The sequence below is a fragment of the Anomalospiza imberbis genome, chromosome 3 (genome assembly GCF_031753505.1).
Source record: "Anomalospiza imberbis isolate Cuckoo-Finch-1a 21T00152 chromosome 3, ASM3175350v1, whole genome shotgun sequence".
In the NCBI taxonomy this organism is placed as follows: Eukaryota; Metazoa; Chordata; class Aves; order Passeriformes; family Viduidae; genus Anomalospiza; species Anomalospiza imberbis.
The window spans coordinates 36,323,118-36,395,206 of NC_089683.1; the positions used below are offsets into that span (position 1 = coordinate 36,323,118).

Genomic DNA, 72,089 nt, shown 5'->3' on the forward strand with positions numbered 1-72,089 from the left:
CTAAAGGCTAGTGGCTAGCACAAGTATGGATGTGACATATCACACCTCAAGCAAAGCAGTGGAGAGGACAGTCAAGCTGTGAAATGTGCTTCAGGGTGGCTTGACTCACACATGGGCCAGGTGACTCTCAGCCCACAACCTTTCCTTCTAGAGTACACAGAAGTCTCTTCAAAACTTCTAGTAAGCCCAAGATCTGAGCTCGTACTTTAAAATCTTCTGGTTTTTGCTTGATTTATTTTCTCTTTTTTTTTTTTTCTTGAACATGAAATAATCCTCCTGTTCTGCTCAAACTCACACTGGACAGACCAGGAAAGGAGTGAGGTGGGAATTCCCTCTGGACACCTTTGGAGCTTAGAGGCCACAAGGGGTAATTTTAGCACACTTTGGCCAAGGTTAAATCCAGATGGGCTTTCCCGTGTTGAGACCTATTCTGTCATGGCCTCGCAACTATTTATACATCAGGACTCACATTTTCCAGTGTGGCTGTGTACAGCCATTTTTACACGCCTAATTAAGCCCAGAAATGCATATTTAGTGTTCTAAAGATGACAGAACCACCCAATAATGTTTAGCACTTATGTACATATGAAATGGTGCATGCAACATCAAAGCTGTGTACACACATTAAAAAATTAATCCTTATAATAACTGCTGGGGGCAGGGGGGAGAGGCATTAGCTACAAAGCTCACCTCCCTTGTTGCAGCAAGTCATTGGCAGAGTCAGGGTTAAGCACTGAGAGGATCTGGTGCTGAGCTTTATGCTTCTCACTTCTCCCCAGTTCATATGTTATTTGGAAGGTTTCCTACTCTAAGACATTATCCAGTGGGAAGCATCTATGAGTCCATATGAACAGAATATTCCTTAAAAATAAAGCAGTGATCCCCAGGCTGGAGTGACTGGTGCTGTCGAGGAGATACACAGATATAAGTGATGTTGCCTGAGCTGTTCATGACACAAACACCCACAAATGTGTTGTGACGCCGGGAGGCCACGCACCCACACGCTCCAGTGGTGGGCAGGAGTATCCGGGTGTCGCAGTATTGGGAGCATGGTGCAGAGGAGGGGTGGGTGCTGGGAGATGGAGAAAAGCCCAAAACCAAATGAGTGTGGCAGCTGTGTCAGTGGCTTTGTGCTCTGCTGTGCTCATGACCAAAAAGTACAGCCCTACCTTGGTCACCCTCCTACTCACTGTCGTGATCAAATTCAATCAGCTATTACCAGAAATTACATAAAAAATGACCCTAAAATCCCTTCCAAAACATGAGAGATGTGAGACTAGTGGGGGTTCCCTTCCTGCTCCCTCAGCATTTAGCCAAAGTGAGCAAAAGAAGCACTACAGGAAAATTTAATTTCTCTGCAGACATCCTGTAACTTTATGATCAGGATGCATCCTCTTGCATGATATTATTTGCATGGTTCAGCTGTGTGTCACATGCGTTGGCTTTTGTTTGTCTCTTCCCGTGAGCGGTGAGGTGTACGACACCTCTGAGAAAGCCCATCTGCAGAAGGCAGCTTTCCGAGGCTGGTAGAGACGGTAGCCAATGCTCTGGGAAAGAGCCAGCTCAGATGCAATAATAATGTGATGTTTCACTGGCTGAGGGCAGCAGCTCCTGCTATTCTGCTGACAATTGGCAGGTATGTGGCTCTACATCTTGTGCATTCCTGACAGACACGGTGATTTTTCCAAGGAGCTTTTGGACTTCAAATATTATAAATGTTTCATTGTCTTATTTTAATCTAGGTTGCCATTTGGTGTAGTTATCTTTGTGCTCAATGCAAGTTTACTTGTGAAGTTTATATTGCCATTTTAGGATGATAGGACTGAGTCCACAAATTCTTTTAAAAGCTATTTCATCTTCAAAGAAAACACCCCCAAAATCCTGTACATATTCCAGAGTTTTGTACAACATATGAGAGGCTCTGGAGAGACCTAAATAATAGGGACCATTTTCTATCTAGATGTGTTTGGACATTCCTTTATAGAGCATGTGGAAATGTATTCAATTTTCAAGTAGATACACCCTCCTCCTGTAACATGAGTCAAGAGGAGAAAGCCCACACAGTTGTTTTGGTTACTTAGGAACTTCCATGCCTGATTAATCAGTTTCTCTCCCTGCTTCGAGGAACCTAATTGAACTTGTCATTTTATTCCTCTGAAATGTACTCGAAGATTCAAAAAATTCTGGCATTTCTAATATTTATTTTCCACACTTCAGTTGCCAAATATACCTCCCTTGGGGATATTACAGATTGGCTTCCATATTAGCTGAGTTGATCCTGTACATTTTCTGGTCCTTGCCTATGGGGAATGGAGCATATTCTGCTCTTTTGGTGCAGTTTGGCAGAAACTGCACCCATTCCTATACCATGGTGCTTTCTGTACCAGCAGTGCATCTCCTTCTCTGGCTCCTACAATATCTTTTCCCTCCAGCATCTTCCAATTACAGTATTCCTTCCATTACCATTAAATTTAATATAATCCATCAAACAGTCCCACAGGGGATATCTTTCACTTTGGATTTATCTGCTAATAGACACATGGTAGCAGATGATCTCTCTTCTCGCTTTTTTTCTGTGAGATTATTAATTACTAACGCAATTTTATCACAGAAACCTGGCAGTCTCCAAATATAGTCTCATATCTTCCTGTTTCATTTGAATTTCACCAGTGTAAGTTACCACCTCACAGTCCTGGTTTCTATAGGTGTCATTGCATTCCAGCATAATTCTTTTAAAAATAGAAATAAATTATATTATTGGTGTGTTTCTTCATCCTTAGCTCCCCATTCATTGTTTGATCTATTCTCTTTGGTGCATTTATACACTCATTTTTCACCAGTTTATAAATGTTGCAGTCATGGACTTGGATCAAATTCTCAGCTATAGGCACAGGGCTCCCATCTAGATGAATAGCTTCTTAGGTTTAAGGCCAGAAAGAAACATTAAAGCATCTGTTCTTATTTCCTGTGTATCACAGGCCATTACATCTCACACAATCACCCATGTATTGAACCTAATGGCATCTTTGGTTAGTGTACATCTTCTAAAAAGGCATCCAGCCATGATTTGAAACTCTCCAGAGATAGGAATCCATAGCTTCCCTTGAGGATTTGTTCTGGTGGTTAATTAACCCCACTCTTAAAAATATATGGCTTATTTCCCATTTTAATTTGCCTGGCTTCAGCTTCCAGTCACTGGTTTTTGCTATACATGTTGCTACTGGTTAAAGAGCCTTACAATAGCTGGTAATTCCAGGACAGTTATCTTTCAGTCTTCTCTTTGATAAACCCCCAAATGTTACACGCTAGGTATCTATAGAAAAAATGGATTCTCAAGGCATTAAATAATTTCTATGGATTTTTTGAAAGCTTTTTCAAATTTCCCTCACAAGAAATAACATTCGTACATTTGGTCGTGATCTGCAGGAGGAAACCCTGCTGTCTTCTCCTCAGTCCAGGTGCTGTCAAGAATATGGTCATGCATAAACATACACTCAGGACAAGTCCTGGGAGTTGATCTTTCTCAATCAGTCCAGCACAGCCTGAAAATTAAGTCTCATCCTCACCAGGACAAGGAGGCTCTGGACAGTAACACAATCTTTATCCATTCGCATATCTTCTCTCCTGCCCTCCCAGCCCATCACGAGATTGGAAAGAAGGTCCACGCTGCTTCCTGGTCCCTTGGCTGAGGTGGCAGGCATCCATCATGGAGAATCTCTTTTGGTTTTTTGTGTTGCATTTTTCTCCACCAAGAATTAGCAACATCTCTGCAAATAATGGTAGTTCCAGGGAAGATGCTTTTGAGTGGCCATTCCCAGCTGGTGCTTGGGCAAGGCAGAAGCAGCTACTGAGAAAGTACACTGATGTACCTAGCCTGTCCAGGCCTAATGTTTATTTTTATTAGTGATAAGTTGCTGTGAGTGTCTCTGAATGTCTCTTCTAGATAATGAAAGCTTTGCCTCAAAAAACAAGCAGCAAATAGCTTTAAGGAAGTTTTATGACCAAACTGGGAAGTGCTGTTGGTTTTGCAGCTTGTGGACCCCAAGGAGAAGCGAGAGCTTGAAGCACTTTGCATCAAGCTCAGGCTGCCTCAGTTCCATCTGTGTTTAATTAAATCCTGGCCAGCCAGTGATACCCATCATCGTGCCTGCTGCACAGCACAATGCAGCTGCTGCAAGAGGTGAGAGCTGCCTGCAGCCTATGACAAAGGGTAGGTGACTGAGGCTGCTGTCCCTTGTCCACCTATTCAGCCCAGGACCAGGGTACCACCTCAGAGCTCCTATTTTAGGTGCATATAAGCTTTTATGCTCCATAATGGAGGTATTAATGGTTGTTGCTAAAGATTTTAAGTGCCTTTAGAAATTAGATGCTGTCAAACCATGCTGAATTAATGAGATTTAGGATGGCTGGCATATGGTGGGGTTTAGATCTGCTTGTGGCTCATGGCAGCACAGGACAAGGAAAGCACCATGCTGAGTTGCCTGTGCAGGGACGCACAGCCCCAGCCCCGTGCCTGAACCTACTGTGCAGTGTTTCATGGCATTATCTTCTAGCATGCATGCAGGGAAAGTGACTGGCCAGTGTTCTTCCACCTGTGCCAGCCAGCACTGAGAAAGAGCTTTGACTCTGCTCTTTCAGCTTCATTAGCAGGCTCCATGTATGCATTCCCAGCCAGGAAATCAAAGGCAGTAAATAAATCCAGATTTTCAAAACAAAGATCCTGTGAGGAGCACTGGAAGAGGTTTTTTGCAGGCTACTGAAGACAGTAGGGAAGGAAGAGGTGATGCTTAGTGCTGTGCAAGACTCTGATCTGAGGCTGATGACAAGCCATCAGCCTCAAGGTTTGTTTTTAATCTTGTAGCCACACCAGAGGGGTTGATATTCCAGGTCCATGACGAACTCTCCCCTAGATCCCTGAGCTCAAGGATATATTAGAAATGCCTGTGCTAAGTGATACTCCTCAGATATTGCTCTTCTGCAGACCTTGTGGCCATGCTGCAAGATTCTCCCTTTGCGCGTGTGGAGGGGGGAAGATGAGACAGGGAAGAAGCTTTTTTTGATGTTGAAACACTTTGTTTTTCAGGGAGGGGGGAAGAGCTATTTATTTATTTTTGATGGAGCCAGAACAAACCATTTGTTTGATGGATTAGGCACTTTTAATATGTCAGGTTGCCTAGGGTACAGGCCAGGCAGGTTAGCTGAAGCAATTGTCTCTATACAAATGGAAAGAATAATGTCCTGAAAAGGCAGCATTAAGGGTTCTGCTCTCTCATCTGCAGACTATTCCACAATACTTACCCTTTAAATCCCAGTCGAACCTCTTAAGGAGACCTGAGTTAGCAGTGAGAAGTAAAGGCTTTTGTGGCCTTTTAGCTGCAGACTAAATACTGATTTAACAATGCAATGCTGTGTTTTTTTCCCCTCATAGGAACTATTTGATAAAGGCTGGTAGTTTTGGTGGGGTTTTTTGGTTTGTTTGGTTTGGTTTGGTTTTTGTTGGGATTTTTTTTTGGTGCTGTTGCAAATACCTCAAGCCTCTATTATCATGACTTGTCAGGTGCAACCAGTATGAGTAAAACCAGACCATTAACTCAGTGACTTGCAAAGGAGAATATTATGAGTCTAATCCTCTTTGGCCAGAAAGCTTACACATTACTGGCAATGTCTGGCTCAGTTTAGGTTAGGGTGGCTCACAGGTACCCAAGGTACGATGTCAGTGTGAGGAGAGGCAAAGTCTGGACTGCCAGGGATGATGATGACTACCAGCTTCCCATGTGAGTCTCTGTACCCCAGGGAAAATGTGGGGTGCTTTGCCCTCCTCTGAAAGGATATGGTTGCAATTACTTTTGGGTGGTAAGCACATCCACCGTTCAGCAGTGTGGCTGACTCAGGCATGATATGCCTCTATTGCTCTGCTTGTGAATATGGTAGAGCTCTTCCAATTTACAGCAGCTACCCCTCCTGATTTATTTACCAACTCAGCCTTTAGAGAAGATTGATTTTTTGATACAGAACTAGGCAGTTTCTTCCTTTTTTAACAATACAGGCCCGTGTAATCAAAGTTTGACTTGTTTTTTTTTTTTTTTTTAAAGAGTGAACATTTCCCAAGTGCTCATGTCATTGATAGAGATTTGATTAAATTTGAGAAATGAAAAGGCACCAAGTGCTCATGCTGTGGTTGTCATGCCTGAGAGCTGCAGATGCACCTGAAATGTAGTTTGCTTCCACAACTACCCTGCAATTGGCCAGCAACTCCTGCAAAGCATCTCTGTGCCTCTCTGCAGTGATGAGAATCATGCTGCTTCAGTTCCCATAACTTACACCTTTGACTCCCCATAGTGACAGCACAGAACACATACAGCAGTACACAGAGGGACGCCCTGGAGCAGGCAGCAAGAGGAGTTTGCCCCAGAAGTGGTGGCCACTTGTGCCAAGGGGTGCTCACCCTGTGACCCAAGGGCTGCTGCAGCACCACCACGCTGCCCTGCCTGGGATGTTGTGTTCCAGTGTGAAAAGGCATTTCCCAGGCCATGCCCAGAGCAAGGTGAGCCCATCAGCCATGTGGCTGGGAACTGGACTTGCCTGTTCTGCCCATTCCTCTGGTGGGAACTTTGCCTATGAAGGACACAGATGCAGTGCCTACAGTTTTGGTGCTTCAATGGGCTCTGAAACTCAAGTTCCCCTCAGAGATCCTGTTTAGAAGTGCAGAACACTTTTAGATTGTTCTGATAATGAAAACCAAGACCCTGAAAGTCCCATTGCATGCTTGGCACAGCAGGAACCAGGTTTGATGGAGCTGTTGAGTTGCCTGTGTGACAAATTCTGCTACAGTTTCCAGCTCTGAAACCCAGGTCATGTAGTCAGGATATGATCTGGCAGGCACAGTATGCCCAAAAGAGAAAAAAAAAATTTTAGCTGGATCAGTTCAGCTGGATCTGATTCACTAGGCAGGCATGCAAGCACTTGTGTTGGCACTGTGGAGGTGGCAGCACAGAGAGAAGGAACAAACTGCCAGAGGGCATGGGACCACAGAAAATGTACATCAGCCCATGTTCTCATGCCTTGCCATTGTTCACTTTTCTGGGAAAAACACTTTCCTATTCATTCCCACCTCCACACTGCTCTCTAGAAGGCAAGAGACATATTCCTTTTTGAGATTGCAGTCTACACTTTCCTGGTCAGCAGAAGGGTTTAGGCCTCAGCAGGGGCCAGCTGACACAGCAGCTAAGATTAGATCTCAACTATTTAAAAACCTTGTGTAATCAGCAAGAAAGGGCAAAGAGCTAAAGCATGAGCATAGACCAGCACTGAATTTGAATACCACCCTGTCCTTACTTACGACAGTAGCTTCCTCGTGTCTGCAACAATAAAACAAAGCATTTGCAGGGTCCAGTGTTATTTTGAATGAGTTTCAAAAGAAACAAAATTATGGACACTCACTTCAAATCAGGGCTAAATATTTTGGATGAGAAAACCCAACAGTTCTCAGCTTATATATCTGTTTAGGAGGTCAGCTGTTGGTCCCTGTATTTTCCTTTCTAGCACCAGATGCAACCACTTGCATTGGCATTGAGTGAGACAACTCATCCTTTAACTAAGCTAAAGTAGAGCCTCAGCTTTCCCAAGGGAAAATGAAATAAATTGTTTACCTGCATATATCACTTGCATGGAAAAGTATTTAGTATAAATGACTAATTTACTGGTGGAGAATGTGGTCTTCTTTGAGTCTTTAATGACACGTTGCTGTTAAGCCTGTCTTCCTGCAGTCTATCTGTTAAGAACAGTGGATGTGCAGTTTTTTATTGTATGCACACATCCACATTTCAGTCAGCTTCAGGATCCTGAGTGAGGAACTCCAAAGGTGAAAGTGGAAGCTTTTCTTAAACACCAACTTGAGGTGTAAAGTCCAACTTTCAAGCAAGGCACAATTCACACTCAGCACAGGCAGGAAGCAGCCAGGTCCCTTTCCAAGTGCCTTGCCATGGGCACTAACCCTGGGGTACAACAATTTTCACTGGGCTCCCTGCCAAGGAGCCCAGCAACTGCTGCCACGGAGGGAGTAAAGCAGGAGTTTGAATACGGAGCTTTCCTCCCCCTGTGACAGTGTCCACCCAGCATCTCCCAAGTTGTAAGGGGCTGCAGCTCAGAAGGCTTTGCTCTTTTTTAATCAACTCCCAGGCTAGCTGTGAAGTAGCAAATCCTCTCTCTTTGCCTCCTTGTCCATTCCCTGGGTGCCCTGAACATGCTGCAGCAGGCAGCTCAGCAACACCAGTGGCCACATGCAGAGAGATTGTCTCTCCTTCTGCCAGAGCCATCAGGTTTCGCAAGTGCTATAATAAGAATAAATAAAACCCCTCAAATAAATAGGAAAAGATAAGGAGGCAGATAGCTGTAATTTTCATGACTGATAGTATTACTCAATTTAGACATTAACATTCTAGCTAAAGCTTTAAACCTTGGGTTTACTGAGCATGCCTATTACTAATTTTGCCTACTCAGACTGCATTGGTAGCAGGTAGGTGTATAATTTTAAAATGACTTAGAATTATATTGCAAGTTAAGCACTGCAGAGACAATGATTATATTTTTTTTTTCCCCAGGCAGCTGATGAAAGGTCTTACAAGATTTATTACTACCCTTCTGAAGGTTTGGGAGGAGTATTTACTGGATGGATCCATAGCCTATTTAACTTCCTATATTCCTCTATTAAAATGATACCCTTAATCCATGTTCCATAAGTAAGAAATGACACACAGCAGATCCCCATCTCTGATTCATTACACTGCAAAATCTTAAATCCTTTCTCTTCAGAGTTTCAACCAGAGAGGATTATTCTTCACCTCTCTTGATGTGGTTTCTGCTGTCAGCCAGGACACAGCAACCACCTTTCTGGAGGGAACAGACAGCATGGGGAAGTCCCCAGAGACCCTCACAGCATTACGCACACAGCAGCTCCAGGAACAGTCTGGCACAAACAAGGACCAAGGAGTTTCCAGCTCTCTTTCCTTATCCCTCTCTTCAGCTAGATGGAAAGTGGAATATCCCTGTTGTGCTGAGCCCTGGAAGGACTTACAGTGATTTCCACGCAGAAAAAGAAATGGGTCACATAACAATGTTAGGACTTGATCCATCCAGATACAGCTTCAAATGGCAGGAGAGGCTTCCCTTTCATGGAAACAGGGGTTGTGACACTGCTTCCCATAATAATATGAATAAATATTATTAATATCATGAAAATAAAAAAAAATAGGTAGAGATGCTACTTTATTTTGGGGAAAGATTTTGAATGTGTGTGGCCTTTTTCACCATGCATACACAAATGTGAGAAGGAAAGAAAGCAGCATCAAAACAGCACCAGTGAAAGCAGTCAGGAAGCAACTCTGTCAGCATTACTGAGAGCAGATTCGTTCATGATGTTCTCCACCTCATCTGCACACATATAGATAAATACATTTCTTCACTCACATGACAAGTCCATTGAACTACTGCCAGACTTTACGATTCTGCATTGACCCACCAAAATTCAGAATAGATTTTCTTGGTGGTAAAAACCCCCAATGAATATAGAGGCTGTTATTTATTCTGTCCAATCTTTGTTTTAACATCAGTGAAAATGCAAATACACTGGAGTATAAAATTGCACTTTCCAAATGCACACTGATAGTTCAAAAACCTGGGGTAAGATATAATTTCTGCTGAAGTCAATAAAAATTCTGAAGGACTTTATTGAGACAGAATTCAATACCTTAAAATGCTTTAGCATTAAAGTGAGTGCTGCTCTAAATATGAAAGATGATTTATTGAAAAGCAATACCAGGACATGTTATACCTCGTCATTAAGATTACCTTGGGCTCATTGTCACTTTTTCTCCTAACTGAACTTCAAAGATCATTATTAGATGGCTGCTCATATTAAAGGAGTTCTGTTAAAGGCAATTGTGCTTCATATTTTGTACTGCTATTTAAAGAAAATTCTTTATATTGATTACCTAAAAAGACTAATGGACAAGAACAGAATGGAGGAAGACATGTATTCTAAACTGTCAGATACAATCCCCACCCTATGCTTTCTTAAACACAGGAAAAATTCTTTTTTCTCTTCTATTATAAACTGTTCCCTCATATGATGATTTAATTTTACAACAAGCCAAAGCTGGATTTTCATTGAAGACAAAACATTTAAAAAACCCAACCCAATAAACCAAACAAACAGAAGATGTTTTATTGATGTGTGTGCAGGATGATATTGTGACTTCTTAAAACAGCTGTCAGAAAAGCAGAAACAATAAGAGATGTTAATATGAAGGGCTGAAACAATGACAGCACATTTGCCCGCATGCTTCCTGAGCTGGTATAGTGCGGGAAACCAGTTGCTTGGAAAGTTGTCATTATTTCCTCTTGTATTGTTCAGAACAGACTTAAAAATACAGCCAGATGTTTCTGTCAAGAGGAGCTGTCAGTTTGTGGCAGCATAATCCCTGTTTTCCAGTGACCATGGAAATAGAGAAGGAATTGTCTCCTGGCTGCTTTGAAAGTGACAGCTTTAGCAGAAATATTCAGATTTAATTTAAATGTACTATGCAGTTAAAGATTAGATTAAGAGCTAATCTTTTATTTCTAGCTGCTTCTGCTTTGCCAAGACTTTCTCAATTCACCACTGACCCAATTTTTAAAAGTAAAAATATTGTGACACAACCATGATCCCAAGCCTTGGCAGAGTGAGGTTCCTGTTTGGACTTGATGATCCTAGAGGTCTTTTCTAACCTAAATGATTCCATGATTCTGTGACATGCTCACTTTATCCCCTAAGGATGTTTTCAAACCACAGATGTGAAGAAGGAAAATTGCCCAAGTAACGTGAATCTGAGATTAAGTCATATGGAAAACTGATCCTCTGAAATAGGCAGGGACCTTTCTACAGCATTTAGTGGGCTTTTTCAACCCTTCATTTCGTATGTGGATGAGCAGCAGTGGGAGCACTTTAATGTGATTCATAGGCAGTGGCACGGCTGAGCCTGCTCTCTCTGCACAGCTTCAATGAATCCCTCCTGGGCCACTTCATCATCCACTCCCTACACCCATGAACTCTGTCCCCACTGGCACAGGCCAAAACTAGACTAACTCTTTGTTTGTCTCAAATCTTTGATTACATTTACAACCCCCAATAACTAATTTAGGTCATCACTACTGCTGACAGCACTATTTTAATTTGTATTCCTTTCTTCTGTTGTGTTTTGTTTTTCTGAAGTATATGGGTTTGTTTTAATGTTACATCTTTGAGCTAACAAGCATCTGAGGAAGGCAAAAGGAATTTATTGCATTTTGGCTAATACTGAGGAAAGGGGAAATTGCCTACATAATGAAACAGGAGATTCAGTTTGAACAGTCATTTCTCTTGTCTCCATAGTACTGGATACACAAATATAAAATATATGATCTACCTCCTCCTTCAAACATATCAACGTACAATTAAAACCCACAAAGCTTGACAACCTGTTGTCAAGTTGTTTAAGCAGTTGTTTCAGAATCTGACAGACAAACTTATAAACAAAACGTAGAGCACCAGATCGTGGGATGAGGCAGCATCATCACGTGGCTTCTTCAGTTATCTCAAAATTTGGAAAACAAAAAAGCAGAGGAATACTTTTTCTCCTTGAATAAATAACAGTTTAATTACATTATAGAAATAAAATATGATATGGTAGGAATACACTGGAAATCTTACAGAAATACTATTCTGCTATTGGTAAGTAAATGGTCAAAGCTACTTTTCATGACAATCTGAACAGTACTTGTGTACAAACTATTATACAGGTTGCTAATGAAAAATATTGCAACATTTGCAAGAATGTTACCAGCTCAAACAAACACCTAATGATACAATATTCTTCTAAGAGGAAGTAATAATGTTAGATTTACAGACAATAAAGAGTTATGTTCTCCACTTTGAAACACTGGAAATAAAAATCTCAGGTAATCTGATTTCTTTACCTCATATTATCACAAGGAAAAATTTTCCTTTCACTGTGAAACAGCATCCCAAGAGACCCTGTAAACAGTTTATTCAAAGGTAGTATTTGAGATGTCACAGCAACTTCAACAATGTTCCTAGTCCACAATTACAGACTTTTTAGGCCACTGCTTGTACAGATGACTTTTTTTAAAAATCACTTATTTACATACATTCAGCCCAATAACAGCAGGTAGAACACGCTGTCTATCTCACAACAGACACACTAAAATTTTCATCGAAAGGCCAGTGCAAGATGTGGATAGTGATTGCACAGCACTGAGGAGATTGTATCATACAAATATACAATTAGACTGTCAAGAATCTAACTCTGCACACATGTGACATAGATGGTCCTCTCGGTAGATATGTGGCACTTGGAGGTGGTACATACACACGTAACTGCAACTAGAGGTGGTGGGTGGATGATGATGATGATGAGGATGATTGTGTGGGTGGCTGTGGAACACAGTATCGTTTGGCTGTACTATCACTAAGTGAAGCTAGCCAACTGCAAATTAGGAATACCTAAAGCTGAAGTATAAGTACAGCTTATTTTGGAACGGCAGCAGATTTTTCTAATGAAAGAGTAGTTCTACTTACTGTGCAACATGTAAGGAAATTGTTGCCAACTCTTTAATAAATGGTTCTAAGTGAACCGATGCAGTTCCCAGAGCTTTAGAAAAACTCATTATGCAAATGAAGATACTGATGATAGACGATAACATTTCACAGGATGCTATTTCTTATTGTATCAGTAAGCACCAAGTTAAGTGCCAAGACAGCCCCATTGTCCCATGATTTATCGTAAAATTTAGAACTTGAATGCACAACAAAATTCCACAAAGTTTGCATTTAATTCACAAGAAGACAGTTTCAAAAATGGCTCTTAAAATACCCTTAACATTTCAAATGGGCATTCCCCACTCCTACAAGAGGACTGCTTTAGAATGAATTAGACCTAGACATCAGAAAGATCTTTCAGGAGGACTTGATATCCTCTGGGAATCCTCTGGTTTTGGCTGACTGCAGTGGGCCCCTTGAGAGCATGGTACCCTGTCCCATCACACAGGTAAGCTGTAGGGGAGGTGGATGGAGGAGGAAAAGTACCCCTGTCTCTTTCAGCTGTTGCTCAGCACCTCACCCGGTCCAATCTTATCTTTAAAACATGCCATCCCTCACCAAGCCTAAACATGGAGCCATGTGCATCCCCACAGAGCCACTGGCTGGAAGGAGCTGGGTGTTTGTTCAGCCAGCTGCTCTGGCCTGCGCTAAGGGAGCCAGAGTCCCCGAACTGTCGCCCCCTCTCTTTCCCTACTTAAGCACAAAGATGGGTGGCAGGGCAGTCTGGATTTGGCTCCGCTTGCCCTGTGTCACAGAGAAAGTCACCTCTGCTTCACTAAGTGCCAGGCAGCTAAAGGACTAAGCTGTGTTTTCAGCTATTTTGGTAGAAATCAGACAGCGGGGTAAGGAAACAGTCTGAAAAATCACGGCAGCAGTGTAGAGGATCCCAGACCTTATGACTCAGAACAGAATCACAGAACATCCATGCTGCAAAGACTTCTTGTAGCATGTTCCTTGTGACAGTCTTAGGCTGCAGAAACTGTCCCACCATGGAAGAGGGTCACTATTTTCCTTCAGTAACTTCTTCCTGGTAGTGTCAAACCTTTTCAGTGGTTTCAGAGAGATGCACCTCAATGCAAGCTATCAGATTTGAATACTCACAACCTTAAAACAAACTACAATTTACTCCTGGCTTTCTCAGTCTTCAGGAACACCATCAACAGCTGCAGCATTTGTCAGTGCGGGCTCATTCCATGCTCTCTACCTCTCATTTCCTTTTATTCTCAAGTGCAACTGAAAGGTTGCTTCCTTTAGCACATGGATACACACGTCAGCGTGGATCAAGATGTTCTTAATATGGTACTTTCACTAGTAATCAATTGGAAGAACTCAATTTTAGAAACAGAATTTGTGTGCAAAGCGTGCAACAAGAAATACAGTTACATTTGGTCATAGTGTCCTATCTTAGCTATGCTACCATGACTCACACTGGTTAGAATACTTACACACACGCACACACACGTACACACACAGAGATATTTATTTATATACACGCTCACACAATAAGAAAATGTCTAAGTCTGACAATATTTCCTCCTCTTTTAGTGAAAGACGAGTGTCTGGCATCTCAGGCTCTGAATCTGCTTAGACCTGGGATACAGGAATGTGACACACTTCAAGTATACATTGCACAGTGATAACATCGCACATTGAGTCTGACACAGGCTGTCTTTAGTGGTCCAACACCAGCACATGGCTTAAAACCAGATGCCCATTAAAGGAGCCAAATATCCGGGAACTTTGCTTTTCAGTACTCATATTCAGGCAATGCCCAAGAGCAGGGCAGTAGTCTGTGCAACCAAAAATAATCCTTCTGTATAAACGCAGTGGTATTTAAAAGTCTGAACCAGTGCATTCCTTTCTCACATTCCTCCTCTATTCCTCTGTTGCTGTTAGTCTCATATGCATATGAAAGTAAAAGGTAGTGGGGAAATAATTTTAGTAGAAGAACACAAAACCTCTCCTCTAAGTCCACAGAAGACCACTAAAAGTGTAAAATTTCCAAAATGTCTCATAGGAATTCTTCAAATACAGGAAGTGTTTTCAATGGGGTTTACATATCACGTTTCACGTTATTTTCACGGAATTCTACCTTATCACTTTGTTTAATCAGACAAATATCAATAACACATAATAAAACAGCACACAATTCACGGGACACGACACGTTTTACAAAACCTCTAAACTCAGCACTGCTGCTTTTGGAAAAATTCAGAAACTCCTATTACTTACAGACATGAAATACATTTCACATTGAAATGAACAGCATGATTACAAGGCTTTTTTTCTTATTTGATGGTATTGGTTTAGGACGTGTTATTTTTCAATTAGGTTTCACAATTCTTCTTCACACCCCCAAAGGAACGATTGCTAATCTGGTATTTTCTCTGTCCTCTTTCAGGAAACATTATTATTCAGTAAACACCTTTTGAAAAAAGCTTGTGAAAATTTAGCTAGAATCCCTAATTGTAAAACCTGAAGAACTGGCTGATGGTAATGCTCTTAACACAATCATTGCTCAGTTTACAATGACAAACCAAAAAATATTACAGGAGGGTACAAACATGTTAAGCCATGGGTTTGGTTTTCTTTGTTGTTGATTTTTAATTTTTTTTTTAACTTAAACTCCTTTTTTCACAATACTGAGAAGTCTCTGACTTACAACGCTTCAGCAGTTGTGTCTGTGGAGACAGACATGGTAACTTTGGCAATCTTAACTGTGCTCTTAATGCAGCTCTCGGCAGCCCTGTGCACGTTCCCCGCGTTGTTGGCGTGTTTGTGCTGGCAGTCAGACTCCATGCTGTTATCCAGGGGCTGCGCGGTCCCTTCGCAGGTGGGGAACATGCTGCGGAAGGCGTGTCGCAAGTCCTTGCTCCTCAGAGCGTAGATGATGGGATTCACTGTTGAATTCAGCAAACAGAGCATGCTACAGAAGGCAAAGATAGTCTTGATGAGCTTGTTCATTTTCCCAAAGACATCGTACACCATGATGGCGAGGAGAGGGCCCCAGCATATGATTAAAACAACTAGGATAAGGACCAAGGTTTTGGCTAACCTGATGTCCATACGAGTTTGATCAGGCCTAGTGATCTGTACCTTACCATCCTCTGTCGACTGAATGATTATGCTTTTCTGCGTGCCTCGCTGCAACATGCGAACAGCGTGGCTGTGAGCCTTCCACAGAATGTACATGTAGGCATAGACAATGAACAACAAGAGGACGCTGGTGACCCCGATCCAGAACATCAGGTATGTCTCATCGATGAGAGGGAATATGTCCGAACAAACAGAGTTGAGCTTTTTGCAGTTCCAGCCGAGCAGAGGAAGAACGGCTATTACGATAGCGATGGTCCACATCACACAAAATGCTACGACAGCCTTTGGTCGGGTAACAATCCTTTTATAAGCTAGCGGCCTGTGTATAGAGATGTACCGGTCTATTGCCGTGAGGAAAAGGCTACCTACAGAGGCCGTGAAGGAGGCTGTAACTCCACCCAGTTTGAACAAGAAGACGTTGGGGCTATCCTTCCGGTGGAAAACATGGAAATCCACAAAACTGTAGACAAAAATCACACTGCCCAGGAGGTCAGCCACAGCTAGGCTGCCGATGAAGTGGTAGGAGGGTCTACACCGGAGGCTTCGGGAGTGGAGGATAACGCACAGGACGAGGAGGTTCTCTAGGACTGTGAAGGTGCCCAGGGTGAGCGACAGCACAGCGATGGCCAGCTGCTGGCTGGGGTTCAGGATCATAAAACACTCCATATCCATAAAGTTCTCCCCACACTGTATATTCTCCTCACTATCCTTAAAAGTGGACAGGGACCTGTTGTAAAACTCTGTGATGTTGACCTGCTCTGAGGGAATAATGCTCAACAGGGAATCATCTCCTCCAGTCATTTTTTCTTGGAAAGGATCACCCCTGAAGGAAGAAAGAGGGAACTTCTGGGGGTAGTACCCCAGCTTGGATGCCATATCGCCTTTCATGTCTTCGTACTGGATATCGTTGGAGCCCACGTAAAGGAGATCTGTCGTGATTGTTCGGAAAGTTGTGTCTGCGAGGCCATCTAGAATTGACTTCATAACCCCAGTCTTGTTGGTTTCAGAGATACTCGGGGGATGGAAAAATGCATCAGAGGAAGTCCTATATGGGGAAAAGATCAGACTTCATTAACATAAACAGGGAGACAAACTCCTCGGACAACTTAGCTGAACTGTGTCAAACAAAATCAACCTTTCTCTGGTATTCAGTGCAGGTCTAACTTTGCCACTGTGGGAAATCAGGGTGGGTTGAGCACTTAGAGAGAAATCACCCGTATTTCACTAAAACTGAATTATACTAAGAAGCGATGTGAAAAATGGAGACACAGGGAATTGAGTGTTTCACAGGAAAGAAATTTTCATTTTTCATCAAAACCTTATGAGCTGCTCCACCAGAAAGGTATTTTTCTCAGCTTCTGATTGCAAAGCACCTTGCAGACCAATATTCCTTCGGCTTGCTTCATTTAGATAATACCAAGTGCCACTGCAGGAGCAGCACTAAACTGAGTCACCACCTTCTTTGAAGGTTTTGAAAAATTGACAACAGAGAGGCAACAGGGACAGAGACATGCACTCCAGACCACACAGTTCACCCAGTATGCCTCTATATTCTTATTATCCTGCTATGGCAATCTGAGTTCTATTAACATCCTGAATTTGCTACTGCAAATTTATTAGCAAGGTATTTGATCGATAAATATATAGCTTCATTACACTCATATACAAAGATTACTCTATTCCTTCCTTCTCCTAAGCAAACTAAGGTACTGAGATGTTTGAGCAATATGAGTGAGGCAGGTTACCCAGCTGTTACCCAGCTCTGTCAACAGTTTCAGGCAAGGTGACCAGCTGTGCTACGTCAGTGAGAGAATGAGTGATCTGCTCTGTACACACCAGAAGCCTCAGTCAGGGCAGTTCAAGTTTGCCTAGATAAACACGGCACCAAGTTTAAGCAGTGGCCAAAATTCCAGGCAAAAGGAAGCAGGAGCTACTGCTTCTGCGAGAAGCATTGTAATGTAACTTGTACCCCTGGGGACACCCTCAAAAACATTGTCCCCTCCAAAACTGGGGGGACCCAGCAGAAGGTCCCCAAGTAGCTAGCAGTCTTTGAGATCTGTCAAGTACAGCCTTTGCTCACGTATGGTGACTAGATGTGGGGAACAACTCCTTGTCAGGGTTCCCTTGGGAAAGGACCTTCAGCACGTGAGCATGCATCAACATATAAGACAAGTCTTACAGCTCTTGTTATGCCGTACTCCTTTATATTACTTTGCCAATAGAAAGTGCCTTGAATATGGATTGAACATCTGCTTTAGGGCCCCCTTCTACCACCTCAATGGGTAAGAGTGATCTGAATACAAATAAGAGTCAGAATCACTCATTTTGTGGGCTACAAATATTCTACATCTGCTATGGGACATCTCGATGATTAATCAGCAACAGGAGCAAACCAAGCTTCTTCTTGTTTTTAGTATGGAGGAAATTGTTGCACTCAAGAAATCCTAGATGCCAGTACATAGGCCTGTACTGACTTAACCTGTTCACTTTACACAACTGACAATAAATGCTCAGAAAGGCTACAAGAGTTTACATGCCAAAATCAGAGTACTGATCACCCCAACTCCTAAAGAGAAGACATGCACAGTAGGTACCACTGTTCTCTTTTCCCATGAAAATAAAGGAAAGAAGAAAAGAATGCCTCTCTACAACAATAGCAGTACTGAGCATTTCCAAAGAAGCAGAGATCACTTGGCTGATGATATATTTATACTGCCCTTATAGCATGTGAACACTCAAGACTTTTTCCATAGTTCTTGAAAGTTTTGCCTTTTATTAAACAGGCCTGGACATTGAGTATTAAAGGGAATATATGAACTTAGACCTTCAGAAAACACTGCAACTCCAATGCTGCAAAAAAGTACGAGTATAAACAACCCTTACCGGGATAGTCGCAACACACAAAATATACTGGCTGAGTCAGATTTTGCAGACAGTTTGCTCAGCAAATAACAATTATTAGACAGACAGACAGTATTAAGAAATTTAATTTTGAGGGTGTGAGCAGTGAGGGAGGGAAATGTCACTGAAGCATACATTAAAAATGAACAGCAATCATCTAATATGGAAGGTACTCTTCTGTTTTATAGCTGTTCCTAGAGAATTTGCAGATGTTACATGCCACAAAGATGACTCTGCTGATAAATCTGCTTTGGGCTAAGTCTGGCAATTTTAAGCTTGGCATTGTAACACCATTTTACAAGCAGAAGTGAAAAATGTGTTATTAATTTGAAAACTACCCAAAAATATTAAATAAAAATGTAGTTCTATAAATATGTAAAGGTTGTTGTGGTGTCCTCTGCTATTCAAGCTTATTTCTGACAGAAGAGAACCATTTTAATGAGTAAAGCCACAGCCCCATGTAGAGAAGATTATGTCTGAGGAAAGCTTCATAAATTGTATTCAACTGAGCACTTCTGCTAGACAGACAAACAAATTGTTATGAGGTAGCTGATCCCTGCTGGAGTCATGTCAAGTACAGACTTTCTCAGAATTAGGTGCCATGCAACCCCTACCTTTATTTGAAATACAAATGAAAGAACACGAATTTTTGTGTGTGCTTTTGAAGGTGGCAGTGAGTTATGTGACAATCTCACTATGCATGCATATGCTATGCTAACACGGTTAATGGGATCAGGAGAGGTAAGTCTTACTTTGAATGCCAATGATTTTTTTTCCTCTGTATTTTTACATTGAGATTATTACAGTAATTTTCACCTTATTGTCTCTGCAAAGAGAGTTTTCTTTGAGAGTACTTGGGAGTTCATTAGTAGTGTAGTTTAGGCTTTGGGGGATGCTGCTAACATTAATTTTGGTTTTGTTTGCTGCTGGGAATATCCTAATTGGAAATTTCTAGCAGTATGTGTGCATGCACCTATTCAAGATGCAGTTGATTTTTATTAAAGTTGCAGTAAAACAACCATTTGCCTGATCTGGAATTACACTTTACAGGAAATTCATTTATTTTAATTTAGATACTAGCTTATCCCAATATAAGCTCACTACTAAAATGCACTGAAGAGATCAGTGAGGTTTTCCATAGCTGTCTGGTGAAAACAAGACTGGATCTTTGGCACTGCAGATATCAGGTCACAGGTGCTGCACAATTTGACATAGAAAGAAAAGATAGTGACAGAAGCAATGCCAGTGCCACACACATTTTGGCTCTGAGCATTTCCATACAAATCTGGAGTGGTGAGCAGGCAGCACCCATGAAAACAGACATCCCACACCATGCAGCCACACTGCTCTTTGCAGCTGGCTCCAACACAATCCAAACCTAACCTGCCCAAGAGCCATGACCATCTCCACATGAAATACTCCAGGAGCCCCTCTAGCTTCTCAGAGCTTCCACAGGGAAGAAGTGTCCTCCACAGAGGTTCATCCTCTCTCCCTGGGGCTGGAGTGACAGCTGTGTGCTGCAGAAAGCTCCCCTCATGGGCAGAGTGGCAGTAAGGGAGAGCCTCCCTGCTCTGCCAAGAACTCTCCTGCCCTGCTAGAATACACTCTTCCAACTCCTTTGCGTTTTCAAAGCTCTCAGCTCAACTACCTCATTCATTTTTAAAACAGCTTTTATGAGATTGGAACATTGATTAAATGTGAAGGAGAGGCTGCACTGATACTGACACTCAAAATTTTTTGTGTATTTCCACAACTGCATGCAGCAATTCACAGCAAGTACTGAATTATGACTGTGGATAAGAATTAAACAACAGAGGAAGAACTGCAAGGATCTTTTATCTTGAAAACCAGACCAGAACAGTCACAGCTGAGCACCATTTTAGACCTTTGTCCCATCATCTGGCAGCTGTTGATGGGCACTGCCAGACCAGCTGTGCGAAGTGACTGCCACTAGATGGAGTGGCTTTGACAAACTCCCGGCTTAGCTGTCTGCAGCGACACCCGTTCAGCTTCCTTCGGCCCTTTTCCCCTGCCTACTTTACCAGGGATCAAACACATGGGCTGTTAAACATCCCCTGAAGGTTGAAGACACGACTTTGTAAGGCTCTGCCTTCAAAGTGAAAGAATTAGTGAAGAGTTGAAGGGAAAGTCCTTACTAGTGCCCTCCACTGTGTGGTTACGTATAGCCTTAAAAGCTACTTGGATATCAGAATGTAAATACACTTCAGGTAAAATAAAAATATATAGTACATAAGAGGCTGGTAACTCTTCATCAAGGACAACAGGGAGAATTATACCTCCTCCCGACTTCTTCTTGGTCCACAGACCAGTTCACTTGGGGAACAAGAACAAGACTTCATTAAAATGCTATTACCCATCTTCTCCTGCTGTTCTAAGGTAGAAGAAGAACTGGAAAGTTTTTATCATTGTCTACAAAAAGAGCTGAATTTTCAAAACAGGATGATTGATAAAGTAATTTTAATAGCCTGAATAGAAAGAGTGAGTATTTATGCTCTTCCTCAGAAGTAATTATGAGCAATACAATGATGATACTGATAGCTGCAAAAATGTTGACATTGCAAGAAAAGGAATCAAAACAAGAAAGGGAAATCCACAATCAAACCTTTTTGGCTTACATTTTTGAAAATATTTTGATCTCTCTGTCTATACATTTCTTCTATGATAATCATAGTTAATTAAGACCAGGCTAAAGGACAAGTAGGAAGAATTCAAACAATTTCTGAATGCATAAAAATATACAAATGCACTCTCCTTGTTTATACGTTATAAACAAGAGAAGAGCATTATTTTCTGGTAAATTTGCATAATGCCCAATAACTGGGACTCCTCCCAAACTGGGTCCACAAAGTACTACCACAGAAGAAACAGCAGTTTACACTCATAAGCAGTCAGCTGTAAAACTGTGAGAGAAATGAGATCTACCATGGTAACTGTTGGCCTCTAGAATTAGAACTGTCCTATAAAATCAAAATTTATATAGCTAATAATTACCTTATCCCATATGGTGATGGACAATACAGCTTTGAGGACAGAACAAGGTTTCCAAGCCTTGGGGAAAGAAATGTGCAGACTGTGAAATGGCACTCTCAGACTCAGTAACACCAAGTAAGGAAAAAACACATGTTGAGAAGAATGTGAAGGCAATGTTACCACTATCCTATTTACTGGTTTACTACTCCATCTCCAAAACTGTGCTACTCCTAGGCTAAAAATGGCAAATATGCTGTCACTCCTAATTCAGGAAAACTTGCATTCATTTCAGTCAGAATTTTCTCTGTGTGAGGGATCAGGAAGGAGCACTAATTCAGGAAAATTTGCATTCATTTCAGTCAGAATTTTCTCTGTGTGAGGGATCAGGAAGGAGCACAGACGCTAGAAGAGGAGCAAATTAGGGATGTGATCTTCTAGATACAGCAAGGCATATCAGCTATGGGGTAAACTAGGCCATGCAAGTAATGAACCCAATTTTGTTCTTATGTAACATGATCATATCTTTGGGAAGTTGAACCTTAATTAGCAAGAAGGCACAGCTACATGGTTATTTGTGTTAATTAACATACCGTTTGCACACTAGCAGGATAAGGGCTGGGCTGTTCCAATTTGTGGGCAAATAGCTCCTATGTGACACCCCCCAGCATCCAGCAGCTGACAACCTGAACAAAAACAAAACAAGGGGGAAAACAGGGTGTTAATTAGTGATGGACAATATTTTTAAAATAGTATTATTTCCTCCCTCCAAAGCTGGCAAGATGCGTGTGCCAGTTTTAGCACAGGTGATTTGCAGGTACAGAGAAAAGGAGGCTGCACCTTAGGTCCCAAACAGCCAGAGCATATTTATGTGTCTAAGATTATAGAGGTTTGAAAGCAAGTCCTGCTCCTTCTGATGCAGGGGAAGGACCAAAATCTTGCTCTCTGTGAGCCAGGTGAGCATGCTGGCAACCTCTACATCCTGCTGCCCACCTCTGAACTGCTCAAGTTCTTCCATGTTGGCTTGAGAGCTAAACATCCAGAAATAAAGACACCAACTGATATTCCAAGATGCAGGGTACATGCCTGATGAGAGGCGTAACTTGAAGCCCTTCCTCTGAATTAACCAAACTGAGGATGCACCTCCTGCATCCCACAGAGATGCAGAGGAGGAAGAGCGGGGGCAGATGCCCCGTCTGCCTGTGAAAAATCTCTAGAGCTCGTGAGGCCACCCAAAACTCCTCAGCCTGTAAAACACAACCCCTTATGCAACACATTTCCTACCAAGTTGTAGATAAGATGAAGTACTGAAGTCACAAACCAGCCAAGGGGACCACCAGGCTCACATTAAGAGGAAACTAGAGCTACCTGCTCTGCCCAGCTTTTGGGAGAAGGGATGGAAGGCAGAGGTGGCTATTGTAAAACTGTAGATTTAAAGATCTTTCACAGTTTACTTCATATTGTCTTAATTTCATCTAAAGATAGAATTTTGAAAGAGGATGAGGAGTCTTGCTGAAGTATGAAAGACTCAGATGAAAGGAAAGAGTGAAGCAACCGTGACCTGGTTACTCGCTTAAAATCAGCTCCAGTTTAGGGACTAGTTTTCCAATAAAGGGTGTTCTGTTCTTCTTTTCCAATAAAGCAGAATGAACAGATAACATGAAAAGTTAGATACAATGCCGTGGTACTTACATTTTAAAGAAAATGGAAGAGAACTGAGTGGAAGCTGGTTAATTTTGAACTCTCAAAGTATTTAACAAAAGAGTTCATCTCAGATTTTAAAATTCCAGCAGAAATCCTGTCATTTCCAGCCTCTTCTCTAGCCATTCTCTAATGCCAAAAGGTGCAGGCACTTATTGTCGAGCAGAATTTACATAAATGTTAAATGGGGACAGGGAAGCCCAGCCAGGTGTAAAAGAGATAGGGGCTGAACACTCAATCTCCTGGAAGTACCTAGAAGAAACAGCAGCTTAGTAAACAACGTGTAGTTTAAGGGAGAAAAGTCATTTGAAACAACAGAGCAGGACATAAAAGACCAGGCTCCATTGGATGCTAAATGCTAAAGGTTTCCAGAACAATGTAATATCTAGAGGATCAAACTGGAGGAAAACCACGTTTATTAAGAGAGAGAGAGAGGGAGAGAACCACTCCTAGAAAATAGTTTCTATGCAATGTCCAGAACAGAACACAGAAGGTCACAAATTTGTTGCCGCAGAAGTTATTAGTGAACTTTATTAAAAGAGTAAGGTTTAGAGACAGAAAGATAGCAAAAACATCAGGCTCCAGGGAGAATTCTCGTAAACTGCACAGAGTATATATCTGCCTTCTCATCACCCCTCAAGAAACCAGCTGTAACAAGTTTTAATTAAAGAAATCATGAGATAGCAAGGAGATGCTGAGAGCAATAGTAATGTGGGTTAAGTTATTGGCGTGGTAAGGATTGCTAGGAGAGAGGAAGGATAACTACTGTCCTTATACTGGGAATAAGACATCTGCAGGCGAGACAGGAGCAAAGTGGAGAAAGGTAAGAAAGGAAGACCCAAGTGGAAGTTCCTCAGTGAGGCAGATACACAGATTTTAGAGAAAGAGAAGAATTGACTTTGTGATAGGCTGGAGGAAAGCAGATCAGGTGGAGAAGAAAATTCACGAGAGAAAGCCTCCCTCCTCTTCTGAGCTGTATGAACTTCAGAGACACCTCCATAAGCTGAAAGATAAAGCTAGTGGGATTTTTCAGATCTCACCATAAAGAAAGAACAGATCCACTGCTCGCTCTGCAGGCAATGACTTGCTCTTTTGAAAGTCCATTTCTGATCTGTATTCAAATGACGAAGAAAGATGCAAAGGGCTCTGAGAAGCCATCCTTGGTAAGGTCAGAGAAAAGGAGAGCACTGTACACACTGACAGTTGCGACCGGGCTGGGGACACTCAGGAGATATTAGCTGAGCAAATTTGGCCAGGGACATTAACAAAAATCAAACTGCTTAAGGAAAATGACATACAGGAAACAGACTTCAAAGGTGGAAAGGAAGAGAATGCTCAAATGGAGCCACTGAGTGACCCATACGGTGGACAAACACACCAAAAGTGAAAAAGAGGTTCACAGGCAATGACAAAAAGTTAGTGCACAGAAGGCCGGCAACACATGGCAAAGCAACATCCCTTCTACCTCAGTCTTCAAGAGTCTGCCTCTCCTGCAGACTTTTTTTAGGCCATCAAGTATTGGCAATGCTCAGAAGCTAGGACAAAAAGGCTTTTGGCAACCGTGACACTCCGTGCCACCAGCATTAGCAAAGGACAAAAGTAAGCACTCCCAATTAAAAAATTAAAACCATTTTTTCATTTCTGGAGCTGTCTGGCCTTTCCTAAGATTTATATAAGCTCAGATAACTGTCTTCATAGTTACATTCACAATATAATGATATTCAAATATACTGCCTTCACACACACAAATAACTTGTGAAATTATTTGCCAGCATATTAAGCCACTATACCAGATTGCTTGGCAATGGTGTATGTCTTTGAAATATGCAGATGCTTTTCTTTTTTTAAAAAAAGGAGAGAGGGAGGGAAGAGGAGAAGTGAAAAAGAATTACAGTAGAATTAGATATCCAAGTAGCAGAACAACAAATTGTGGAGAGACTCCAACCAATATTACATCAGACTTGGAAAAATAGCTAAAATATACTGAGGCATGAATTATGACTTTACATATATAGGTGTACTTTTATGCATAAACTTACAAATAGACATAAACAAAAAAAAAACCCCACATGCCTAGAAGAAAAACTGAAGTCTCACAAACCCTGCAGTATGTCATGCATAAACCCAAATTTCAAGTGCTAGAGTACACGCAGACAAGTGTAGGTACAAAAAAATATAGGCAAGATGATTGCTGAACATCCTTCTGAATCCCCTTATACACAGCCTTTTTGGCTAAAAGCAAGAATCTAAAAATAATATATCTGACACTGAGATCCTGCAAAAGTTATTTTGCATGTATATATACATATGTCACCTAATATTCCAGGCTTGTACATCGTCTGGACTTCAGTGCTGCATTCCTTAAAACAGAGGTATAACTAACTAAGAGCAGTGATTTCTGAGAGCATGTTTCACATACTCAGGAGAACAGGAAGGTGGAAGCCCCTCAAGATCCTAAACATAAACTTTGAAATGTTTCCTAAAATGCAGAAAGATGCAAACTACTCCAGCGAGGGCTGAAAGGGAATTGACAGTACAGACCTGCTCCTGCTCAGTACTTTGTAGTGAGTAAACACATCTTTCTTAAGAATACATAATTGCCATAAAAGTGGTTAATACAGGATGAGGCACTATTTGATGCCATCTAGCCTCAATCTACACAAACAATGTATCTGAATTGTATAGAACATCCACTTTCACCAACAGTCCAGTCAAGGTATAAGAAGTGAACATCATACTAACATTCACTGTAACAAAACACCTATTTCGTCTGTAATTTGGATGTGGCTAGTATCACCAAGAAAGGATGTTCCTATTGAAGAGAGGCAGAACCGAGCTTGGGGTGTGCATCACCATAATACCCCTGCATGAGGCACAAATGGCAGAATAAAATACGCTCCGACCTTATGTTGCAAACCCAATCATTTTTCAAGGGCAACAATAGCACCTTCGGGAAAAAGGGGGAAAAAAGTTCTTTCTAACGAGAAATTGATTTATAAGTCTTTATAGCCATTTCAAAAGGACAGGTCATAGCTGGTCTCAGCAGTCATTAACAAAGCCACACACTTTCAAAGGGTGTGAGTTTTGTGGGGGTATCCTTAATCCACCAACAGCAATGGGATGTGCACTTTTGGCAGCAGTACAGTGTCAGTCTAGAAATGGAGACATACAGAGCAGTACTGAGAAGAGAGGTTGTCACATTTTTAACTTTGCATTAACAACAAATGCGCTTGCTGCCTGTTCTGGCACATTTGCAAGCTTGCTTTTAGGTACAAGGGACTTGCATGCATTTCCAGTGTAGATAAGAAAACAAGAGCAGCCTTGTTATGATTAAAAGGGTCTATTTCACTCTGCCTTCTGTCTTGTGTGTCCATCTGCATAGCTGCTTTGAACTTGGCCAAATCCCAGTGTTAGGGTCGCCCACAGTACGAATTTTAAATCATCAGCAGACTGTGAATTTGCTGCTAGAAAAGAGAAAAATCTCCAAATTCTCACCTAAATGGTCGTTGAGTGGTTTTGTAGAACATTCACCATGTTACATAGCCTAAACTATTTTGGAAATTGCAGCAAAAAAATAATTTACTGTTTCATGAGGACTGTCACATAAAGACAAAGTAGACATCTGGAAAGAAATTAAGAACAATCACCATTGTGAAAAATGAATTCTGCCGACGCCTAGGTAGGTGACTATATGACTATAGAGGTCAGAAAGTTTGCACTTGAAAAGTTACAGTAATTTCTCTTTAAACCATGCAGAATTAGAGAAACTAGGTGAGCGGAAGACAGTGCATGAGACCTGCAGAATCAAGAATGGCAATGCATTCATAAAAATCTTGGGCAATCCTAAATTAATATACGAGTATGGATTCTTAGTCTCCTCACCTACCTCACCTCAACTCAATAGAAAAGAAAACCATGTTTGCTCTCCCTCTCTAGTGCGTAGCATTTTCAGCACCAAAATTCCCAGTGGGATGCAAGCATTTTGAGATGGCCACATTAAAGACTGAAAGTCAAAAATGTTTCTTTGTAAACTTCTGCTGCCCAATCAAAAACTTGTAATAGGGGAAGTTAAAGAAAGATTTGCATTGGCTAAGACCTGTCAGTCCTTCAACAGTGCATGAAAGCCTTTAACGGGGTCCTTTATGCAACTGAGCTCACATCATTCATCAAAGAACAACAGCCAGGATCAAAGGCATCCACCGGCTCATCCTTGCAATACTACAACCTGCTTCTACCTTCACCTTGAGTTTTATAGGTATTTTGATTCCATTCCTGTGAGTTTAGGTATCACAGAATGGTCAATCAGCTAAATTCTCAGCGAATAAGTCAATTTCTTCACCTAGCCAACTTTTTTCCCCCTTCTGGCAATAGGTGCCTGCTGGCTCAGTAAAACAATTATTGTTTTTATGAATTCTGCTTTAAAATGGTTTTATTCAAATGGTTCTGCCTCTTACTCCAATGACCAACAGATAATAAAGCAAAGCTGTTACTCGTTGCTACAAAACTAATTTTAACCTCAAGCAAATCAGGAATTACACATTCATCTTATGAACTGTTTAAAGATGTTACGTTCATTTCTTTTATGACTGATTTAATAAACTCTGCCTGCATAATAAATATTCCTACTGTAGTCACAGGGCTTTTTTCTGTTCTTGAGAAGGAAAAACCCATGCTGGTGGTTGATATGAGGTGTAATACAAAAATAATTAAGCACAGTCAAGTAATTTTTGCAATGCTATACATTTTGTTATTAAACATCATATTCAGTATCGCTCTGATTCTTCGCCTTAACAGCAATGCCACCCCCAGCAGAGAATGCCATATTCCTTTAAGAAAGGGTGAACAATAACAATGAAAACAACACGATGCATCTAAGAAAAAAGGGAAAAAATTACTACACCTTCAGCAGGTTCAAAAAGCTACACTGTTTTTGGTTTTTTTTTGTTTTTTTTTTTTTTTTTAACCCTAGTAGATATTCAAGGAGAATTTTGCTATCTGGATCTACGTTATATATGTCCCTTTATCTTCTGAAAAAAAAACAAAAACATGTGCCAAAACTCTTAATGTTTTAATTTGCTGCCATACAGAAAATAACAGTGATGACAATTTTCGAGAAAGAAGGAAAACTATGGATTTCATCTTCTGACACCATTTTACTTAATCAAACTGCAATCACAGTAATGAGCTCTCTCCTACCAAAGGCTTGGTACATACCTCATCCAGGGGTATTCTCAATGGAGATTTGCAGACGTCTTTGAGACAAAAAGATGCCCATTTGAAATAAGCCCTTCTGGTTACTCAAAATTATTTCTCAGCAGATGAAGATTTCACATGACAAACGCTGCATGAAGTTTAAAAGGCTCACTCTTTTTCAGCTCTTTCCCCCCTAGACTTCCAAATTTCAGACAAAAACAAACCAACCAACAAACCCTACTGATATTCTGAGGATGCCGGACGGCTAAGTGACATTTTTTAACGGAACATCATTGCGCGCAAAATTGCGATCCGCCTTTTATTTCCGTTACAGCCTTAAAGACAGAGTTTTGAGATGAGAACTGCACAGGGAAGCCGGGCTGAATGCCCGCTGTAAATCACCAGCGGGTCAGGACGAAGGAAAAACCTCCGATGTCAGATAAGGTCCTGTGGGAGCCCGGGAGGCTACCGGCTCCGCGCACAGAAGAACAAACGCGTGTTAACCATAAGGCCACCAGCCGCCCGCACCCCCGCCCGCTGCCGGGCTCCCCTCGGCCGCCGGGTCCCCGCTCCTCCGGCCGGGCTCGCGAAGCCAAACTGCGCTCCCCGGACCACCGGCTTTTCCCGGGTGGCCCCCGGGCTACCTCCAACTGGCCCCAGCCGCCCGAGGCGGCGGCGCGGGGCCGTGCCCGGGGCAGAGGCGAGACCCGCGCGGTCCCCGGCCCCGCCGCAGCGTGGGTCGCGATCGCCGCGGGACGCAGCGGCGGATCACGGAGAGGGATGCTCCGCAGGCAGCCGCCTCCCCTCCGCCCGTTCCGCCGTCGGGGCAGGCGGTGTCATTCCCCGAAACCCCCCCTCCCACCCACGCCGCCAACAAACTTTGAGGGGGACGACGGGTCCCGAGCCCCCGACCGGGGGGCACCCGCCGCCCTCCCCGCCCGCGCCGTCCTTACCCTCCGCACGGCACCGGCCGCGTTCCCCGCCTGCTCCGGCCGCGCCGACCCCCGGCAGGGAGCGGGAGCGCCGCCCCACCCGGGCACCCCAGCACTGGGGAGCGCCGAGGAGGCGGTGCCGGTGAGGGGAAGGAGGAGGTGGGAGACTTCTCCCCCCGGCTGCCTCCCCTTCTTCGCTTCCCTCCCCTCGGCGACTCCTCTCCGACCACCGCCGCCCTCGCTCGCCCGGCTCAGGCGGCACGCCGGGCTCCGCCGCCCTGCCGCCGCCGCCGCTCCATGTGCCTACCGCCCGCCCGCCCCCTCCTCCGCCGCCTCCGCCCGCCGCCGCCTCGGCGCGGGGAGGCAGCGCAGGAGCCGCCGGGCGCCCGGCGTGGCTCCGGCACACGCCGCCGCTGCGTCCCCCCCGCCTTCCGCCCCGCTCCGGTCCCATTTATGAAGCCCGGCGCCCATCACGTGTCAGTGTGTGCCTTTTGTCCCGGCCCTGGCAGCACCGGGGCGGACAGGCGGCGCTGGCCAAACTTCGCCCCGGGGGAGGGACATGGGAACACCGGGGAACACCGCAGGGGCGGGCGGCGGAGAGCGGGTCCGCATCGGGCCGTGCCCCACCCCGCGCCCCGCCGGCCGTGGGCGCTGCCCGGCCGTGAGCCCCGTCGTGCCGGCGCTCCGCCGCCGCGCCCCCCGGCCGGGCGCGGGGGAGCGGGGCCGGGAGAGGCGGCGCGCCGGCCCCCAGCCAATGTGGAAGGCAGCGCCTCCTCCGGCCCGGGGGGGCGGACGGCGCATCTCCGCCGCGGGGACCCAGCCCGGTCCCGCCACCCGCCCGCACCGCGTGGGGACAGCGGGGACCGGCTCCGCTCTCGCCCCGGGGCCGCGGGGTTGCGCACCCAGGGGGCTGCGGGAGGTTGGCCGCTGTGGCTTCCCTCGTGGGGCGTCCTTTCCCCGTCCCACTATTTCCTGTGGAATACCAGCGTTTTGACATACTTTATTTCCCTTTTTCTCACTACCCTAGTCCCGCCTTCGGTGTTTTCGGGCTTACACGACAACCGTCATGGCAGCCCTCAGAAGTGATGGGGATTCCCTCAATTCTGATGGACGAAATGGCTTCAAAGGTGGGCAGGCAATGGGCATAACTGGAAAGCTGAGCTTTATTCAGCAGCCAGTTCCTAAACACTGTAATATCTAGCTGGCTTTGATCGTGTATTTCTGCCTCTGCAGTGTCATACATATGTATTTGTCTTCACACGAATTAATACTGAAACGTGATAAATATTTATAATTTGACATAGTGTCTAAAGACATTAACTGGTCCATCAACCATTTACCTGAGCTGGTACATCCATGCACAGAGGAGAAACATGTGATTCTCCTTGTTTATCAGGTTAAAAAAAAACACTCAACTCTTCACAAGTGATGATTAAAGGTTTCAGGTGGCTGTATTTTAGGGGTGTACAACTCAAGATGTGCCTGCCATCTTGCAGTGAGTCTTCCTCCTGAAGGCTTCTCAAGCTGGGCCCCCAAGATCTGAGGCAACCAGAATCTTCAGGCTCCATCCACCAAAGTGCATCTGCCGAGGAGCACAGCCTCATTCTCACAATCCAGTGTTTTCCCTGCATCAAGTCCCAGAGCGAGTTTGCAAGATCATAATTACTGACTATAATTTTTCAGCCGCTGGCTCTTTCTGATGGTAATCGTTAAATTAACAAGAAAGGAGATAATTTCAAATGGCACTCCCTGTGAGAAAAGTGGAAGGGGAAAAAAAAGGCCAACTCATTTGTGCCCAGCTTGAGTTTCTGGTATTAGTCCGTCTGTTTGGTCATTCGGAAGTGGTGGAAAGTAAAAAGAACTTTATTTAAGACTGTGTTAAATCAGATCAGATTTCTCTTTAGCTGTGCATGTCAGAAAGTACTGATTTCTCAGAGGACTAAGACTTTTTCTTTAATTCATTGAAAATATTGAGTACTTTTGCTTTCAATGTGAACATACCAAGTTAAACTTCTCTTCCATGTTTGTGGAGGGACACATCCCCTTTGCAACTCACATCAAGTGGACATTACCAGACCAAAATCAGCCTGCTGAGGGAATTTAAGGGCATGTGTTACTGTTCGTCCTACCTCCACATTCTTGGCTTGCTAAAGATTCCCACCCTGAACTGAACATATACCCCAGTTTTGGGATAACCCTGATTTCCATCACTTCTCAATTTGGATGGTAGAGAAGGACATTGCAGGGTTGAGCATGTAGCCTTGGCCACATACTGAGGGTTTTCCCCCCCTTACAGTCTTCCACAGTTGCTACTGCCTGTTCAGCCTACAAATTCAACAGGAGACAAGATGTATGGGTAGCCAGAAGTTACTCAAGCAGCAAGTTCTCAACCTTCATAACCATGGGGCACCCTAGGACCCGTAGAGTCTTGTACACCCCAGTCCCTCTTCCAGAATCCTGCTTGCAGGATTGAAAAAGTGGCAGAATTGAAAAAGTGGCTTTCCACTGGAAAATGCAACCTTGTCAAAACTGAAATGCTTTGCAAACTTGTGTTGGTTGCAGTGAAAATATCATTTTAAAAAGAGTAAGTGGTAGAGGGGTGTTCCAACAGTGTGAGAATGTCTTGTTGTGACATTTCCAAGCTAAACGCTTCAATTTCTTGCTTCAAAATGAGTTTTGGTTTCAAAATATTTGCTTTTATATTATATATTGCAAAATAATACAAAAATTTGGAAAGCTTATTACCATCAACCAATCACTTCTTACCGTCAACCTGAAATTAATGTTCTCCACAGCTTTCTCGAGGTAAGAATTCTGCTATTCTGGTTAGGAGCAAAATTTTAAACTTCAAACACCTAGTGAAACTGGAGTATCTGAATTTTGCTGGCCTCTCAACCACATGATGGAATTCTAGAACCCAGCTGCCTTTTAAAGTGCATGACTGACCACCCCAGGCAATATTTTCTCCTGATTTGGGCTGTCATAAAGTCAATTCTCTTCCTAGTAGCTGGTACACTGCTGTGTTTTGGATTTAGTATGAGAATTGTGTTGATAACACACTGATGTTTTCGTTGTTTCAATGCAGTGTTTACACTAAGTCAAGGAATTTTTGGCTTTTCATCTATGTGTAGACTGGGGGCAAAAGAAGCAGGGAGGACATGGAGCCAGGACAGCTGACCTGAACTGGCCAAAGGGATATTCCTACTGTCTGATGTCATGCTCATTTTGTAAACTGGGGAGAAAGCTGCCTGGGGGTTACTGCTCAGAGATTGGCTGGGCTTCAGTCAGCAGGTGGTCAGCAATTGCATTGTGTATCACTGGTTTTGTGTACTCCAGTTGCATTGTTATTATTACTGCTGTTATTATTATGCATCACTTGTTTTGTAAATCCATTTTTCCCCTTTCATTTTCTGTCCTATTAAACTGTGTGTATCTCAACCCATGAATTTTGCTTCCCCCCCCCCCCCCCCCAACTCTCTTCCCCATACCTCTTGGAGCAGTGAGCAGCTGTGTGGTGCTTAGTTGCTGGCTGGGGTTAAACCATGGCATATTGCAACTGGGATTTCCTTCAGTTCTTATTTCAGGAAGAAGAGGCAAGGGGGTAACAGATGAGATAATCCAGCTGATCCTATGCTCTTTGTAAATCGCACATTCTTGCCTTCTCAGTCAGATTTTTTTCCCAAATACTTTGATTTTATATTTTTATGAAAAATTAACTTTGCCACTTCAGGAACATTGTCATTCATCCTTTAAGCTTTTTATTTATCTATTTAGGTTGATCAGAGGTGCATTATGAGACCTTGATTATTTACTTCGAAAAAATTTGTACAACAATCAGGTTAGATGCTTTGGTTATCTCAGAAGGATCACTTGCTTCCTAGTTTTGTACACCACGCAGCACCATAACTACTTTCAGGATTTCTCCATCATTTCTTGTCAAGAGTGTTTCCTCCTGCTGCCTCATATAAACTCAGAGGTCTTGCTCACTTTTCTCTCCTCATCCAAAGGTGGAGCCAACCATCAAACAAGACATAAATTATGCACTTGGAAGTGTGCTCGTGGAGGAAGCCCAGTACACTGTTTTTTAACACTTATCTGGTGTCCTGCCCACGGCAGGTTGATTTTCACAAGGTTATGTGGCAGTTTCTTAAATCATTTTCAAACAATAGAGTCCAGTTCTTAATTTAGAAGGCTGTCTGCTTGTCCTAAAGGCTCATCTTTATTTATCAATTTTAGGGGACTTTTCTGCTATGATAGCAATGAGCACTATGGATGCACAAAATCCTTTCCACCACTTCTCAGGCATACACTTCCCAGTCTTTGGAGAAGGTCAAGGAGGGTCTTCACCATAAGTACAATTTTGCCCCTGCACACCTTGAGGACCACAACAGAAATTCTTTTGGACAAGGAGAGTGAAAGATTGGAAAATAAGACCTTAAACCTTGGCCATTTCTTGTGGTAGCCTTCTCTCCTCACAGAGCCTGAGGAACCAACAAGTTCAGGTGCTGCAGCACAAACAAGTACTCCTAAAGCAACATGATTTTTCAGCTTTTCTTCATTTTCTCTGCAAGCTGTTAAACAAGCAAGGTCAGTTTGGGACCCACCAAGTCCTGGTTCTCCTCCTTACTTGTTATGTGATGTTGGCCCCTTTTTTTCCATGCTGTTGAGCACCCGCAGTTTTTACTGAGTTCAGGAAGAGCAACATGAGCTCAGCCCCTCGGGATGTACTGCTGTTTGTCTTTCTGCACAGTTGCTGCCCCACTATGAAATGAGGATAATAACATCTTTTTTTCTTCCTTCACTCTCAGGCTTTTCTGTTTAAACTATAAGGTCATCGAAGTGAGAACTGTCTCTTACTAGTGGTTTGTGAACACCTATCACAACAAAGTCATAATCCTGTCTGTGACCTGCAGGCACTAACACATTGCAAATAATAACAATAAAAAACCCAATCAGAAATTTCATTGTCCAGGAGCCGCTTTCCTGCCATCCAGCAAATAAAAAAAAACAGTCCAGGATATGACAGAACCCATGAAAGTGCATGGGTTACCCGGGGCCTTTGTTAATTGTCTGGCTCCATATTCAGTCAAATATTGGTCTTTTTTGAAAGGGTTGAGCTGCCGGGGACAATCGCTGTTTGTGTCACTGATGAAGCATGGCAGTGTCCTTGTTATGGGCTGTCCCCACAGCACACTTCAGCCTGTTGCTTGGGTAGTACAGTGGCCCTGCTCCTTCCCCAAGTTTGAACTTAGCTTTTTGACCTTGCCAGGTGCTGACAGTGAGAGATGTGCTGCTGGGTTTTGTAAGGCAGGTGTCCACCAGCTAGAAATAGACAGAGACCACCACCTCATCTCACACAAAAGACCCGTGAATAGCTCTCCTATTGTAATGACTTACTGCCCTGAACCAAATTAAAGCCAGTGATGCAGGCATTCAAGTCTCTCTATCCCATCATTAACCATCCCCTGAAGCTATCCAGTTCCCCAAATATTATTCTTTTCAGCTTCTTGCTTTGTCCTTTTAAATAGGAGTTGAGCAACAATGTACCAATTTAGCTGCTGTTCTACGTAATTTAGTTTATGAACTCAATGAATTAAAGAAAGAAACATGTAACACTGTTAAGAATGCCTGTTTTAAAAAAATTCTCAGTTTACTGCTGACAGGTGTTGGTAGCCATACCAGTCATAATGCAGTTGAGCCTAATCTTCTGCTCTATTGATATTTTGTGATGTTTTGCCTTTTCTGTTGAGGGTGCCTCTGCAGAGTACTAGCAAGTTTTTTTCTTTTGCTCTAATGGCAGTGATACTGTGCTGTGTCACACTCCTTCCACCAACTCCTGACAAAGATAACAGAAAAGAAGAGCCAGAAGATTGGTGAGCACTTGCTAAGAGAAACCTCTGTTTTAAAACACAGGCTTTCCCAGATTCAGAGGCAGGGAATTGCTGATCTGACATCTGTTGTCTGTCACACTTTTGCTGATGCCTGGGGAAGGAGCCTTAGAAATGTTCCTTTGGGCTGAAGTCCACTGACCCCTCCTCCTTTTTTTTTAACTCTGTATGATGCTCTAGTCTCAGCTCTGGCACACTGGACAGAAGCTGCTGTGCTGAGTGTGAAGCCATGTCATGGTGCTCCCATTTGGAGCAGCACCTTTTGGCACCAGCGGCTCTAACTGGCTCTGTGCTTTGAACCATTTGCCACCGCGTGCTCTGCTCACTGTGGCTTGGTATTGACTTGCTCTTCCTTGCAGGTCTCCAGAGCAAATGGCAGAAATCTCACGAGCATTTTAAAGATCGTGATTTTGGAGTCTCTTTCTCTGCAGAGTCTGAATCTGTGTCTGCAGCTCTAGGCAGATGTTCATGAGCTGCTCCACTAATAGTACATAGAACTTTGAGTGCCTTCTGTGGTATTTTTGCATGTTCCTTCAAACTAAAAGCTGGCTGAGACACATGAGTTTATTTTCTCTCCACCATCTGAATATTACAAAATGCTGATACAGGTGGGAAAAGGAGGTTGTTGAGGAGGAGAGTGAGTATACTGTGTTAGAAATGATGGGCTTCTTTGACCTTGGGGATGATGCTTTTGAATATTTGCACTGTATTTTTCTAACACAAAGGAAATCACTGGTCTGCTCCTAAGTGATCTTTCAATGCAGAGAAAACCTTATTAGTGTTTTATAAAATCTTTTCACCTTCTTTCATTAAATCATACTCTTTACAGTTCCAGTTCACCTGCATAGAACGTTATGAGCTGACTAAAAATCGTTTTCCTTTGTTAATGCTTTTTCATCATTGAGCAATAGAGCAGTAATGAGGACACAAATCATCTTTTCATTATAAATATGCATAGCAAAGTGCAAAAAAAGTGTGTTCCTAAAACAAATAAATAAAACTGTGTGGTGAAGGGAAGGAATTGAGAAAAACAAGATGACAAAGCTTCTTGCTGATGCTCTCTACCTTTGCAAGTGTACAGGCATCAAAGTCAGAAAAGTCTTCAAGTGATGTTGGATGATCTGAATGCTGCGTTTAATGGAAATAGACAGAGGGTTGTATCTGCAACTTATGTGCGATGCAAATCAGTATCACTCATCAGTATGGCAAAAGAAACCAACAAATAAACAAACAAAACCCAACTAAAAACACAGCCTAAAATGACTCTAAAATAGATTGGTTCTTTCATGGAAATATACAGATTTGTTTTCTCTCTTGACTTTTGTTCGCATTTTCCTCGTTCCTGCTAGATATGAAAACAACCCATTATGTCATTTTTTAAATAGGGACAGTATATATCAGTCTGTATGGCATAGATGTTCAGTTCCAGCAATGAGAAACAATTACAAGTTTGGATGAGAACTGCACATTTTCTAGCTCAAGTTTGTTCGAGATGTAGCTGTGCAGAGGAGGCACTTTTCTGTGTGTGTGTTTGTATGGCACTTAATAAAATAAGGCCATTATTGGAGGGTGAGGGAGAGAGCTCAGTTGCTATTGTAATGACTATAAACCTCAGCTAGGATAAAATGCATTCATCATCTACTTCCTCATCCCTCCCCACAGGTTGCAGAGGATTGTGGCAGAGCTCTTCCCTGCTGTAACACACTCTGCTCAGGGCACAGGTGGCAGCTGTACTTAAGGGCCCTCCTCCCTCCCCAGGCTGGGTCTTCCCATCAGTTTGTTCTGCACAGGGAAGCATAGTGAGTCTGGAGAAACCACTTACCCGTATGTTTCAGGAGAAACATGTAGGTCACTCCAAAAGAGAAATACAAACTTCCCTTTATTCTTCCAGTGCCAATCCTCAGGATGTATCATAGTTAGTCCTCAAGAGGCAGTCTGGCTATTTCTTTTGCCTCTGCCAGCTTTTCAATGCCTTTTCTGCAAATATTACAATCATTGTGGCTACATTTGTTCATATGGTCAAAGACTGCTGATGCTATCCCTTCCTGCCCCACAAATTTGTTGTAATATCATACAGTATTCAGCATAAAATGTATAGCTGCATGCTTGTTTTTTACTAATAAAACACTTTGGTCACAGAAAGGTTGCCAGCTCAGGTTTTTGTTACTTCACAATATTCACCTGAAATCTTGTGGCACCTGTGTGACACAGAGGTCACTAGCACTTTCAACTCTGTAAAGCAGACGGGGTGCATGTGTGTGCTTTACAACTGCTTGCTTGAACAACAAAACCCAAATCACAAAGCTCAAGTCCATTCAAGCCCATTCAAGCCCATTGTCTCTCCTAAGACAAGGGGGGACTGAATACCATTAACTGTTCGTTTCACAGCCCCACAGTGTCCCTGGATCCACTGGAAAATAAATTCACATCAATGGCAGTGAGATTCTGAACACAGATCAGCCTGGGATCAATCCGTGCAGCTCACCTTGCAGGCTCAACTCAAGGAATAAAATGGGACAAACAGCTGGTGGGACGAGGTTTCTTCCAAAGAAATCCATCTGTAAATGTGTTTTGGCACCACCTATCTTGCAGCCCTGTTGAGAAGAGTTAGATTTTCTCACATCATTTTAAGGTCGAGAAGCAGGGGTTGAGTAATGTTCCTGCTGCAGGCTGTGTCCCTGCAGCCATCTCAGAAATCCAACGTGCGTGTAAGACAGGTTCATTTCCCATCCTGGAATGGGTTTCTGTGCCATGTAATGATTCTCCAGCTGCTTTTTAAGGCATGTATTTTTGATTGTGCTTATGAGGTGATTGCTGAAGAAGTAATACATCAAAGCACAAAAATAGGGATGTTACCTGCCTTTTAATGTCTGCCTCTTTGCTCCAGTGTGCTTCAAGGTGCCAGGACAGCTGAAGCAGCACGTGGTTACCAGGATGATCCAGCAATAGTTTTAAACTGAAAGAAGGCAGGTTTACATTAAATTTTAGGAAGAAATTCTTCATTGTGAGGACAGTGAGCCGCTGGAACAGGTTGCCCAAAGAAGCTGTGGTGGACCCCCATCCCTGGAAGTGTTCCAGGATCAGGCTGAATGGGTCTTTGAACAAACTGGTCTAGTGGGAGGTGGCCCTGTCCATGGTGGTGGTGTTGAAACTAGAAGGTTCCTTTCAATCCAAAGCATTCTATGCATTCACATGATGAAGAAAACACTTTAAAAATTAAGGAACAGACAATATGTTTTATCAAAAGGATAATCAACTGCATGATGTGCTGTTGATTATCCTTTTGATAAGGATTATTATCCTTATTATCCTTATCAAAAGGATCCTTGATCCTTTTGTGCTTAGGGCTCTCTCCCTAAGAGAGCCCTGTCTTGGAAGTATCCTCTGTGTTTGGCTAGGGAAAGATGACTTCTGAACTCCAGCCTGGGGAGGAGATTTAGAAATTAAATGTGTTTTTTTGATAACTACTGAATATTTGGATTCACAGTTCATATTGCAAAATCCTAGAAAACAATAGTGTCATTTAAGGACTAAGATATGGACTAAACTATTTTATTACCTATGATCCAATTCCCTGTCCCTGTTTCTGAGGCCTGAGCTTTTCTTCTGCTGGTGTGTATTGGCTCCAGCTCAAAGAGTCATATAACTGACTGAGTCAATAGCAGAGCTTTTAGCACCAGCACCAGGAGCCATCTTGGATAAATGGAATCATGGATAAATTCTTCAATTTCTCGCTTTCCCTCAGCGATTTATAGAAGCTATTTTTATTAAAACCTTCTTGGGTGCTTCTCCTGCTGCAGCTGGGAGACCATGTGATGAGCATTTTCTATTAAACCATAGACAAAAGAGTCAGAAGTGCTTTGTTTACTTCAGAGTTGACTTTCCTTTGTTTCTGCAATGTTTGTTTCCTTTAGGGTGACCAGGAATACTGGAATGCAACAGAAAAGCCCTGACAGATACTGCTGCAGCAGAATTTCTCTGTTCAGATAGTGTTTTTAGATGAAAAGGTGTGAGACATGTTTAGCTTGTTTGTCAGGTAATTGTTTATTGGTTAAGTGTTTTTTAGAGCAACACAGAGAGACCATCTATTTTGGCCCATTAGGTTATTTAGGAGGCTGTCCTGCGAGACCACACATAGCTATTGCACTGAGTAAGAAATGAAATAGCATGGCAATAGTTTGTACTCACCACAAACTAGGGGATACCTTCTCTTGTTAGCAGTGGTACTTTTGTGGTTAAGTTATTCACAACTGGAGAGTGACAAAAGGCATAAAGCTCTCTCACCTATTCACATTGTCTAAACTGTGGAAGAGTTTTGCCAGCACACTTGCTAAGTCAGTTTTCTGCTGATTTCAGTATAATTGGATGACCTTAAAAAAGGAGTTTCTATAGCAAGGGTTGCAGAATCAAATTCTGTTGTACCTGATTTTTTTGTCCTATATGCAAGTCTGTGTAACTGTGCCTTCTGTTTGCCTTGTACTGTCCCCTTCAACACACACACCTTCACCCCTTTGGAATGGGTATTACTATGGAAACAATTGTGTCCTTGCTATTGTTAAAGGCAGCTGAGTGACATCCAGAAATCCCATGTACCCACAGAAAATTGTAATAGTAAATCATCTGACCAGCTATTCTTAGCCATTCTTTTCCTCATGTAAGAGAAGGATGATATATAAAGGGAGATTATATGAAGGAGCTTTTTTTGCTCGTACGAATTTATGACCGCTCAGCTGTAGCATAGGAGTAAAGGTAAAAAACCCAAGGCATTTCACAAGTAGCAGAATTAATGAAGCCTAGTTCCCTATGGATCTGTATAGCCTGTGGTTGGATTCTCTGATGACTAATACAATGCTAGCCGTCTGATCACATCGTTTCTTTTAGCAGTGACGTTCAGAATGCCGTTGTGCCATGTGGATCCTCGGGTATCTAATAACAATTGAGTTCAAATTGCAGCTTTTTGTCAATGAGGGTACTGACAATGGTCTCTCTCATCTGCCCACAAAGTGGTTTTCATCAAACTTGTGGAAATCTATGGGAGATTGCTGTACTCCATCATACTTGCTTGAAACAAACTATCAGGTTCAAAAAGTGTCAGTGGGGAACAGACATAAAGATATTGAATATGTGATCTCCTGAACCTCTTTTTCTTGGGGAATCAGCCCAAAATTTTGCCAGGTTATTCAGTCTAGCAGGTTAGTAATCCTTCTCTGCTTAACGAGATGACATAAAGATTTTTCAGTCTTTTTTAACAAATGGTTAAAAAAGACAAAGTTGGAGCAAGGGAAATTCACATGAAATATTAGGATGTTTTTTTTTCACAGTGAAGGTGATGAACCTGTAGAACAGGCTTTGCAGAGAGCATGTAGATACTGCAAAGATGATCAGGGAAAGCCCAGAGCTGCTTTCTGTAACATCTGCTTTGAATGGGGACTGAACCAGATGACCTTCAGAGATCCATTCCCATCTAGAGTTTCTGTGCATCTGTATTACTTGCTGCTTTAGATTTCTTTTCTGTAGGCCTTTGTTCCCTGGGAAGAACCACAGTCAAGGTCAAATTCTCCAGGAACATGATGTTTTGATAAACACATGCGTGCTGGCAATGGCAAACCCTCCATGGAAGGGTTCAGATTTTTACTGTCTGAGACAAACTAGAGCTGTTCTATTGAATCTTCAGTTTTTTCTGAATATCGGTTTTCTCATTGTTTTATTTAAACTGTGTGTAAAGTCACTGTGAAGCTTCATATCATATAAAAAAAGCCCTCATTTTGACATCTCCCTCACTGAGAAACTGGAGAGTGCAATGCAGAATGACCACTGGAGCAACATCTCTTGCAGAAGACAGTTTCTGCTTTTATTGCATAATTTTGGATAGTATGGTCTGGAAAACTTGGCTGAAGTGGGACAAAAAAGTGAAGGCTTATTTTTACAAAACACAACATTTTATCGTGAGATTGCCTGTCCCAAGTGTAAGCAATCTGTCCATTGAGTTGGCAGTGCTCAGAAGCAGATGAAAGTCTCTTCAGATCTGAAGATTGCAAATGTTGCAGAGCCCTATATTGGGAATATATGGGCATAGGAATTAAAAAAAGTATACTCAAAACCTTCATAAATTTTTTTCTCCTTTTTTTTTTCTTTCCATTAACAGTAGTGGGAGATGGTGAAATATTACATTAGTAAGGAGCCACAAGGCCAAAAAATAATGGTTTTTCTCACCCTGTGATAGCACACAGGGGCCCGTGGCAGGGTTGGAGAGTGCACACAGGCAAGCAACAGCCCTTGAAATACAGGGTTTAGGAGCTCAGACCAAAGGCAACAGGTGGATACAACAAACAGCCAGAGGCAGCTCAAGGTATCAATGAGGCGATTATGACCAGCATGGCAAGCAGCTGTCACTGCACACCAGCTGCCTCGCCACCCGACAGCTCACACCAAAGAAAGGCAAGAAAGAAAACAAACCACTAATAAGTGATCCCCCTCCCTGAGCCTCACTGGCAAAGACAAGTCTAACTGGAGGTGCTGCATCATTGTTTTTTGTTTACTCATGTCCTTTTTCACCCCTACCCGCTTGCCCATGGATGTTGTACCCTCTTCTGTCATCTCTTCTATTTAGAGGCTAGGCTGTTACACGTGAAGGGCATGAAGCAAAACTTTCCTTACCTCATCAGGAAGGAAGGGGAGATTTTAGATATTGTGAGATGGGGGAAGGGACACAACACATTAGGAGCAGAATTAGAGGAGTAATTTATTTCTGTAGCACAGCCTGAAACTATGTGAGCAGTTGCAAAGATGAAGTTGTTACTGATCTTGGCAACCTCATCTGAGGTTGTTAAGAGGAGGCCTGAGAGGGAAGGAAGGGGGAAGAATGGAATACCTTTTTTTTTTTTTTGTGTGTGTACTGAGACGCTGCTGTGCACCAGAACAGTAAAAGACTGGTGTGGTTCCTCAGTGTAGGCTGAGGAACATACATCTATCCCTTAGGATCATCACAGCAGCAAACTTGCTCATCGCTGTGCTCTTCTTCATAATCACACACTGGGTGTGGTGCCCACCGCCATTTTCAGAGACCTAAATGTAACTGAGTACTTGTAGGTGCTGTCTGAGGCTTGTCCGGCCTCCCATGGTAGCCTGGGAACAGGTTTTTAAGTTGGAGCAAATTGAAATCCTCTAAAAATTCCACTGACTGCAGTGACTACCTCCCTGCTGAGTTATCTTGAGGCTTGGACGCCTATGGTTACCACCTAAACACCTGCATATACACACCAAAGTTGTAATGAGACTGGAAAACAACAGATAGAAGTCATAGCAATTACTGCAAGGACGCAGCTGTTAGTTGAGAAGCAAGTTGAATTAGTACACGTAGAGCTCTGTGCCTCAGCAATAAATCAACTTCCAGTACCTGAGCTAATGTGCTTAAACCTGTGTGATATCCTCATGCTGCATTATTGCCTGCGATGCAGTGCACTTGAAGGGTGGTGGTCCTTAGGCCAGTGTTGCATGTTGAGCATTCTCTGGAATCATATTGCTTACTGCACTTTGCAGGACATAACCTTTCAAGTTTTTATCTGTTGGTGAAACTATCAAACATGTGAGACAGGTTTCAAGCCAAAATGTCCTGTGTTTTTCCTGCAGTTTCTTTTGAGGAGATGGAGGCAAAACAAAAAGAAAAAAGAATAAGTGCCAAATTAGTAACATTGACAATCACTGGCCACCACTGCTACTAGCATGGAAGGTGTCCCTGGCAGGAGGCAGCTGAGGGATACCAGCTTTAAGATTAGCTTCAAGCTTAAAATAACATCAAAAGTATATGCAAGAAAACAGAAGATGAGCATTTGGTGATGCTGGGGCAGAGGTTAGTTCAGAACATGAAAGATGAGGGAAGACAGAAATGTAGTTCTTTAGTGCTGGGGTTTTTAATAAGACTTACGGTCCTCATGTTTGGTTTTTTTAATTTTTTTTTTTTTTTTGTTTTTGTTTTTTTTTTTTTTGTTTTTGGTGGCAGAAATAAGGCAGCAAATCCTCCCACACTGGCTGTAACTGAATGAAGGACAAGCCTACCCCTGCAAAGGAGTGTAATGTGATTTGCCCATACTGATTTTTGTATTGGATCCAGAAGCAATACAGTACAGCAATAAAGCACAGAACCAGAATAGTGCACATGGACTTTATTAGGCACAGTGGTGCATACAGGGGCCACTTCATGTTTTTGACCCCAACAAGTATCTCTGCTGTGTAGGAAGAACTCAAGGTATCTTCATAATTATTTTTTTAAGGAGTCTCTGCTGTGACCTCCAATGTAGACATAGCCAAAACTCTTACATGTGAATAATAATTAACATGTGGCACACATACTGACCAGCAGCAATAGATAATGTTTTCTTGATGTATCTCAAAGTATATACCCTACACACAATCAGTCACCCAGAGAAATGCATAAATGTGGTTTCAGAAGAGGCAAGAGGAGGGACTGCAGGCTATAAGGGCATTTGCAAATTACTTGCAAATGTCAACCAGGCCTTATTTGCATTAACTAATTTTCAAATCAGGAATAAATGGGTTTTGATTGGCTAAATTAAAAGACTTAGGAAAAGAATGAGAAAGGAGAATCATTTGAAAAATGCAATTGCACAGTATAAAATCCGTTAACATTACATAAGGATTTACAAATCAGCCTTGAATTACTGGTTCAGGAGAATTAGTGGAGACAAGCATTTTGAATTGTTTTGCTGAAACCCTCATAAAGCTTGGAAATAATTTAAGAAGGGTAAAGGTGATCTCAAAAATGATGTTATAAATGCATCCTCATATCCCTGTTTGTAAGGAGCCTTTTAAAAATAATTCCCTGTCCTTGATATTATTTGAAGTGGAGGAGACAGAAGGAAATTTTTATTGGAAACCAGGTAGGTTAAACTACAAGCAGAATTTTTACAATTTGAAGGTCATATCCTCAAAATACTAGTCTTAACAACTGGGCTCTTACCAAAACTCCTGCTATGCTCTGAAGGACCTTTTCCTCATGGAAAAAAACTCACCCGAACCTGAGGAATTTCTGGTTTGTAGTTAAAGGTCCAGATTAACTTCTAATTCTCTGAAATAGACAGTCTCAAAAATTAAACGGTCTTTTTAAATGGTGGGGTTTTTTTACTTTGAAACATAGGCTCTTTGTAATAAATTCATAGCTTTCCTTTGGCTGCTTCCTCTGTTTTCCTTTTGTACATATCACCTTGAAATCTTCCTCCTTGTAGCTGGATGTAATCCCAGTCCCAGTCCATAAAAGTGTGGTCACTGATGGTGAGCTGTTTTCCAAGGGAATTCATTATCTGAGTCATTTATAACTGGGCTGAATAAAACAGTCAAAAGTGTATAGAGGGAGGAGGAACAATTCCACAGTGCTGAGGGTTGGGTTGGATGACTGAAAGGGTATTTTCTGTCTTGGATTTCTATGCTGATCATGGAAGAACACAGTCTAATGAGCCAGATATTCAAACATCTTTGGGCAAAGCATTTTGGAGAGGAAGAATGTACATTGGATGCTCAACTTGATGCATCTGAAAAAAAATCAATAGTTTTCCAAAGGCCATAATTGGACAGAAATAGTGCTGGCAGTTCTGGATATTTCTCTGTGAAAATTTGTACCATCCGTTATATAAACAACCAAGTATTTTTTTGCATCAAAGGCTGTAGTGAGCAATTTTAGTCACTCTTCTCTTTAGATCTTAGTCTTGCTGTTTTTTCATGGATGATATTAGCATAGTAGCACTCCAAAGTCCTTTTTTTTCCAAAGTAACATGACTTCCCACTCAGTGGCTTGCACTCTTTCCTGTATTGCAGAAAGTCAAACAAAGGACTTCCAGTATAGAAAATAATCATATATAATATAATAATTCCATATATTTGGGAAATGAGGAACAACGTTTTTGATGACCCAGTTGCTTTTACCACATCTGATTCCATAGGGCATTAAATATCCTGATTGAAGACCAATCTTGGGGAAAGTTCTGCCATAAAAAGTTCTGCAGGCTGATGTGTTGTTCAGGTGATAGCTCAGGAGCAGGTGTTTCAAAGCAGGATAACAAGGAAATGTTCATTTGGGGACCATGTCCACGGTGTCAAGTGGGTACAATTAGGGCTGGGTTTCAGCCTGACCAGCTGAGTCATGGGACTGATCCTCTGGTATGTGATCTCACACATGCCAAGACATCTTAATAAGAGGTGAGGAAAGGAGAGGACTTAAAAATAAGTTCTTACCATTAGACATTTTTCTAAAATTTAAATATTTTAGTAAGAGATTTTTGGGTTTGGAATTATTTAATTGCCAGTTTTGTAAACTAGCTTTAATTTCAGAATATGACATATTTTACACTATTAATAAATCAGTGTGTTTTGATCTCTTGTTTTGTACTCTCTGCCATGCCAATTGCTAAATCAATTACCAAACCAATTATCTATTACAAATGACCACTTTGCTCTGTTACCAATGAAAAACCAAATATGCATTACCAAACCAATTAGAATACCAATTAAAAATTTCCATTGTAATTACTAGTCACTAGTAAGAATTACCCCAATGGCCTTTCGGAACACCAATTACCAATTAAAATACCAATTACCAAAGCAAATATCAGTTACAGTAACACTTAACAATTAGAATACTAATGAATTATTGCATTACCATATCTGATATTGTTTATAATTAAAATAATTATTATGCTCTATTAATATATAAAAATTAAATTACAGAATTTTAAAAGCTCCCCAAATCAAAACAGAAGGAAAATCTGTCAGCTGATGGCAATTATATTTCCTCATAGACATTGCAGTATGGGAGGTTTCAACCTGGGGCCATTTATGCTGACAATGAATGGAAAATGTTGGAATTCCCCACAGAATGGATGCTTGAGGTTACCATTTGTAAGAGCCAATTCTGTATATGTTGGAAAGCCCACCTGCTCCTAGTGCCAAGGCTTCAGACCTTGGCTTTCCTAGTCCTGAATCCCAGGGGTAGGAGCCAGGGCTACTTGCCATGGGAGATCTGGACGGTTGGGTCACAGCTGTCACAGCTGTCAGTCTGCCCATGCATGACTCAGAGGAGAGTGTCTTGTCCTCAGCACGAGCTACCCACAGAGAAACACTCCCCCTTCTAGAGAAACAGCTGCTGAAGAAACCTCCCCCTTCTAGAGAAACTGCTGCTCACTGCTGCTGCTTTCCTTCACCTCTTCTGGGCTGCAGACCTGGGCTCAGCCAGATTCAGCTGGTTGGTGCTGTGTGTGCTTGAGCCCAGAAATCCCCAGTTCCAGGATAATGTTTTGCCCACTGGGTTGTTAGCAAGGTGAAGCAATGCCCTCTGTTGTGCTGGTGGAGCAGCCTGACCTGGGGCAGTGGAGCTCAGCAGGCAAGCACGGGTAGGGACGGAGGAGCTGCAGGGCTGAGCCGAGGTGATGCTCCCACACTTTGTCACAGATATGTGGAGTGCCAGGTGCATAAATCAGAGCAATGAAATTCTTTCTCCTCACAGTGCCCAGCCATCACAGCAGTCTGACCTGTGGCCATCCCTGACCTTGGCCGCCGTCTGGAAGAGCACTATTCAATCCACATCAAAACCTTTTCAGGGCTCCTACTAGCTGCCTGACAATGCCAAGAAAAACATGAAACTCCTTGTGCAAGTGTCCTGGGCCTGTTTCACTAGAGGGGGGATAAGCTGTGTTAGTTTTTGTTTAAGCACGCCATGGAGCTGCAGCTTAGCAGTCCTGTTTCTAGAATGGCCTCAGGAACTTGATGCTCAAAGATCTAAAACTGGTTGTTTATTTCAGTTTCCATTTCTGGCCAGCCTCACATCCAGCAGCTTTACTGCAGGGCTGCAGCAGCTCCTGTGTTTTTGTGGGGATAGATGAACTGAGAGACTGCCACATTTCACTACATGAATATATAACCTACTCCCCAAGCTATATGAGAGCCCAGCAACACACAGACTATTGCTCATTACATAGAATCTGCAAGTCCATATGTTCAAAGGACAATGTGTGATAGTGTTCACCCTTGCAGTTACTTTATAATTACATGTATTTTACTAGCTGGGGCACATAACTGCTCCGAGGTGTCAGTCAGTGTGTTGGAGGCTTTTCTGAGAAATTAAAGATAGTGGAGTTTTACATAGCCGAGATTCTCCCTTGGGATATTTGGTACAAAACATAAGCCTTGGCAGAAGTCTGTTGGTGCCCCTGTCTCACGGGGCTTCTTGGCAGATGCCAATTACTGACAATTAACCATCCGTGGCAGAGCTTAGGAAATGACAGGCATGTCTCTGTGTCCAGCTCAGGGACTCAGGTATTAAAGTGTCTGAGTGCAATGTCCCTTTGCATGAGCACAAAGCACAGCAGGGTTTGCGTGGGAGGCAAGGAGTGCCGTGGGACGGAAGGGACCAATATGGTTACGGATTGTGCTTGTGCCCTCCGTGTCCTTGGCTGTTCTGGAGAGTGGTAAGGTCCTTGGCAGTATTTTAGCACTCCTGGGGGGCAATATGGCATCTCCTCCAGACTCTGCCCACAGCATCTCTGCAGAGGCTTTAGTGCTTGGCACAGGCACCTTCTGGTGGTCTCTGCGGCACTTGAACTAAGGGGGTGCTCCAAGAGGAGGGCAAGGGACTTCTGAAACCCTGTAGCACCTCTGTTAAAAAAGGGGGGAAGGGCAGGAGCAGAGAGGACACCTTGCCTCAAAATCTGACAATGTTTAGTAACTCCTGAGAGAAAAGTATATCAGAAGAGAAAGATTTCTTTGGATTGGAAATGAATGTGTAGAAAGAAAAGAAAGGAAAGGGGAAAGGAAAGGGGAAGAGGAAGGGAGTTATCAATGTTCTTGCTGTAGTTCTTGTTCTTTCCAACAAATAATTAATCTCTTTCTCAGACAACACTTAATGAACCTTTGTCTCTTTCCAAAGCCAAAAGTGCTGTTCTCTTTTTCTGTTTTTCATTTTCTCTTCCAAAATCTGAAGTGCTGGAACTCCTGAAGCTAAGCAGAACTTTGATTTTTGTGAGTTCTATTTGTGCTATTGCAAATCAGCTAAGCATTTTTCTGTAAACAACTGACCAGGAAGAAATACACCATTACCTTTTGCTGCCATAGTAACTTGCATCCAATACCAATGACTTACGGGCAATTATTATCCACATCTTAATCATTAAAGATAGAGATTAATTGTCTGGTTCAATATCTCATTAAAAATTAAAATCTATCCCTATGCAGTATCTCTTCAGTAGAGTTAAACCAGAGTAGACTTTTTCTGGTTTGCTTAAACTGAGGGATGAATGATCATATTTTAGCTCTGCAATATCAGAGCATGATCACTTAAAAAAAAAAGTGGTTTTAGTGCTCTATTATTTCCTCCCCAGTTTATGAAAAGATAGATTTGGGAACTACAGAGCAGCTGGCCAGCTCAACTAAGTGCTTCCACAGAATTTTTGGTATCTATTGGTCTCAGTTATTTTAGAAATGTTTGAGGAAGTGTAATGGATTCATGCTGCTAATGGATCCATTCTGCTCTGCTCATTGTTATTGTCTCTTCTTTGTCTTATCTGCAACTACAGTGCTGCTTAAGTTAAGCTGGAGTCTGTAATTTAGCATCTCTTTTTAATTGGAGAACCAAAAAATATACCCCTTGCCCGTCTCTTTTTTGGAGAAAAACAGGATTGCCCTGTAGATTTATACACTTCCAGATGAATTATCAGACTGAAAAGAAAATGTTTTGCTCTGGAATTACCAGTTTACAACATAAGCATTTATTATACCATAATGGCTCTGGGGCCAAAGTTTAATTCAGCAACTTCATGAGACTTACTAAAACTGATTGGTAGTGGAGCTTTATTACTGTGCTATGAATAGGGAAGGGTTAAAGTTTGGAGAAGGATGTGGACAAATTCTGGTAACCCAGTACAGGAGTAAGGGCCTGTGGATGCCTCAAATCTTTACCAACATTTCTTACACCTATATTCTCTAGGATCTTTAAGTACCTGAGTACCTTACCACAGTTCAGCAACTCAGCCTTTATCATGTGCTTAAATCCAGTGGCATCCACAAACTGTGTGTTTTCCAGGTGGTTCTTAGTACAGAGCAGGGATAGACATAACAGCGTCATATTATGCTGGCAGTGTGGTGAAGGCACTCACTCCAGCTCTGGCAAATCCAGGCTCAGTGTCCTCTATTGCCTGCAGAAGTTCAAATCCATGTTTTTCACCTTCATGGGAATTACCCTGCTCTTGAATCTTGCAGAAAAAAAAATAAAAAATAATAAAATAGAGCCTCTTCCAGCAGGGATTGACACCCACCTCCCCATGCTGGGAGAAAGTAAAATATAATAAATTTCATATCTGGTTTTTAAAAGTGACCAGTTTTAAGAGGAAGGAGTGGCGATTCAGAGAAAAGGGATTTTTGCTTGAGATCTTCAGCATTCCAAGCACTTGTCATGAGGATACTGTGCAAGAGAGGAGGCAGGAAGAAGGGTATACCCCAGATGGATTTTATTCAGAGGCGCAGGGAACTCAGCACTTTTCTCTGCCTCTGGACTAGACCCCAAGAGCCAAACACCTCAAAATCCAGCATCAGGATTCATAAATCATCACCAGCCCTAAGCCTTTGCCTATCTCTAGCAGAGCACATAACCTTTAAACCAGCACATAACCTTTAAACCAGGTTCCTGCCGGTGCAAGGCTCTGGCTTGCAAGAATCAGCAGAAGAGAAACCATGCAAGGGCTCAGCTCTAGCACTGCCAGGAAGGGGGCTGTCCCTTACATTTGCCTCCCATGCTCCTAACGCCTGGTTCTCCTCCTGGATAACTCATTCTGCTTTCCCAGCTACCCAGGAAGGATTGAATAAGCTGAACCTGGAGCAGCTGAGTGAACCTGTGTAAGAATATGGGTCAGCAGAAAAACATAATTACAGAAATGCTATTTAAGGCTTTCCACTAAAATACAAAGGCCATGTAAGAAAGAAAAGGAATCTGCTGGGTCGAGAGCTGTCTGTCCATCCATGAAATAAAAAAATCTGTCAGAGCCCAGACGGTGTCAGGAGCTGACAGGCGAGATGCCATGTGTGAGTGGTGTGTGTGTGGCCAGTCCTGTGTGGATCTGAGCAGTTCCCTGGAGGTGACAAGAGTTGTCAGCACCTGTGAGCTCCTGCAGCAGTTTGCAGGTTTGGGTGTGGGGTGCCTGGTGCTATAAACGCCCACTGATGGCAGCTGCAGTTGAGGAACTGTGAAGCGTAGGAATGACTGTGCCACACATCTGCCCCCTCATTTCACCACAACCCACCAAGCATCCTGCACCCAGACCTGTGGAGCACAGCAGGATCACAGGCAGGATCTTCAGGATGGGGCCCTGTATCAGCAGGCTGCTTCTCCCTCTGCCTGCCTTTGCCTTCGTGGCTGACGGCCTTTCAGAACAACAAATGCCACTAATTTTGTACTAATTTTTTATGGGGATCCTGCCAAGGTCAACAGGCCTAAAATTTCACATGCATGTGCTACCCTAAAAACATTTAATTTAGTGTTTGTTCTTTTTTTTCACATCTCTATTATCAAGGGGGAAAAATACCACTTTTCAAAAGGAGGGATGCAGCCGTATTAAAATCCCAGCTGGGTGAACTGCTCACAACAGATCCAGCAGATGCAGGCATGCTGATGGCAGGGTTTTGCATGCCAGCTGTGCCCTCTCTTGCCTCTCCATGTCAGCTCTGTCACTGATAGCTGGCAAGGGATGCAGGCCGTCAGGATGCTGTGTGCAGAGTTCGAGACACTCATCTCCAGGCAAGTTTCTGCTGGCTCACGTTGGGTGCCAGGAAGGAGAGGACAACCATACTGCCGATGCTTGTCAGCAGCATGACTGTGTTAACAGAAAACCCAGTCTGCTGAGTTAACTCTTCAGCACCAGGCTGTCGAGCTGGGGTTTCCATCCTCCTGCAGTCTCTGTCTTTCTGCATCTTTCAGCCCAAAAGGGGATTCTTTCTCCTTCTGCCCCAGCACACACTTAGAAAAGCCCAGCAGGCTGAAGGAGGATCAAATTTTGGTCTTGTCAACCTTGCATATGTTCCTTTAGCTTCTCACTGCCTACACATGCTGCATGTATTCATACACATATGCAAATAAGCAAATGTGGTCATATGTGAGTGCATACACACAGAAAGGCATACACTTGCACCTATATAAGTTTTGCAAAGTAAGCATAATAATAAGGTACAAAGGACTTGTACTAAACAAGAAAGTCTTTGAGATCTGTGCAGGGGATTTAGACCCACCAGCCTGCTTTTTGTTATCTTTTCTCCAGATCTTGTCAGAAATTGTGTTGCCATCTTCATTCTTTTTTTCCCCAAAAAGTCCTGCAGTTACCTGTGGCATGGGCAGATAATCACAAATATTGACTGAATTTAAGGTAGACAGCAATAAAACATCGCCTTGGGGATAAAACTCCCTGCTCCTCAAGTTGTCATACATTGCCTGAAGGCAAAGAGCCAGCAGAAAATACACAATCAAAAGGAACTATTTTTATCCAAAGACAATTTCCTTTCCCACTCCTATCCTCAGAGACAGTTACTGTTTGTAGTTATTACCTGTAGGTCTGATGTACCCAAAAGCCCAGTCACATCAGGGATGCACTGTGCAAGGCACTGTACAAAATATAGTAATGCTGTTGATTTTCTCTTCTCCGAAGATTACCTCCTAAAGGAGACTCCAGGGATGAGGGCAAGCCAAGCCACGAGGTCTTATCCATTGCCAGGAACATCCCATGAGGAGAAGAGGAATTTCTGCATTTATCTAACACTGCCCTCTCACTCCTCTCCCATGTGGATGAAGAGGCTCTGTAGTTGCAAGTTTCCCTGAGGAAGAGGAGGTCAGAATTTTTGGATCCGTCTCAGAAGGGGCAACCCCATCACTCCCACTGCCACGGTTCTGTGCTCCGACTGCAGGGTGAAGAGCTCAAGGGGATGTGTGAAGATGGCAAAAAAAAAAAGGGTTTTCAATCATCAGTGTCTCTTTTTCCCAGTTCTGATCTCCCCAGATAGCTGATACTTTGCAGTCCCCACAGAGCTGCTATTTCTTAGCAGCATCTTCTTGCTGCTGGCACCTGCACTTTATGTTCTGAGTCAGACATCCATGCTATATTGGCACACACACTACCATTTTCTATGGCCAATAAAAATGTGTTTGTGCCTGTGTTCTTGGAAATGAGTCCCCATCTCGCCTCGACAGCATTTAGCCTGTGAGTTAGTGTTCAGATGGGAGGTAATTACTGGGGGTCTGGATTTACCACTAGCTCTGAAACCAAAAGAATGCATGACACATAGCTCATGTTCTCTGTTCCTGAAAGATGTCTCCAGCATTTACCTCTTCTCCCCTTGGAGCAGGTACCACCACCCTCTGTGTCTCAGCTGTAGTTAAGGCACCTGGGAGAGAAGTGAGGAGGATGTTGGCACAGATCTAACATATGTTGTTAGCACAACACACAAGCATATCCCTCAGGCTACTTTGCTGCCATTTCTAACGCAGGCAGCGAAGTCTTTTATAACAAAAACACCACGCTCCTTCCCTTAGCTAGGCAGAGGGAGTACGAGTGCATTAGCAAAATTTGCTCTTTCATCTCCCAGTGCAGGTTAAACAGAGACCCACCTGTATGCCTGTGATCCCAGAGCATGGTCCTGGGGATCAGAGAAGTTTGGCAAACATTCACAGAGTGCTAACTGTATCAGTGGATGCGCACTGTGAGTCCCCAGATACCTCAGTGGTGAGTTTAAGTAATCTAAGTGCTTGATAGGGCGAGATCACAGTCCAGGCAGCTAAACAATTAAAATCAAATGCAGAGTTATTACTGTGAGCATGTGAGAACATTATCAGGAGTACTGGACACAAAAGCACACTCTCATACACTTTAATTCCTCTTACACTTGTGGTATGTGCCTGTCTGAACTCCCACGATAAATTCTCATCAGTTGATGCTCAATAGATTGTGCTGCCCTAACGATGCACATTAACATTTTTTAACCTTTCTGATTCTGCTTTGGTAATTAGCCCAACATTTTGAAGCCTCATTTGCCAATTCTGTCTGATGATGTTGATGAAATAAATCTATGGGCTTCCAGTATGAATCTGAAGAATGTGGCAACCAGAACAAAGCATTGTTCCAGCTTTGTGTACAGTTACTCTAATTATCATAATGTATAATTACACATATTCACATGTATATTTGTGCACATTCATGCACATGCTCATTTACACATGCATGTGTACATTCCTTAGAGTGAAGGCTGAGGGATAGATGACAGATACTCAGCATATATAGAACCTACTATCTTGAGAAACCCCTATTTTTTGAAGTACTGACACTACTGGCCAGATAACGAGCCCATAATCTCCCTCTTTCCCCACTGAAAGAGCAGTGCTGGAGCTCTGATATAAATACACAAAAGCAGGAATATTTGAAGTTAAAGCTTCCAGTTCCCTGGATGTGTGTGGTATATCATACTTTAACCCATAGATTGCTGTGGTATCTAGGCATGACTAACAGAATTAAGATCACAAGAGACAATGAATCTCAAAGGATTTTTGTACTAGGCTGAAAGAAGACAAAGAAAATTACTGACTTTTCAAAAGCAGAACTAGTGGAGAAAGATATTTCTGTGTAGATGTCAAAGGAAAGAGATGCCCTTGCTTCATATCTCCATCCATATGTGCCCAGGCATGCACCCCCACACAGACACAGAGACGTGTGTGTTTATGCAGTGCTAACAGAGAGGATGTACCTATATATTTAGCCTACTGTATTTAAATCGGTATTTTTTAGTACTATTGTGCATGAGTTGAAAATTTGTTAGCCTATTTTTTAGTCTATTGTATTTTTGTCTGCAAGTTTTAGTGCTACTGTGCATGCATTGCAAATGTGTTCTTAAGGGACATTTACAGCCTTTTCCCCCCAGTCTTACTATTCAAACAATTTCATCTACTTCTGAAATTTTTCCTATGAGGATACAAGTCTCTACCACTAAATTATTTCTTGTATGGTATATTTCAGCATTATACTTTAGTGTCCAATTGGATGTCAAAATATTTAAGAAGCAGGAAGGCATGATGATAAAGGATTGACTCTCCACACCCTAAATCTATCAGGGAGTTCTCATGGGAGCAATACAGCCCCATACATTTTGAAATGTAGCATTTCTTATTCATTTAAATAATTTCACCTTTCAACAGTTGCTAATGATGCTTAATATCACATTCAAACCATTTACCAGCTAACTAAGAATAAAAATAAACATCTTAGGCCACTTTGTTTAAATTTGGGAAACTGGCCACATTTCAAGAATTATGAGAGACTCATTTGACTGACTGTTCAGCTAGTACAGTGTTGAAAAATTGTGTGACTGGTGCTGAAAAAATCCAACCCTCAAGATTCTACAGCTTGCTAAAAATGCAGATATCCCAATGGTTTTTTAATACTGCAATGAAACAGAAAGTTTCCCCTGGAATGTGTTGATTGAGAAATATTAAAGGTTAACTTTCCCCATGCTGCAGAAGGTCAAATATACCCCCTTCTTGGGGATTAGCTCTCTGGTAATTCAAGCTACAACAAAACATATGCCTTTGCCTCTCTGCTCCTGCAACACTGGCTCTTCTTAGGGTTTCCTGCAGGACTCCCATCTGTTAGACCAGTCATTTTCCTGGTGTGCATATAGCAAGATCTATAATTATCTAGGTATAGATATGTAAAAGATAGATGATACACATAAATGATACAGATACATATATTCATACACACGTGCCTCCACATTTGTAATTCCTGACTCTTTGAAGCCTCTGACAGAATCATGACTGATTTCAACAGAGCCCAGATGTGTGATTTTATTTGCAGGTGCAACTGAGCATTCTCTTAATACTAGAATCAATCTGAAATTTTCTAACATAATATTTTCCTGTTAGAAAATGCCAGTTTGTCCAAAGGGAACTATTTCATGAAAACGTACTAATTACCATGACATTTCTCTTGCAGACAGAAATTTTAGAAAGCATATTGATTGGGTCAGATGTGACCCTTTTTGGACATATTTGGAATAGAACATACTTCCTCCAAACTATTTTTCACGTAGAGAAGTTAATGTAGCATTTGATACTGAATTATTAACTAAAATAGAAGGGGATATGGTTGGTTTATAAAAATAAAACTCCTAAGTATTTTTTTTCTTGTGGAGACATTTGAGATAGTTTTTGACTTTTTTGCTGCAGCTTTGGAGATTTTTCTCTCTCTCTCTCTTTTTTTTACCTCCTAAATGGTGCAATTCCTAGTATAACTCAGTTCCAAAGAAACTAGTTCAATCACAGCCATATCCTACATGGATTTTCTGTGAGGTCAGGCTTGAAGCATCTGATAGGAAATTGGCAGATGAAGAGGCAGCCGTGGTCATGTTATCATTAGTCCTGCCCGAGGCACTGCAGAGATGTCCTGCCTCTGTGCTCTGTGAAGCCTTTGGATGCCCTGGGAGCCAACTCCAGAGGACTGCTGACACCAAAGGGAGCTGCCTTTGGGTCTCTGCCTCAGCTCAGAGTTCCTCTTTACTTGTATCTTCTAAAACCTTCAGCATATTTTCAGTGCTTAGCCAATACCAATATCCTGTGAATCAGGGAGGAGGAAGCTGCTTGTGGTGCTTTTTTTAAAATGGCATAATAAAGCAGTGGTCACCTTTTCTGAGACAATGGCCAGTAACAGGCTATTCTGTTTTTCCTTCTATCCTTTAGAAACCCAGGCAAATAGATTACTTAAATCTCATTTGCTGTGAAATGTGCTACATGGCCCTTTATAAGTGGGTTGTGTTCAATGCTGAATAAAAGAATAATGTCATGAACCTCTCATTATTTTAATTTTCATTTTCAAGTTGGTGAAAGACATGTGCTATTCACAACAAAATGGTATTGTTTTATGTCATTTTGAAACATTTTTGCAGTGAAAAACATGACCATGAGTCCTCAGTTTTCCATTACAGATAGACAACTTTATTGTCAGGCTGATAGTTATGGGATTATATCTTTTCTGGAAATGTTGAAAAACCTGCCACATTGTAGATAAATTTCAATCTTGCTGGCAGCAGAAATTCCAAAATAGACTTCAGGTGATGCTGTTATGAACAGCAGAATCAATCCAGTAGTTCAGAAGGAGGTAGGATTAGGAAAAAAAAATAGAAGAGCACTGCTCACATATGGAAATTAAAACAGTCACTGATGACTCCACAAAGAGACAGCTCAAATTATCCTCACAATTATCAGGTAGAAGACTGCAAATTATGCTCCCAGTTCACAAAGAAAAAGCAATCTAGAGGAGAAGTGCTGATTTACATAATCAATATCATCCAAATTCAGGGAGGCTGCCTTTCAGTACACACAAAAAGAGAAAGCAGAGCAGGAGACAGGATTTGCACTAGGCAGATAATGGAAGAAGAACCATGCTGAGAGAAAACTGAGATAAAAGAAAAAGGACTTTAGAGAGAGGAGGCAGGACAGCACCACCTTGCCTGTGTGTCAGTCCAAGCGTAAGCTCTAAGAAAGCTGAAGTAGGGGGGGAGGATTTAATTTGGAAACTTGTAAGTTTCCTAATGTCATCTGAAATGGAGAGTAAGCCCTTGGGCTGGTTTTTTCCAGCCTAAAATTTTGCTTGAAGTTACAAGCATTTGAAGATTTCCACGAGTTATAGGCAGATTATGAACACATATTTTAACTGCAACATTGAAGTTCTCAATTATATGTTCAATTTCAATTATAGTATTCAATTACAATTACCGTATTCCAAGTGCCTTTGAACTGTGATGATACAATGACTCAAACCTCTTTGTTTCGCACCCACCTCTTTTTAATGGTGTACAGACTCCAGGAGATGGATTAACAGCTCAAGAAATGAGAAGTGTGCCATGAACTCGGTCACACTGAAAGAGTCCTTTTACCCCTGAGCATCCCGCCATCCACTGAGCAAACACCCCACTGTTGTTCTCACCTGGATCTTTCAACCTGCACCATCCTGCTGCTGGGGAGAAGCTGAGCATTCACACACATCACTGCAGCCACGACCCTTTTTGCAGTTGTGACCTGCAAAGTTGATGAAAACATTCATTTAGGCTTGTGGCTGCAACTGCCAGACCTGTAAATGGAACAGACTTAATTATATGGATCCTGATCATACTCAGCTTGTTCCAAAGGCAGGAGGTGATTCTCATGGGATTGTGAGCATTGATTAGCAGGGAGCTGGTCCTGCAAGATAGGCTTTGGACTCTATCCACATTCTGAAAAGGGCTTGGACACATTTGTAGCTTTAAGCATATTTCCATGGCTCAGTGGAGTCACTGGGACCTGGTGAGCTCAAGGTTGGGACAAGACCAGAGGAACTTCTGGAAAGCAGTAGTGATGGAAAAGGATGCGCCAGAGCCGGGTACCAGTGCCAGGGCTCATCACTTTACTGCTGAACAGTATGGCTGTGTGTGTGTGGCTGAACAGGCTGTAGCCCTTGCAGGGTCCTCCCAGAGGGAATGCTGCAGGCCACAAACTGCAGGGAGTGCAGGCATGCGCGTGTGCAAATGGATCGCTGCAGTCACAGTGCAGAAATGCTCGTGGCAAGCGCAAAGATATCGTTCTCATCAGACTTCTTCCTTTGCTCAAAAGCAGCTGAAATGAAGTGCTGGAGTCAACAGATTGACCTGTGCAAACACATTCGGGTGTGGAGAAACTCCCTCCTGCTCCCACTGGCAAAACTCCCTCTGACTCCCGTCAGGGGTCCCAGCGTGCCACATCCTCTGGATTGCTGGAGCAGAACCACGGCTGGCCTAAATCAGCTGCCAGGAAGTTGACCAGAGCTCTCTGCTGCTCCAGGCCACAGTGAATAATGCAATATCCACAACCTTGGAAGAAAACTAAAAATAATTTTACAGGAAAATAATACATTCTTTCTAATCTGAGTCAAACCTAAAAATTAAGCAGCTATAATTATCAAACCTAATTTAATTAAAACTAGCTGTTCACCATCTGGTGTTATTTGTATAAATTTGGAAATCTACTATTTCATATGAAAAACCTCCATTTAACAAATTATATTAGAGAATATATTTGTCCACTGTAATCATTGTGGAATTGATAATTTTACGAATTGTATTTCCTTCCACTTGATAGAAATACATTTTGTATAATAACAGGCAAAAGATCAGCTACTTTTTTCATCTAAACTGAATTTAAAATTAAGACTTGCCACATCAATAAAAATAATTCACTGAAGTAAAATATATAGGATGAAACAAGATTTTTTATTTCTCAGTTTGGTCACTGTGAGTATAAATGAGAACTCCATTGGATTTTTCTGTAGATGCAAGCATATATTCAGACCTATAATATTATATGTCTATTATGTGTATGCATACATTCTATAATAGCTAGTGAAGAACAACAATTTGATTGGGAGAGCACTGTGCACTTTCCTGAGGCAGTGTGGAAATGTACAGTTGTAGATATTAAAAAAGTACTGTCAAAAATATATTTATCTTTTCCCCCCAAGACAGATAATGATCATTTATAAGTATAAATATATCACTGTAGAAACAGAAGCTAAAATAATGATGAGGACATCATGAGAAGACCACACATTCATTGGCACCTAAATACAAGTGTTTGACATAGCCAGCATGAGAGTCGTGGGTTTCTCAAGGACTTCTTAAAAAATTTCTGTAATTTTTGACATGTATTTCAGTAAGGAAGTAGAGCAATGTATAAGTACAATAAAAAATAATCCATTGAAATGGGCTCGACTGGATGTGTTCACAGAATGTTACACATAGTGGGCATCCATGGGAAGCCACAGAATGGAGCAGGATCACAGCAAAATACTGAGACAGCAGAGTGGGTGCAGTTTAGGGCGTAAGTTACTTAAATCAGATTTGGAGACATGGAGTTTATTCCAGCTTCCCTGCTGATCTGCTGTATGAATTATGTATGAATAAGCTCTGTTAGTCCATTCACATCACATGCAGATTGTAAACATGTATGGGCAGTGGATAGTTCTCCAGTTGCACTTGGCTCAAGAGCCAGAACCTCTTAGTGGTGCCTTCCAGACAGCACTGCAAAAATAAACAACACCAAAATGCAAAGAAGTCATTCAAACTGGATGGTGAGAGGAAGGAAAGGAAACAATGGAGAGAAGGTGGAGGGAAAAAGTCTTCCCTAAATCTTAAAAAGACACATTTTTCAGAAATATGTTTACACCCACAGTTTTGGCATCACCTGTGGCTGCAAAAACATGAGTTAATCTGTAAATCACCTATTTGCAGTCCCCTAAAAATAAAGCAGGGAATTCCCTTAAAGTGAAGGCAGGGACACTCTATCCACAGTGAAGCCCTCTTCAGAGTGAAGCATTTGCTAGTAACAGGAATATATAGAAACAACAAGGGGAATAGTGCTCATTTTTAGCTTGTTTAATAAAAAATTCTTTCACACAGAAAATGTGGCTGCTCCAAGTTTCCTAGGGCTGACCAGTGAGCAAGATGCTTCCACCCATCTTTCCCTTATGCAGCTCCCAGGCTTTTTCCTCGCCAACCTGGGCTCTCTGCCCCAGAGCTGCCTCATTGCAGTAGGCCACTCCATTATACAATAACTGTTTCACTGACAAATCACTTGTGGAACTTCATCTCCTTTTGACTCATCAGTATTTATAGATTAGCACACAGTAGCACCCATTCCATGACATTTGGTACTTTGCTTTTTAACAAGCAAACAAATCCAGTATGGCGGGATTTTGTAGTTTGACTGCTGTTAGACTCTACCCTGATGGGAGCCTAAACCCACTAGTGCTCTTTGGACCTGAGCTGCTTGGCAGCAGGAGGGGATGAGCGGGGAACAAAGTAGCCCAAATGCAAGATGCTCAGATGTATGCAGAGAATGCAACATGACAAACTGCTAGGTTTGGTTAAATTTGGACTGTTAATTATAGCAGTTTAAATTGGGTTCTGACTCAGATTTTGAATTTGTAGTGGCAAGATGACAGCCTGGAGAAGGTGGTTGTAAATGGCTGACTCAGAGGATGATGATCAGCACGACAGTGCCTTCTGCCTGTGCTAGTACTATGTGTTTATAGGAGAGATGTTATAAGGTGACAGCCACCAGTTCAGCTCCACCCCGTGATCTGTTCACCAGGCATTATGGAGACTGGAAAGACCAGGAGAGCAAATGGAGGAAGAAGCATATTAATTGGGTGAGTACAAAATGGCAATCTGCCATCTCTTTGGTGCTCTGTCCTCTTCTTTCCACATGTAATGCTGATTTTCCAGATTCTTCTGTAGGCATTCAGCTGCTTCTGACTTGAGTTGATGAAATGGTTTCTAAGGGAAGGATGACTGGGAGCTTGGTGTCTCCATGCAGGAGCTGCCAAGAGGATGGACCCTTGGGAGAAAAACTCTCTGATAAGAAGGTTGGAAAACCTGCTTTAATTTCGGAGCAAATTATGCAAAAATTGAACACTGGTCCTGGAAACACCAGATGCTGACAACTCCAGTGTCTTTCCTCTCCCCATAGTGCTTTTATCCTACCAGTTGTCCTTGTAGTACTTTCAGTCATGCTTTTATGCAAAATGCAAATGTCCAAGGTTCCTTTCCCTGTGTACTAATATGAATTAGCTCAGCTGTTCAATTGGTTGTTGAAATTCATTTGCAAGCATTGTAGGTGACTAAGTTTCGTAACTGTAATTTGTGAGTTACAAACAGGGTTCAAAAATCTAATTCCACAAGAATAATGTAGCTAACCCATGCTTTGATCTTAGAAATCCTTACACCAGTGCTTGGCTGAGGGCACTGTCAGCCAGCCTCTGAACGGGGAGTGGGGAGGATTTGTTATGAACTACTTGTGACTGAGCTAGAAGCCAGGAACTACATGCACTAACAACACTTATCAGTTGCTTGTAGAAATTATATATAGAACCTGAAATTATAGTCTTCAGATCTCTAATTCTGCTCTAATAATTACTAGAATTGAGAGACCAATATATTCAATAAATTACTTTTTTCACCCATTGAATAGCTGAGAACAGATTGTGATTCCCCAGTCTATTTGCTATTCAAATGAATTCAACAGATACCTTTTCTAATCTTTAACACTGTGGTCTGAGAGCAAATATCCAGGGCATGTAATGGCTGGTGCTTGGATAAATCATATGCATCACTGCTGTTTCCTGACAGGAACACTGTGCAGATACCTCAGCTGAATCCTTGTTTATGCAAGCATACAACTGGGTTTTCAGAAGAACTTCCATATGTGGATTTAAAAACTGTTTCCTCTTGCCTTTTTTTTTTTTTTTGGCTGTTGTTCTTTTGTTACCAAAAGTCTATTTTCCAAACTGTCACTTAAAACAAAAGGAATTTAGATGTGGCCCAAGCAAACTTATTTACTCTTTTTTCACCTATCAAATATCTATGAACATGCAGTGATTGAGGCCCTGATGCAGAAAGGTGATTTATGATAGGCATAGCTTTCAATGTGCTGTCATACTCCCATTTAATTCTGTGTGACTGTGCAAGCAAAAAAATGAAGTGTGAAGATCAGGACCTAAGCAAAGATTATCTGAAAACTTTCTGAATTATTCAGCTCCAGTAATCACTACTTGAATACTACTCCTGAAAGAACTAAGTCAGCCATCGTAGTTTCAGTGTCCTGTGGACAACCCCAAAAATGGAATGTTTACACTATTTCCCTGTGCAAACAAAACAACAAATATAACAGTGAGCATCCACAAACATATGCAGCCTGTAAGGGGACATGCCCAAGAGACACTGACCCTGGACAAAGGAACAGTCATTGATAATTTCCCAGAGGTTGCCAATGGGATTTTTTGCAATGTAACGTGTTTCACCAACCAATGCTTCCCTTTTAATTTTTTTTTTCCAGAATAAATTTTATATTTTTTGGACGTGAGAACATTTCTCAAGGGCTTCCAGGAGGATTTCTCAGAGTTTGGACTGCATGTAGCTGAGGGAAGGAGGATGGGGAGAGACCTATCTGTTTGAGATCATGTCACCCTATTTATTAATCCACAGCAGAATTCCTTCAGGTAACACCAGGAAGCCTGACTGCTGGCAAAAAGAAAACACTGATCTTCAAGTGTTAATTGAACTGTAGTTATAATTTCTGTAGTTATAATTTCCACAGCAACAACACACAGCTTCCTGGGAACTATTCTTGTGTTGGGTGAACACTTCCTGGTGGCTTTTGTGCCACTGCTTTCCAGTCTGGAAGTCCATTCCTACAACCAAAGATGCCCTGCTTTCAGGTTTATGTGCCTGCTTTGTAGAGAAGCCATACAGATCCATCACACAAACTTAATCCAATTCTCAGTCCCTGCTGTGAAATAGATGTTCTGAAGGTGGGGAGAAACCCTCTATCAAAGGCATAAAATCAGTGGAGTGCCTTTCCCCAGACACAAACGTACGCATAGCCATATGAGAAATGTTCTAACCTACATTTGTGCCTGAAACAACTCAGTTGGAGGAAGGAACAAGGCATAGGCACAGAGATTCGCAGTTTTTGATGTCCTCCAGGGTAGAGATGTAGTGACAGATTGCCTAGTCAGAGAGAAGTCTGGGAGAGATGGAAAGATAAGGCAGGGTATTAGCCCCTTCAGATCAGCCTGCAGTCTGGGTGAGCAGCTCTGTTACTGACTATTGCCATTTGTGTATTTTTCTCCTACACATGCTATCCATCACTGGCATATTGTGGTGTATCACCTTCACCTTTCCCCTCACCCCTGAGTACATTTGTGTCTGTGTTTGCACCCCAGAAGACATTTGTAGGGTATTTAAACCAAAGATAGCCAAGCTCTTCCTCTGGGAAGCTACAATCAACATTGTCAAACTCCAAACTGCAATGCTTCCACCACAGTCAGTAGTTTGAAGCAACCTGGGAATGGTTCGCTGTGCTGGAGTTACTCCTGCCCAAACTCTTGCTGTGGTGGAGAGGGTCCACGTGGTGGAGACCCTTAGAGAAATCAGTTTCTGCCTCCTTGCTATGGTGAATCAGTGCAGTGGATGGAGGAGGCCGGATGGTTCCAGAAACTGAATGCTGCTCTGGAGAATAAAAAAGTCAGGAGGCAAATAAAATAAAATAACTAAAAAACCCCAGCACACCGGTGGGCAGGCGGCAAATGGAGAGAGTGGCAAGAAAGGCTGGCAGGTGCTGCGGGTCCTGTGAGTGTCGCTGGAGGGCACATTCTCAGCTTTTTTGCTTGTTGCACCTTCTTGGGGCTGATGGCCGCAGCAAAGCAGCCATAAAACCCGGCATTGTTTCAAAGCGCCGACTCGGTCATGCTTGAAGGGTTTGTACATGTTTGTTAGAGGTTGGAAGAAAAAAATGTGACTGAAAAACATAAGGCAGGCCCTCAGGGTAGATGTACTCTGTGAGACAGTGTAATCTTGTCCTGCTGCTTACCAGCTTTGCACCTGGTTAACTCTAGGTCAGAATGAGACTATATAGTCAGAAGTGATTATTTGTGACCCCAGACAAGAACACGACCTTTCTATCTATAGACTCCATTGAAATGGCAATACCCTGATTATGGAATATTTCTCAGCTAATTAGGAATGCAGGCTCTACAGGTCACTGGGAGTTCATACTATTCCCTTGGCATAAGCAGATGTGTACAAGATAAACTTGTACTAAACACATCAACAGCTCCACACTATCTCGTGTGCACTGGGCAGGAAAAAAAAAAAAAAAAAGGAAAAGAGAAAAAGAGAGACAGCATCTCACCAAAGCCTAAAGAGCCAGATGACTCCAGGAGCTGGATATTAATTTATGAACATTAAGTAAATAATTGCCTTTCGGGTAGTGGCTCCTGAGCTCTACAGCACATGGCTGCCAGTATGTAAGCAGGACTTACTGGGGAGGTGCAAATCTGAGGCCAGGAAGATATGCTGCATAGCCTGTAATTCCTGCAGAGCTGTGCAGGATTCGTGCAGGGCCAACGTGGTTATCTGTGCTGTGCTCCCAGCCTGGAGGAGTTAGGGAGCACAGCACATAGGCACTCGGGTAATCATCATCACAAGAGCCCGTGCGAACTTGGTGCAGCAACACCTTCATTTCTGTTTCTACCTCTATTTTTGTCTTTTTCTTCACTGTGTTTCCCCTCCCAGACCCACTGCAGGTTTCCTGATTGCTTCCCAGCTGCTAGCTAAATTTTACATTTCACTTTATATCTCCTTCATCTTTCCTTGCCTACCTTGAGCAAACCCACACATCTTCTACCCAGCCCTTCTCTAAACTTTATTCTCTATTGCTCTCCTCTTTGCCTGATCTATTTTCCCATTTCTCATTCAGATGCTTACCATATTCCTGTTGCAGTTTGTCCAGGATTCTCTTCTACTCATCGTTCTTGCTATAATTTCCCCTCCTATAGCAAAGGACTGCTTTCCAAAGAAAATTGGTCATGTTTCCTGGTGAACTTACCTGCCTCTGCCCTCCCATCAGTCTTCTCTGTACCAACAGTTGTGTTTCAACTGGCAAGCACCACACACTCCTCAAATACATGCTCAAGGGAGGAGAGTCCTGCTGGCATTTCAGTGCCAGCAGAGAAGCTGTCTGACAGCCTCTCTCTCTGAGCAGCCACTATGGCTCTACCATCCCAGAACGATACTCTTACTTTCCCAAAAAATAGCAAGTATTTTATTTTGTTGGTAAAGCAGGAGAGCTGAATCTTTCTCATGCTCATGACTTATAACTCTTCATGTGACAGGTCATGATGGTGAAGGCATCTGCTTTGCTCTTTGGGAAGCAGTTGAATTTCATCTGCTGTATTACAGAGTGCTGTTGAACAAGGTAGCTGATGTTGGAGTTGCTGTCCTGGCCATTTTCTGGGAGGATGATATATTGCCTAGCTGTGCCTAGCCTGCACAATGATCACTGTAAGCACAGCCCTTGTATGGTTTTATCCTGCAGGACACGGAAGTGTTTGCAGCTGATAGAGATGCAGGATACCATCAGTGATCCTTCAAGTGCTGAGCTGGGATTTTGTCCACGCTGCTGCACCACTGTTTTCACACGAAAAGAGGTGATAAATAACAGCCCTTTATGTACCTCTGCCTGGAGATTCATGGGTGAATCCTCTCCTCCTGTCTGTGGCACTAGTGAGACAGAGATAAGCAGGGGGATACATGAGAAGCCCCCGAGGGGTAAGGGACATACCCAAAGCCAGTGTTAGTTGTGTGCAGTGGGCACGGTGCCTGTGAAGTGGGAAAGGAATTGCCATAATGTTGGAATTAACATTCCTGCTTGAGCCATAAAGAAACCAGGACCATATCTTTGTGTGTCATAACAATCCTAATGCTCCTGGTGGAGCTAGGGAGGCTGGCAGGAGGAGGTAGGGGACTGCAGAAAGCCATGCACTGCTGTCACAGTTGAGCTCAAGCAGGTTTGTATGGGCTGGTCACTCCAGGATGGATACATACACTGCCCTTTCCCTTTCCCGTGCAGAAAAACAGGTTCTTCTGTCACCATACCTCTTCCTCAACCCAGCAGATACATCTGCACACAGCTGGTGGGAGACAGGAGGGACAGCCAGGGACTTGCTGTGGTACCTTGTATTTTCCTTCTCATTAGCAGAAGCACAATCTGTGATTTCTATTTTATTGCCTCGACTTACTTAAGACCATTGCTTGTGTGAACAATAACGTTCTAATGCCAGCAGTATTAAGGCACTGCAGTAAATAGGGGCATTTTTAACTCTGAGCCATTTTTCTCTCTTCACTAGGACACTTTATGTATTGTTCAAAACTGATGGACTGAAAATACAGTAGGAAAATGGTTTCTCAGTGGCACCAGTGATGTCTGTTAAAAATGTGTACTGAAGAGGAAAATCTCATCTGCCATGTAAAAGAAATTCAAAGATATCAGCCTCTGAAAAATATGACCCAGGTATTGAACAGGTCTTATTCTATACCCTCAGATACATGATGCAGTGTAGGGACAGGGCTTTTTCCAACTGTTATATCTACATATGCTATCTCTTTAAACATAAACAAATACCTTTCTGCAGAAGATGACTGTGCCTTTCCTTCTTTACTGTCAGCAAAGATAAGAGATATTTTGACTGGTGGAGTCATTCAGGTGGGGAAGGACTCCGGAATGTGTCATGCTGTCCTCCTCACAGTGATAGATGGCTCCTAAGCGCCCCCAAAATTGCCTTTTCTCTAGGCTGAGAAAGTGAGGTCCCTCAGCACATCCTCATGGAGCCAGTGTCCCTAAACATTTTGATGGCACTCTGAATTTGTTCCCATTTACCGATGCCTTTCCTACTTATCAAGGAGCTCAAGACTGGATACAGTAACTGATGTGGTCTCATGAGTAAAGAGGGATAATCCCTTGCCTTCAGCTTCCCAGCAGGGAGACACTCACCTGCATCACATGGAAATATATTTCCATGATATATGCAAGTAGCAGGCAGATAGATAATGATGTCCCAGTGAATTATTTGTTCCAGTTGTCTCTCAGTGGACTTCCACTCTCAAGGCCTCTACATATTTTGGAGAAAAGCATAAATATTTTCTTCCAGTGTCACGTTGGCCTTTGGAAGGCTGACATCACTGTCTGGTCTCTTCTGACACAAAGGGAAACTGTCTATAAAATATCCCTCCTTTTTGGTAATAATAGCTTAAATAGACTTTGGTATCACGGCAGTAAAGCAGGTTACAATATTTAATAACATTTACCTTTCATAGTGGACCTGTGAGACAGAAAACTAGTTTCATCTTGAATTTATGAATATGTAAATGAAGCATGGAAAAACAAATACATTTATAGGTAGAAAGGCTGTCACAGAATAGGAGCTGAACTCATATCTGCTCAGCTATCATGCTCTGTGTTCTGGCTGTTTCTTCTTTCCTGCTTCTATTTTGGTGTCATGTTGCCTTCATGGATGAGATGACTTGTATCACTGCACTCTGTCGAGATGTGCAGCAAGCTGCAATCTGATCCCACACACCCATGGAAGTGGGAAAGCACTTGGGTTAATCTATCAGCTCATCAAGAGAGCCCCAAGGGTTGCTGAACTTTGTCATCTCCTTTTTTTCTTATGCTGCCTTGAAATGAGCTGATTTTTAATGCTGTAAAATGACAATACAAAAGAATGCAGAAAGTTAATTGTTCAAATGCTGATCCAGGAGTACTAGTGGAATAAGCACAATCTTCCTTTTATCTATTCTGCTTTTCTGTTTGGTTTTGGCATTGAACCGTCTCTGCCCCTCTTTGCCTTGTTCCAGTGCACAAATCATACATGGATCTCCCCAGCTCCCACTCCCTATTTCATTAAAAAAATGGAATATGAAAGGTGTGCAGAAGCCCTGGAGGGAAGTGACACAAACCCAGATGTTGTACGATCTATGTCCCAGCTGCAATAAGCCTGCATGTGGCAGCTGCTATTGCACAGCCATCAACAACAGCAGCTGGAGGGGCTCTGCTGTTAATGGCTCATCCCCCAGGAAGGAGCTAGTGTGAGGAAAACCAGCAGGCTTTATGTACAAGATATCACATTGCTACGCTTTATGTTTCGCTTTTGTTATAAAACAAGCAAGAACCTAGAGAAAAAGAAAGCAAAATTAGATATGGTCCCTTGCCCTAAAAGTGCCATGAGATATTACTCCCTGCCCCCTGATTAAGCCCTTCCGCTTCTGATTCAGTCATTAGGAAATCAAGGTATTTGTTACTGTATGAACTATTCTAAATACCTTTTCTAAGCAGTAAAAAATAAAAGTGGTCTAAAAGCAAAGTGAAAATGAAAAAAGAATCACAAGCTTTAGGGCCTGTCCAGTGAATGCATATTCCTAGTGGGATTTTTTTTCATCCTCGAAGAAAAAGGCATATTTTAGGACAAATAAAACAAAATAGAGGTTTATATCCTCACTAAAGAAAAAGTAGTTTCCACCTTCATTGTCACTGTGTTTTGATATATGTTTAGTTGTGTTATATCCTAGGATCATCTAATTTCCATATAAAGTGTAGCTACTTTCAGTTTTACTATATAGTGTTCAGGGGAGACTTTGATTTGTGTGCCCTAGGGTAGACCTGAGAAATGCATCATTTTCTTTAAGTCCCTTCTGTCATGCACCATCAGTAAAATCCCGTACAGATTACAACATGGATGTTTAGTCAGAGGTCTGCACTCCCACGGAGGAGAGTGGGAGGGATGATAATAAATGTGTGGACCGAAGTGGAAAAAAAAACGGTAAAAGAAAAGAAAGGAAGAGAGAGAGAAATTCCATTAAGAAAGGTTACTGAATCAAGAAGAATTTATCAAAAGTAGACTGGTGAGAGTGGCTCTTGAATTTTTATGAATTTGTGGGGCACACTAGTCAGTCTGCTTTGGACTGTAATTTCAGGTAATAGCAGAATTGGGACCACTAGGGCATAGTCTGTCACTGTTTCTAATCTCCACTGCTCTGGAACAACAGTTGCACATCAATTCAATTAATCACCAGTGATAACAAAAGTTGTTTTTTTTCCCACTTTAGAAATGCTATTTTTTAAATTATTTTTTTTTAGTGCAGAACTTTATCAGACACAATTTCTTTTTCCCTTGTGAAGAAAAGCTTATGAAGTTCATTTATACAGAGAGCATAAATCCTATCTCCTACTGTTTTCCCCTGTAACCTAACATGAATTATGGCTTATAGCTCAACTAATTCTCAACATTTAGTGCAAACTGATGAAAGTAGTTCATCACTCACAGGGATGCACCAGGCTTGCAGCAGCACACGCAGACCAGAAAAGGTGCATACAGCCGTGTCATGGCATGACACATACAGTCTCAGATATACCAAAGCAGCCAGGTATCTTCATGATGTTCACTGGGGATGTATACCATTAAAAAATGAGCGCTTCCAATTTTACAGCAACACTGTCTCTCTTTCTTGTCACTCTCCCCCCTGCCCAGATTTATCTCCTTTTTTTAATGACTCCCTTTTTTCAATTTGTGTCTCTCTCTGACAGATAATACTTTGTCTCCTTGTTCTCTTGGCTTGGTATGTGTGTTGCCTTGTTAGCTGCTCATTATTTGCACTATTTATTTGCAGGACATAGATACAAGTACTTGCCTATAATCAGTTCAATAATTCCACTTCAAAACAAGCCATTCTGCTGCCACATATAATCCTGACAACTCATTATCCACCAGCCCGGGTAGGTCTGGCTATTGCATATTAGCTGTGCTGCGACATCAGCCTCTTTCCCTTGCCTCCTACACTTTAATTCACCAGTAAATTCCCCTTGCCAAGTTTTACCTTCAGTTGCATCACTGCAATGGGAAGGGAAGGGAAGGGAAGGGAAGGGAAGGGAAGGGAAGGGAAGGGAAGGGAAGGGAAGGGAAGGGAAGGGAAGGGAAGGGAAGGGAAGGGAAGGGAAGGGAAGGGAAGGGAAGGGAAGGGAAGGGAAGGGAAGGGAAGGGAAGGGAAGGGAAGGGAAGGGAAGGGAAGGGAAGGGAAGGGAAGGGAAGGGAAGGGAAGGGAAGGGAAGGGAAGGGAAGGGAAGGGAAGGGAAGGGAAGGGAAGGGAAGGGAAGGGAAGGGAAGGGAAGGGAAGGGAAGGGGCACAGCAATGCAGCAGGGATGGCCAGCTCTTCCTGACTCCCCAAATACCATTCTTCCTGGTGAGAACACTTGAAACAGTATTTTCAACTTGTGACATATAAATTATTAGAGCTGACATTTACAATATCTCCCATCTGAAGCCTGAGAGATAACATTTGCCAGCCTGCAGGCAGGCAGGTATGATCACCCCATGTAATGGAAGGGTAAACCGAGGCATAGGATGAGGACATGAACTTGCCAAAGGAAGTCAGCCCTGCACCTTAAATCATTATGTGCAGTTCCACTATCACATGGATGAATGAGACAAACCTCTGTTGAGACACAAATGCACCCCAGCACCACAGTCCCGGTGCCAGCCAGTGATCCCAGCAGAGCAGGCAGTGCAATGTTTTACACTGTCCTGGGGCTGCCCTGGAGAAGTCACTAGGAGCAGAGCAGAGTGATGGCCCCAGGAACACCAGGCACTTCACAGGATGGGGAAATTTTCCTGCTGCTGCATGCAGGAGGATCTCGTCTTAAAAGATGAGATAAGGGATGGTCTCCATGGCGAACAGGAGTATCTTGCTATGTTCCAAGAGACAGGAAAGTCAGACATTTAGTAAGGCAGATGAGGACCTAACCACATCCTTCATAGAGTGGCAAGAGCATTCACATACAGTTCCTATATCAGTGTGAAAGGAAAAGGTTGAATATGAAGTTTAATAGGCAGCAAATAGATCTGTCTTGTATCTCCCTCTCTCCTTCTGTCAGCAAAGAACAGGTCTGTTTCTAGTCATGGAGACCCAACTAACCAGAATGTTTCTTCTTGCAAAGTGGAGGACAGGGAAAATTTCACAGCCTGATTTCTCTCAGATGGTTTGTGTAAGAGTCAAGCGTGCATTTAAAGCTGAGCATTCATGTATAGCTCAGAAGATGAATCAGATTTTTGGCTCTGGTTCCTCTGCAGAGACAGCAGCCCCAGTGATGACCAACGTGGTGGCTCTTGCATCAGCTCCTCAAAGTGACAAATTTCTCTGACTCAGTGTTTGTGCCAGGCCATACAGCACCACCTGGCTCAGCCTTTCAGGTACTGTCACAGAGCAAACAATGGAAAGAGGCTCTGATTTTTCTGGACACTCAGTGGAGCCGTCAGGTAAGTTCAGCTACCACTGCCCTGAGGTGGCTGGGAAGGTCCAAAGCAAGTGTTGTGCACTGCAGCACCAAAAAACGTTCAGTGCACAGCAAACTGCTCCTTTTGTACCACTAACCTGTGTCCCCCCTCCACTTAAGGCATTCACTCTCCTGCCCGGTGTAAAGGACTTGCTGTTTATTCAGCACCATTCCACACCATCTCCAAAGGAGCAGTCTGCACAAGCAGAGGCAGCACATAGACCCCCACTTCCAGTGCATCACTGATATGTGACCTCTGCAGCAATGCCCTGGATGACAGGAAACCTCAACACTTCTGACACGCCAGTTCTGTGCAATCCTGGGCAAGGTAAGGCAAGCTCCGGGCTTGCTCCAGCAAGCTTTGGGAGAGTGGGTGCAGATGGCTTTAGGAGACCTGTTCACACCTCTTTAATACCTTTGAGTTCTGTTTGTTGGCTGCTTTTGGCTGGGTTTGGTGTCAATGCTTAGGTCAGAGAAGACCAGTTCGCCTGAAGAAATATTCTTAGCTCTTTTGCAATGATTCAGTTCCCAGCTGATGCCCCCAGGATGGGAGGGACTGAGGGCACAATAAAACTGATAGCTTGAATAACTGGGCAAGGTGGTTCGAGCAGTCAGAATGTTCTGAGGACAGTAATGTGTCTCCTGCTTTTCTGCTTCTTGTCTATCTTAATCTTTTTCCACCACAGGGCTTTTTTTTTGTTTTGTTTTGTTTTTTTGTTTTTGTTTTCTCTGATCACCTTCCTAAGTTGTGCCAACTGACTGCAATTTTTTCCATATCATCCCTCAAATTCATAAACCGTTTTCCTGGGTCTCTCTTGTGGTTGCTCTTGCATGACCCTTACAGAAAATTTATGCAAAAATAAAGGGCTTTACACAGTAAAAGAACTGCTCACAGCAAAGGGGAGATAGTCAGAAGGCTTTGGCTAGTCAGTTCAGCTCCACATAAAAGCCAGAGGGATATTAAGCAAAGGAGAGAGCAGTAGTGACAGCTGCCTGC

At 42.6% G+C, this 72,089-nt stretch overlaps 1 protein-coding gene across 5 annotated transcripts; it reads right to left on the minus strand.

Annotated features, from left to right (window-relative positions):
* Positions 1 to 11,644: 11,644 nt before the first annotated feature.
* On the minus strand, positions 11,645 to 30,088 carry CNR1 (cannabinoid receptor 1). 5 transcript variants are annotated; one of them, XM_068184015.1, is made up of 4 exons: positions 29,467 to 29,692; positions 22,213 to 22,305; positions 21,644 to 21,700; positions 11,645 to 16,775 (listed from the first exon to the last, which is right to left on the minus strand). In XM_068184015.1, exon 4 carries the CDS (start codon positions 16,712 to 16,714, stop codon positions 15,293 to 15,295), a length of 1,422 nt encoding a protein of 473 aa, XP_068040116.1. In that variant the 5' UTR covers positions 16,715 to 16,775; positions 21,644 to 21,700; positions 22,213 to 22,305; positions 29,467 to 29,692; the 3' UTR covers positions 11,645 to 15,292. The 5 variants fall into 5 exon arrangements, with proteins under 5 accessions (XP_068040116.1, XP_068040113.1, XP_068040118.1 ...); XM_068184012.1 differs by lacking the exon at positions 29,467 to 29,692 and adding an exon at positions 28,535 to 29,048; XM_068184017.1 differs by lacking the exon at positions 21,644 to 21,700.
* Positions 30,089 to 72,089: the final 42,001 nt, after the last annotated feature.

Coding starts and splice junctions, on each gene's coding strand:
- CNR1 (XM_068184012.1), bottom strand. Junction 21,701..22,212: donor ATCCTGCTAGTGTGCAAACG/GTATGTTAATTA, acceptor TCTTTCCCCAAG/GCTTGGAAACCTTGTTCTGT. Junction 16,776..21,643: donor CCATCACCATATGGGATAAG/GTAATTATTAGC, acceptor TTCCCCATATAG/GACTTCCTCTGATGCATTTT.